This window comes from Pyrus communis, chromosome 3 (assembly GCF_963583255.1).
Source record: "Pyrus communis chromosome 3, drPyrComm1.1, whole genome shotgun sequence".
Taxonomy (NCBI): Eukaryota; Viridiplantae; Streptophyta; class Magnoliopsida; order Rosales; family Rosaceae; genus Pyrus; species Pyrus communis.
Genome location: NC_084805.1, coordinates 8,726,444 through 8,798,532, shown reverse-complemented (window position 1 = coordinate 8,798,532; position 72,089 = coordinate 8,726,444). Strand labels below are relative to the sequence as shown.

Sequence of the window (72,089 nt, the reverse complement as noted above, 5' to 3'; positions counted from 1 at the left end):
CACCCCTAATCTTAACAACAACAAAAAAAGTAAGCAAATAGTCCTACTTTCCCTTAAAGAACTTATAACTTAAGCAGTTAAAGACATTCATATATACAGAGACGGATCTACAGAGGGACCTGGGAGGTCCCAGGACCCCTCGGCGATTCTAAAATGCTGCTAGAAATTTTCCGGAGGACCCCTCGTACTTGAACACGAGGTCTGTACTGCAGGCTGCAGCTTGAAGGTTGCAGCTTGCAACGAAGACGAAGACAGCGGGGCCGCGGGAGAGAAGAAAGAAAACAAGCAGGCCTTTTGAAAAATTGGTCCAAAACGCAGTGTTTTGGCCAATTTGTTTATTTTTTATATTTTATATTTTTTTAAGCCTGAGATAAACGGTGCCGTTTGTCCATGATTCCATACTCTCTTTTTTAAGGCCTAGCCCCACACGGGCCATCTTTCCCAAGAGTCCTTTCCCTATTCCTCTGTTTTGCCCCCCCTAATCCCCCCATCTTTCTTATATTCACCCAATTCCAAAACCCTAAATTTCTAATCCCACCCAATCCCATATTATAATTACATTACTCTAATATCATACCTCCACTTGTTTCAATTCTCCAAGCCACCACTATTTGGTTCAAAATTCAAGTAAACTTTTTGGTATTCTAATCTAATCTCAATTAAATTATATCAGATATTGGTGGAGATTTTTAGTCTATTATTGATATGATTGTTGATATGTTTTATGTTTGTATACTCATTTTATCATTGAAATTTAGATGGAATTTTTGTTTATTGGTTGATTGGTATATGTTTTGTGTTTTTGGTTAAATGTGTAGTTTAGAAATAAGAAATATGGAAAGATTTTTCAAGCCAAAGCCAATAGCACCATCTACTTGTTCGGATAGTTCAAGCTCAAGACAAAATGAGTGTGACATTGATTTTAATAATCTTGAGAGAGACCCGGGAAAAAGAATTCGAATGAAAGACTATCCTTCTAATATTCAAGATGAGGTCCGAAGAGCATATTTGCAAATGGGACCTTGTAGGCCTACAAAGTATGAGTTCCCATTTTGTGCGTTTTGATAATGATGTTTCTCAATTGCGGGGGATTAATGAGCTTGCTAAGAAAATGGTGGAGAAAGGGTTGCATCAAACATTTGCATATGTATATTTGGTTGTTCAGTTGATTTTGGTTTTACCAGTTGCAACTGCTTCAGTGGAGATGACATTTTCCGTTATGAATATCATTAAGAGTCCACTTCGCAACAAAATAAGAGATCAATGGTTAAATGACAGCTTAGTTGTTTACATTGAGAAAGATGTTTTTTCATATATTGGTAATGAAGCTATCATGGAACATTTTCAGACTATGAAATCTCGTCGTAGACGCTTTAATTAGGATTTTATAGCTTGTAATGTTGTTTTGCACATGATTTTTGAATGAAATGTATTATATTTAACTTTTCGACGTTCTTTTTGTCTATAAATTTTTTGACCTTTATTATTGGGACCCTCCGAGTTTAAAATTCTAGATCCGTCACTGCATATATATAAATAAAATTCTAGCGTCTTATTCACACGTGCATTTACACCTTTTCCCTCTTACGTTTTATAAAGTTTAGTTTATAACATAGTCACAAAATTGAATGAATTTCTGATCTTTCAATGATGATAAAAAATAAATTAGCTTCATATACATAGGGAGCCAAATATTGTTCAAATCTATTGAAGCCGGCCTTCTAACCTCTGCCTATAACCTTTTAGCCCAATTCATGCATATTTTTTTAACTCAAGTTAGAAATTAAAATGGCAAATTAAGTTGAATTTAACTCATCAACGTTATGGTTTCGTTTGTAAAAAAGTTTTAATTGAAATGTTTTTTTGGGTAACAAAATTAAAATGTTGTTCACCACCCAAAAAAAAAAAAAAAAAAAAGAAAAGAAAAAGAAAAAAGAAATGTTTTAATTTCGCTTCCAACTCCAAACTCGAGGAACTTATGCAGATATTTCTTTCAGTTCAGAGGGTTGTGATAAACTCTAACTGGAAAAGAAAGCACTTCAATCGAAAAAAAATGGATGAAACGTTTCTCCTGATGCTGTCAAACCTCCTCCATCTCCACAACTCAATCGACCCAACAACTTCCCTCCTCTCCACCACCCCCACAACCGCCGCCGCCGCATCTTCCTCCCCCACCACCTCCTCCTCCCCCACCCCCACCTCCCTCCTCGCCTCCTCCTCCGCCGCCCCTCTCCTCTTCTTCACCATCGCCTCCGTCCTCTCCTTCATCGCCACCTCCCGCACCAAACCCTCCTCCTCATCTCAAAACCCACCCCCCGCCTCCAGCGACACCGCCGCCGCATCCGCCTTTTCCGTCTCCGCCTTCCGAGCCCTCTCCACCGAACACATCTGGTCCCTAGAAGCCCCTCTCCGCGATGCCCAATGGCGGTCCCTCTACGGCCTCTCCTACCCTGTCTTCACTACCGTCGTCGAGAAGCTCAAACCCCACATCGCCCTCTCCAATCTCTCCCTCCCCTCTGACTACGCTGTCGCCATGGTCCTTTCCCGCCTCTCCCACGGCTTCTCCGCCCAAACCCTTGCCTCCCGCTACTCCCTCGATCCATACCTCGTCTCCAAGATTACCAACATGGTCACCCGCCTCCTCGCCACCAAGCTGTACCCTGAGTTTATCAAGATTCCCATCTCCCGCCGCAGGCTAATTGAAACCACCCAGGCTTTCGAGGAGCTTACGTCGCTCCCCAACATGTGTGGCGCCATTGACGGCAGCCCAATCAAGCTCCATAAGCACAATTTGCCCGGAAACTACAAATGCCGATATGGGTACCCTTCGGTTTTGCTCGAGGTCGTGGCGGATCACAAGAAAATCTTCTGGGATGTGTGTGTGAAAGCCCCTGGCGGCACAGACGACGCCACCCATTTCAGAGATAGTCTTTTGTACAATAAGCTGACTTCCGGCGATGTTTGGGAGAAGATAATCAATGTGAGGGGTCATCATGTGAGGCCTTACATTGTTGGGGACTGGTGCTACCCCTTGATGTCCTTTATGCTGACACCTTTTTCGCGGAATGGGATGGGGACTCCTGCCCAGAACCTGTTCGACGGAATGCTTATGAAGGGGAGGTCTGCTGTGGTTGAGGCAATTGGGCTGCTTAAAGGGAGGTGGAAGATTCTGCAGGACCTCAATGTGGGTATTAATCATGTGCCTCAGACCATTGTTGCTTGTTGCGTGTTGCATAACTTGTGCCAAATTGCGAGGGAGCCTGAACCGGAGCTCTGGAAGGACCCGGATGAGAGTGGGCCGCCGCCCAGGGTGCTTGAAAGCGAGAAGGATTCTTACTACTATGGGGAAAGCTTGAGGCAAGCATTGGCAGATGATTTGCATCAGAGGCTTTCGTCGAGATAAGACACGCATTCTTTCAGGGTAAAGGGGTGGCTTCTCAAACCTTTTATTTTTCTATGTAAGGATGTTCGTTTGAATGTTATCTTGGTTGTTCGTTTTAGGTTTTAGGCTGTAGTACTTGAATTAAGCTAAATATGTGATGACTGAGATAGTTGTTGGGGCCGACTGACTTGGTAGTGAAGTTACAGGATTGGCGGAAAGAGTGGAAATCCACTAGTGGTTCATCAGGTGTACTGCATTTTATGTGTGTTTAGCACTAGTCGTTGAAGATGAAGGGGATCAGAGTAATATGTCCTTGTAGCTAGTCTTTAGGAAGAATCTTGTGCATCGTAACCTTGCAATGTTTATGTCGAAATTATCATATTGATGAGAGTAATTCTTTGGTGCATTTGATCCACAGTAAGGGCTAAGAGGCCTGATGTTCTTGGGGTCTGTACGCTCTTCGGAAGATTCGCTTATATTGAAGCAAGAAGTAGACTAATTTGCGTACAATTGAACTGATGTGCGTTGAATCGTAGTTAACCTTGAAAGTTGAAGGTCACAAGTAGCAAAGACCAATTTACTAGTTGACGGCGGATTCCACCCGATACCTGATGTTCCGCCTTATCTTAAGGAAGTTGTTGTGTTTCCATTAACATAAATTCAAAAGCTGCCATTGCCAAGACAAAATGTTAAGAGAAGAACACAACCAGGGGCAACTTAAGATAATCAACATTAGCTCATAATTCATCACAAAATTGATGTGTCTTTCAATTTCTTTTCATCAAACAAACAAAATAGTTGCACGAGCAATTTTGCCATGAATACATGAAGTTTTAAGCCTTGGTGCATCGAGAAGAGCATAGCATCCATCAAATCAATCAAATGCAGCTTGAAATCCACATCCTTTGCCTCTCAAGCAGCGAAACATAATGCTCAGTTTCTTTCAAGCGAAGAGAAAACTTACTACCTTCTTGTTTGCTTGTGCTTTTGTATGAAATTGAGTCTACCTACAACAGAAAGATTCAGTAGTAAGAAATTGATGCTAACCGCCGAAACTCTGTTAACTGAGACCGTAAAGTTCTATAATAAATCGTGAGTGCACGTAAATACGAGGAAGAAAGCTGACAATGTCATAAATTGACCAAGAACAACACCACGCGTGGTAGATTCTTTGGTTATATAGTCTCTGCGTGCACTTGCAGCTGAACACAAGCACACATTACAGAATGCATTGAGTGAAAGACAGACATGGATACCTAACCAAGAAGAAACCGCTACCAGACGTTGTGAGAGGATCTAGTGAGAGCCTCCCATAATTGATCCATGAGTACAGATTAAAAACAAAATGGCATTTCCAGAAAGCTTCAAAACTTCTGTTCGAATATGCTGTCCGCCACAAACAGCATTCGAAACCAAATGCAAACTACACATAAATCAATACTGTGTGTCACAAATGTTACTTACATTGTGCATTACTCTGAAAAGAAGGGAAGTGTAGTGATTAGGCCTCTGTGAATAAATGTCACAAATGTTACTTACATTGAGCATAACTGAAGAATCTTCGTAAAAAGGTGGCTGAAGGCCTGGGTGACTAGGCCTCGCTGGCAGAAGCCACCACTGGTTCCCTTAATGTTGTGTCCGACAATACTCTAACAAAGGTTATAGAATTCAATTCCGTTCTTAATCACTGACCAATATATAAGCTCAAAGGTTCGCTTCAGCATGCACCTTCCTCATTCACTTGGTCAGTCAAAAAGATCGCAATCAGCTTGAATGCTTGCCATCATTTTTGTTCTTTTCAGTAAGAGAATGTTTGCCATTATTTACCCCCCTGCACAGGCTGCTACTCCACTATTTGGAAGGAGGCCATCCTTGGCCATTTCGCTAAGCACATTAAATACCGCATCCATATTTCCTTCTTTATGGTTGACTTCAACGAGTAGTTTTGCAAGCTCAGCGTCACTAACCTGAGAGCTTCTAAGCATGTTCCCTATGACTTGATTCAATTCCTTGTTCATTCCCTCGGTGAAAAGTTCTTTAATCAACGCAATAACAGTCACAGTATGAGGAATGAAACCAAAATGCAACATCTCCTTGTATAGATTATATGCCTTCTGAACACTTCCACCCCTACAATGACCATGTATAATAACATCATAAACTGCCTCATTAGGCTTGTATTTCCTCTTAATCATCGTCTCAAAAACTTGGTCTGCTTCTTTCATCAAACCCTTCATACAGAATCCCTTTACAAGGGCCACCACGCTCTTAAATTCACTATTAGTGCAGTTCTCTATTAGTGTATTATATGTGACATCATCGGGAACAGACTCCTCGTAAAACAACTTGAGCAGAAGCCTCTTTGCTTCCCTTGTCCGAGCTTGTTTGTTAAGTCCGTTAATAAGCACACTGTATGTAACAACATCAGGTAAGAAACCTTTTTGTATCATTTCATTATTCAACTCTAGAGCCTTGATTAAGTCCCCTTCCACACAGTAAGCATTGATCAAGGTTGTGTACGTAAATTCATCAGGACGCATACCCATGCTTAACATTTCTTGGAACAGATCACAAGCTTCAACTAGTCTTCTTTGCTGACAGACACCTTGAATGAGTGATGAATAGGTAACTGCATCAGGTGATACACCCTTCTCCACCATCTCCTGCTTCATTCGAAATGCGCTCTCCAATTCCTTATGCCGACAATACCCAGTTATAATAGTACTATAACTTACTACATCAGGGAACAAACCTTTACCTATCATGTCTTGTATAACTCCAATGGCCTCCTCCATCCTCCCTAATAAGCAGTATCCATTGATAAGGGCATTGCAAGTCACAATCGAAGGTGAAAATCCACTCCCAATCATTTCATTCAGAACACCGTAAGCTTCATTTAAGAACCCCTGTTGAGAGAAGCCATCAATCAATGTAGTATACGTCCTCTCATTTGGACGAAGTCCACTAATACGCATCTGATCAAAAAACTCCATTGCTCGTTTCAAATTCTTAGCCTTACACATGGCGTTAATCAATGCTGTATATGTGACAACATTTGGAGACAAGCCATTCCTCTGCATATCCTCTTGCAAAACAAGTGCTTGATGAAAATTGCCTGCCTTGCAATATCCACTAATGAGTGTATTACCAGTCACCTCATCAGGAACAAAACCTTTTCTTTTCATCTCATCAAGGACCTGAATTGTCTCGTTCATCCTGCCTTCTTGACACAAGCCATTGATTACCACATTATAAGAAATCAAATTTGGCTCCAAACCCTTGAACGCCATCGATCTGAACAGTTCAAACGCCTCATCAATCCTCTTCAACTTGCAATAGGCATCAATCAATGTATTATAAGTAACCACATTCGGCAAACAGCCATTTCTTTCCATTTCACCGAAAAAATACAACCCCATTTCCAAATTCCCCGCCCCGCTGCAACCCCTAATCAAAATATTGTAAGTATACACATTCGGAGAGACCCCATTCCTAATCATCTCACTCCACACCTCTTCTGCAAATTTAACCGACCCTTTCGACCTAATAATTGCATCTAAAATTGCATTATACGACAGCACACCAGGCATAAATCCATGAACTTTAGCTAAACTAACAATGTTCATTGCTTTATCAATGAAATTCAAGTGAGAGTAAGACTTCACCACCAAGTCAAAGACCGCCGAGCTCGAATTGCAGCTATGAAAGGAGTCAGCGAGGCACTGAAAGACCAAACTGCCCCCATCGTCGACGGTGTTGAGGGCAACGTCCTCCGCGAGGGATTGAGCGGACTTGTAGAGCTTGAAGCGGGTGAGGATGTGGAGCGCCAGGCACTTGCATGGGAAGGTCAGGAATTGGCGGTTTCGAGCCCAGTTGAGGAAATTTAGGGTTAGGGTTTGGTCGAATTGGGACTTGAGGAGGACGCAGGAGGCTGCCTCTGGGGTAAAATGGGAAGATAGAGAAGTGAGGTGTTGAGGGTGGCGTTTGAGGTAGGTGATTGCCTTGTCGGCGAGGGCGGCGTCGGAGGGGGACCGGTGAAGTGAAGGTAGCTTGTAAATATGATGTTTCGGGAGGGGCATTTCGGCAACTGAAGAAGTTGGGGTCTATCAGAAAGTTCAGAACAAAAGTGTACAGTTGCAGAGTTGGTTCTGGCGGCCTCGCGAGGAAGAAACAGGGGAAAAGTTTAGACGTTTAAAGAGAACGACACCTTTCTTGGTAAATTTTATTTTATTTTATTTATTTATTTTTTTGGAACAAACGATATTATTTATACTAAAGCGGAGGGGGTAGGCTTAGCCTTACAATGGACTAGCAATAACGTGGTACGAACCCGCCTTCGGCGAGAATTGAACCTAAGACCTCTCATTTATAAGTGAATAAGAATATCACTAAATTGTAATACTAAGTGGTCGGTTTTTTTTTATTTTTTATTTTTTAACAAACGATATTATCTACACTAAGGGGAATGGGGTGGACTTAGCTTCACAATATGCTAGTAATAATGTGGTTCAAATTCGTTTTTGACAAGAATCGAACCTAAAAACTTTCACTTATAAGTGAAGAGAAACACTACCATAGTACTAAAAACTATAAAACTGATTTCTTGAGTTTTCAATAATTAACCTTCAATTTTGAGTTTTAGTTTAAATTTGATAACCTCACCTTGTTCAATTCTTGAAATGCCCCTTCTAAAATCTCAAGTTCACAATCTTCTTTCACTTCACTGGTAATGGTGTCCTTCCAAGCCGTTCTCGCTGACAAAGCGAGAAACTAGTTAGTAGGTCAAATAGTTAGTTGTTAGAAGTAGAGACGTTTTTCGGAAGGATCGGATCATAATCAATGTTTCCAATTTTTGTTCTAAAATTTCGGAATCAGAGTAATCTTCAAAATTTCTAAACATAATTAAGATATTCATATATCTTATAAGTTTTTTAATATTTTCTAACTTTTTCGCATATGCAATTTATTATTCTTTCTTAATATTTGGTTACATATGCTTGTGTATAAATTCAACTAATTTCGTAGTGGCCACCTAGCAATACGGTTTAGTGGTATTCTTCTTCACTTGTAAGTGAGAAGTCCTAGGTTTGGTTTTTGTCAAAGCGAATTTGAACCATATTATTGCTAACCCATTGTAAGGCTCTGCACACCCATTCCCCTTAGAGCACTTCCACCGTGATCCAATCCTCCCCCCAACAAAAAGGGCTCCACGATATCCAACTCCACTGGACTCTGGGGGAGCCTAGTTTCTCCCCCAGGCAGAAATCGACAGGCCCAGCGCTTGGATTATATGATGCAATGCTGAAGTCACGTAAAAAAAAATAAAAAATTTATAAAAAAGTAATCAAATAAAAAAAATTATAAAGAGATATAAAAAATAATTAAAAATACAATAAAAATATAAAAAATTATAATTTTTTCTGTAAATACCTAACCATGTTCTTCCACCTTACACCACATTTCAAAATTTTCAAATACTTTCAACTAATATTTTTTTATCATCCGAAATTAAAAATAAAATTATTTTTAATCTTTTATAAAACATAATATTTTAACACAAATTGTCTGGGCTATTTAATTTAGGGGTAGAGATGTGGAGATGCATTTGGACAATTATTGTTTACTATTGGCAATTAGTTGATCACTAAGGAAATTGAGTTGCTTACTGCCAAGGTAGCTTTGCTACACTAAAACTCCTATTTCAATAGAAAAAAAAACAAACTAATTTCGTATTATATAGCTTATCTCTTCAATTATATAATTTATGTAACGACCCGTCCCCAAAAATTTTAGTCTTTATAATTTTTAAATGTGAATTTACGGAAATGCCCTTTGAGGCAAAGACATTGACTTTTGTTGACCGTCTTGTCATGTTACGTAAGGTTCATTTTCTTGGTGTATCCTCGTAGTACTCGTTGCTACGAACACATGGACGCAAACGGAACATAATTTGGAGTTATGATGAATGAGTTATTAACAAATGAAGTTGAGAGCAAAATTGTAAATTTATTATTTTCTGGAATGCTCCAGATTTTTAGAGCAAAATTTGGAAAGCCACATGTGTGGCCCAGATTAAAGGGAAGAAAAGTTGGGCGGTGGAGATGAAAGATAAAGAAGAGGAATGAGGATGGGCGCTGCCCAATCAGGAGAAGAGAGAGAAGTGAGTGACCAATGGGAAGAGAGACCAAGAAGGGAAAGGAGGGAAAATGAGATGGAGGGAATCGATCGGGGTTCCCTTGACCTGCGTGATGACCCATTTCCTTGGAGTTTTCCCACGGTTTTCCGTCTAATTTTTCGGCCTTCTTTAACCTTCCATCACCAACAAACCTCACCACAACACCCCATCACCTAATTCTAACCAAACCCGACAAATTTTAGCCCCGATGTGGTGAGAAAACCCACTGACAGGTCTGGGTGGGTCTCGACCTTGAATCACCATTTGTGAAATGATTTACGTAGATCTCTACCACCATTAGACTCTCCTTGAACCCAGGAACAAACCCCAACCAACCATAGAGGCGGTGGAGCACCGGAGGAGTCGAATTAATGCACACCCAAATTCTAGGGTTTTAGAGGGTTTGTGGCGATTTGAAGCTTTTCCCAGCCAAATTGGACTTAGCCATAGGTATAAAACTTGCTCTACTCGTTGAGATCTTCATTTATGTGAAGTTTGAGAATTTTTAGAAATAGTTGATTTTTCCGGTGAGTCGGGGCGGCCGACCGCCATGTACGGCAGCGCATGGGCCAAGGCATCCCCTGACCTTCCTAGGCTAAATTTGATTCGCCAATTCCGTACGTGAAGTCCGATTGACGAATTTCCTTAGTTTGAACCTAGTTCCATTAAGGTCCGCCACTTGATTATTATAGCAATCGACGATCCGACTATTGGATTGTCACCAAACTTTGATACGTTATAGTACATAATATTTGAGGATATTAGAAACTTACGGGAATCTGATGTATGGATCTTCCCGAGTAGGATATGTAAGTTACATGTTCTATTGATAAGAATTTTGAGACGTGATTTGATAATTGTTTTAGGCACCGATCGTTCGTGCTAGGGAGATGTAGTGTGGACCTTAGGTGAGTGGGTCTTTTTCCTTTTTATAGTGTACACACACACACACACACACACACACATCTTACGGTTTTCCAGAAATGTTTAAAATTGATTATGCATATCATGCCATGATTTAAATGTGTTATATTTAAATATTGCATTGTGATGAGATTTATGGTTATGCCAAATGATCCTATGGAGGTGCAGGTAAGTTCATGTGAGTTATTATGTGATTGAAATGGTTGAATTATATGAGCATGCATATATTCATTTAGAGCTCATCATTGCTGCACCCCGGTGTTAGTGATCTCGCCTCAGGCCAAGGCACAGCCTTCACGTGATTGTTCACCTCCCGCACTACAGGCTCGCCTTGGATCCAAGTCTGGTGCTAGCCTGTCGTACAGACCACAATATGTGGTTCCAACTCGTAGGTGACCCACGCATAACGCTATCTTTCACATAATTGTAGCACTAGAGCATACATATTAACACCCAGCCTGTTATACAGATCACACTAGGTGACTCGGACTCGTGTGCTAGCATAGACTGATGAGCAATAGGTCCAATTGTATAGGTCACATTTGGTGACTTCGACTGGCATATTAGTTTAGACTAATCTCACACCTGGCTTACATTTATTATTGTTGAGATATTGTGGCATGACGTGCTTCTGTTTTTACTAGGGTTGGGCACGGGCTGGGCCAGGCCCAATTTTGAAGGAACCGGACCTTACCCATTTTAAATAGTAGCGGGACGGGTCGGATCGGGTAGAGGGTTTTTAAGTTTGGGAACCGATCCTAACCCGGCCCATTTCAAACGGGCTGGTTTGAGGCGGGTCCACGGGTCCAATTAACTTTTTTTTTTCTTTTCCAGTTTTGATACAGAGCTCTAGAACATTCCTCAGTTCCAGATTGCTCCCATTGCCAACAAAATCGATGGGTTAGAAGCTACCCACACCAGCAGCTGAACCACCAGTGGTGAATCGGTGAAGGTGGTGGTCCTTGTCTCTCTTGCTCATCTTTCCTAATCCCAAATCAAGGTCTCTCTCTCTCGACTCCGATCGATTACGATGGCGTAAGGCTCCAATCTGACTCAGATCGACAATGGCAGTCTTCTGTATGTACTCCGTGAACTGAACCTTGTTAGCAGACACGTCGCTGGCAACGATGAGCTTTTGGGTGTTGAGCACCATGATTCTGTATGCTTTGCACGACGGCGAAGCCATCGCCTAACAAACCGAAGATGAATTCCATATCCTTCTGATAAAAGGCAGAAAGTCCTAATTTTTAATTATATTTCCACTAACATGAAACCTTTTGTCAAAAATGTGCACGTAGGGGCAATGCCTTTGTGTTCTTTAAATGGGTATTTCAGAATCTGATTGATCTCCTAGGTTTTTTGAATTTTGATGCTCTATCCAGATCGGTTCTATAGAAATCTCGAAGCAATCGGCGCAATGAATTCGAGGGTGGGAGGGAAAAGAGAATGAGGAATAGGTGGTGCCGTCGAGGGAGCTGAGTCGTGGTGGTGGTGGAGAAGATGAATCGAGTGGGAGTCTGGTTTAAGTCCAGGAAGGAAATGGACGATGGGATGGAATGGATAATGGATTAGTTTAGAGAATTAGTAAATGGGTTATAGTTAGAAACGGGCCGTTCGGGGCCCCATTATTCCAAATCCTAGGACTCGGCCTGCCTCTTAAATACTATGGAACCGGCCCGTACCCGCCCCGAACCTTGATTACTCGCCTTGACCCGAGGTTCCTGTACCCGTTTACCCACCCCTAGTTTTTACTGCACCTGTGCATTCATTTTTCGTACCTACCGTAGTATTATTTTCTGGAAACTATACGAGTTTTACGGTGAGGGGTTATAACGCTTTCAAAAGGTTTTTATTAATACTTTTTTTTTTCAGGCCCACTCACCCTTGTTTTTCGCCCCTCCAGGTTCTAGTAGCAGAGTTTTCGTACCGACGAGGATTATCGGCAAATCTTAGGGTAGATGATTACCGTTGATGGTATAATTCTCACCCTATTTTACTGTACTGTACTTATGCTCTGTCATTACGTGTGAAATGGGTTCATACACGCTCAAGCGCACTCTTGTACTTAGACACTTTTAGGCTTGAATTTATTCACATCTTCCACATCAATACACTTTATGGCTTCGTTACCTTCCAGGTGTTGTCCAACATAGCTCGATTCGGAGTCCTAATGTACATCCTAGGTCGGGATGTGTCAATTTATATAAGTGTATGTTTACTATTAAAATAATGAACAAAATGTATTCAAAAATACAATAAAATTAAAAAGTTATTCGAGTAAATAACTATAAAACAGTAGAATATTTTGACACTTTTTTATCGTAATTCGAAAATTTTACTTTTGAAACTGAAACATCATTCCAATTTGCATCCCTAGTTAAAAGGGAAGGGAATTGGTGAGGTAGAACTACATACTCACACTGGGAGAGTACATAAGTATAATTGTTTTCTATTACTACAATAAAGTGTTATCTACAAATAAATGCGTTATCTGAAAATTAAAAAACACAGACTCATGTTGGCGATGCCATGGTCAAGTAAGAGGGCGACCCATTCACCTTACCGTCTAAATTTTCAATTTTTGTATACTAAAATTTAAAAAATAAAAACTGAAAACTGAGATCAGGGTCTTAAATTAGTCATTTTACCTTGAGGCCTATTAAACCGGTTTGGTATTGCTGTGCTTTGAAAAAAAAACTGTTTTTGCTGTTCTGTGAGAATAAGCAGCTGTGAAATAAAGTAGCAGAATGTTTGGTAAACTTTTTTGTAAAAATGCTTTTGAAAAAAACAAAAAAAAGCAATATTATAGTGTTTGATAAACTTTTATGTAAAACAGATGTGAAAACAAGCTAGTTTTTCAAAGTTGGGTTTTGCAGCTTTGTGTTTTTGATTTTTTTTACTCAAAAGTGTGAAAAAAAACTAAAGCTCAATGTTTACTGATAGGAGCATATTCACGCGACTTAATTAGGTTGTTCTCGTGCATTTATGTTGTGTTTATTTAGTTATTTTAGTGTTTAAGGCCACTTTTGTGTATTTTCAGATTATAAGGCCAAAGTGTGCAAGAAGATGCAAATTGGAGTATTTTGGAGCGAAAGAGGAATGAATGAGTTGAAGACTTGAAGAAACGACGAATTCCTACTCCAACGATGAATTCTTACCAAAACGAGGAATCTTACTCAAACAAGGTTTCCTACTTGAAGTAGGAAAGTTAACCCTAAGTTTCCCATTTTGGTAACCTTTCCTAAACTTAAACGTCCGTATTTTCTAGCCACTTTGACGGCCTTGTATGCATTTTACGACACAAAACCATGGCCCTAGCCCACTTTAAAGCCCAAGCCGTGCCCTTGCACTTTCTTTTCCTTCCCTTGTCCTGCAAGGGGGGGTATTTAAGTCCATTGTCATTCACTTAAACCCTATTTCCCTCTCCTAACCTAACCATAGCCGCACCTTGCAGCCATCCCTTTTAATTTCTGATTTTATTTCCTAATTCTAGAAGCTTTTAACTTAATTCTAATTCACCAAAATAAAAGAGGGTTTGAATTTCTAAACCCTAGGGTTTCCACCATTTAGCCGCACCTAATCTTTTCACTCTAAGTCGTGCCCCCCCCCATTGACCATTTCAACCTAATAAACCAAAAAGAAAATCTGCCGCAGCCACCATATCCCATTTATTTGATTCTTTCCACCCGTGCATTCCATAATCATTAAACCTAATGCTCCCAAAAATAACATGCTGCCGGGGCCTCCCATTTTATTATTAAACCCTTTTTCCCATTCCAATATTTGTTCAGCCACAAAAGAATCATTCCAGCCGCACTTTCTCCCCACAAAATTCCAGCACCCATCCAACACAGCCGCACCTTTCCTCCACCCTCGCAGCCACCTTACACACCTTCCTCCATCACTCCACCACCTTGCCGCACCACCACACTTCTCTAAATCCATCCCCAATCCAAAATAACATCCAAATCATCCATTTAACCTCACTGCCGCAGCAAGGAGAAAAAGAAAGAGGACTTAGACGCGCAGAAATTCAAGTGGATTCGTTGGGCGTTCTAGGTGTAATCAATCCTTTGTGCTTTATGTTTAAATTCAATTGTATTTCTCTTTTTGTGAACATGAGAGGCTAAACCCCTATTTAGCTAGGGGGTGATTCGAAACCATGTTTATGCTTGCAATATGATTTGATTACATTTGGTTGGAATTTCATGAATGGTGAATTCAATTTGTTTAACTGCTTGATCGATAACTTATTTAGTAATCCCTCCTAATCCCCGGTCTAGAACGATCCCTACTTGCATCTTTACTACAATTGTCAAAAGAGGGTTTTAATTTGTGTGCTTAATTAATTCGCATCAAATTTTTGGCGCCGTTGCCGGGGATTAGCAACTTTGCTAATCCCTTGGATTGTTACTTTCTGTTTAATTTAGTTTTTGTTAAGAATTCTGACCTTGTTTTGTTTTCCTTGTTTTAGGTACTAGTGCATGACTCGGAGTTCTCAACTGATTCGTGAGCATATCTCTGATTTTGACAGCGATTTTGAGAGGACTTTGAGACGGAAGAGGAAGCCACACGAACCAAGTCCACAACGTCCGGAATCTGACCTTGAAGAAGAAGAGGCCACGACAGGTGTATTTGAGGAACCCACGGCAAGGGTATTTGAAGAACCACAAGTCATGGCCGTGGATACCCGGACACTCAAGGAGCTTTCGGCCTCGGGATTGGATAATGCCGTACCCTTGTGTATCCAATATCCCTCACCTGCCGAAGGGAAGACCGATGAGTTTGAGTTGAAGTCAAGCTTGCTTCACCATATTCCGAAGTACCATGGGTTGTCCATGGAGGATCCGAACAAGCACCTGAAGGAATTTGAGGTGGTGTGTTCGAGCATGACTCCCATCAACGTTGATGGAAGTATTCTGAAGATGAAGGCTTTTCCATTCTCTTTGATGGACAAAGCCAAGGATTGGTTGTACGACTTAGCTCCCGGAACCGTCACATCATGGGAGAGCATGAAGAGGGCTTTTCTGGAGAAGTTTTTCCCAACTTCTCGCATCATCCTTTTGCGTAAAAGGATAAGTGGGATCCAACAAGAAGATGGTGAGTCTTTTCCTACGTATTACGAACGTTTTAAATCTCTTGTTGCTTCTTGTCCACAACATCAGATGAAGGAAGAGTTACTTTTGCAATACTTCTACGAGGGGCTCCTACCTATCGAACGTCAAATGCTCGATGCCTCAGCGGGTGGAGCATTGGTGGACAAGACGCCCATGGATGCCAAGGTCTTGATCGCTAACCGAGCGTTGAACGCTCAACAATACGAAGGAGTAGGCCAAAGAGGACCCCCACGGCAGCAAGTACATGAGGTAAGTTCCACACCTGACATTCATTCACAATTAGCTAATCTTACTTCCATTGTGTCTCAGATGGCCGAATGAATGAGGGTGCAAGGACCGATTGTATGCGGAGTGTGTTCTATCCAAGGACATGCTTCTGAGAAGTGCCCACAACTCATAGAAAATGGTGGATGGGAAAGTGCCAACGCAATTGGATTTCAGGGCCAAAACCAACCAAGGAACGATCCATACTCGAACACTTATAATCCAGGTTGGAGAGACCACCCGAACATCAAATGGAGGGAGCCCCAACAACCACCACAACAAGGAGGCTTTAGGCAACAACCCCTGGGCTTCTACAACAAGCCATATGTACCCGCACAAGCACCTCCACAATCTGCCCAAACAAGTTCAGGTAACACTTTAGACAATGATACACTCCTTAAGTTACTAACGAATTTGTCTCAGGGGCAGGAAAATCAAGCTAAAGCCATGCAAAACCAAGATAAGAGGGTGGAGCAATTGGAGAAACAAATTGGGCAAATTGCAGATTTTGTAGGGAAGTTTCGTGAGCAAGGCCAACTTCCTAGCTCTACCATCCCAAACCCCAAGGGAGGCTTCGAAAGTGCAAAGGCCATACTTTTGAGAAGTGGAAAAGAAGTCGGGGCAGGTCCTACACCATCACCATCAAGCCCCGAAGAGGATGAAAAACGAAGAATTGAAGAGGAGGAATCAAGGCGACCTACGGCAAAGGTGTTTCCACCTTTGCCGCAAGCTTGTGTTGACCCAAAAGTGTCCAATTCGGCCAATAAAGGTAAAAATGTGTCAAATTCAGTTCTTACTAATGTTGTTCCTTCGAATGTGCCTTTTCCTAGTAGGTTCATGCAAACGAAGAAAGAAGAAGCCGAGAAGGACATCTTTGAGACATTCCGGAAAGTTCAAGTAAACATACCCTTGTTGGACGCAATCAAGCAAGTCCCGAGGTACGCCAAGTTTCTAAAGGAGCTTTGCACCACGAGGAAGAGGATGGCGACCAAGGAAGTGGTAAAGGTAGGTGAGAATGTCTTCGCCATCTTGCAACGCAAACTACCCCCCAAATGCAAAGATCCGGGTAGTTTTACAATTCCTTGTGTGATAGGTAACACTAAATTTGAATCTGCCATGCTAGACCTAGGTGCTTCTATAAATGTTATGCCATATTCAATTTATGCATCTATGAACCTAGGAGTATTGAAAAATGATGGTGTAATCATACAATTGGCCGATAGATCTAATGCTTATCCAAAGGGAGTTTTGGAAGATGTGTTAGTGCAGGTAAATCATTTAATTTTTCCGGCGGACTTCTATGTGCTCGAGATGGATGAATCTGACCATGCCCCTACGTTGCCAATCCTCCTTGGACGGCCATTCATGAAGACGGCTCGGACGAAAATCGATGTGTTTAATGGAACCTTGTCCATGGAATTTGATGGGGAAGTTGTTAATTTTAGTCTTTCTGATTCTATTAAGTATCCTAGTGAGGATCATTCATGTTTCTCCATTGATGTAATTGACTCTTTGGCGCAGGGATACCTTGAAGATTTGAACGCCGATGCGCTTGAAAACGTCATTACAAGAAGCATGGAACTCAAAACCAATGGAGGGGGATTGTTGAAAACCCACGGTACACACTCTTTACTTCATGCCGTGCACCCTAGTGAGGAATGTATGGAGTTGGTTGCTGCCCTAGAGTCACTGCCTAGGCACGAGGGTAAGTTTTCTAACTTTGAGTCAATTCCCATTTCGACTAATAAGTTGCTTCCATCCATAGTTCAAGCACCTACCCTTGATCTCAAACCACTACCGGGCCATTTGAAGTACATTTTCTTGGGGGAAGAGGAGACATTACCGGCCATTATTTCTTCATCACTCACGGCACAAGAAGAAGGGAAACTAGTGCGTGTTTTGAAGGAGTTCAAATCTGCCTTAGGGTGGACGTTGGCCGATATCAAATGTATTAGTCCCGCCACATGCATGCACCATATATTTCTTGAGGAGGGGGCCAAACCAACTAGAGAGGCTCAACGCCGTCTTAACCCTCCGATGATGGAAGTAGTGAAGAATGAGATAATCAAACTCCTTGATTGTGGAGTCATTTATCCAATCTCGGATAGTAAGTGGGTTTCACCGATCCAATGTGTGCCGAAGAAATCTGGAGTGACGGTTGTGGAGAACGCGGAGAATGAGCTAGTGCCCACTCGAATCCAAACCGGTTGGCGCGTATGCACTGATTATAGGAAGATAAACGCCACCACGAGGAAGGACCACTTCCCATTGCCGTTCCTAGATCAAATGCTTGAGAGGTTAGCAGGTCATTCATTTTATTGTTTTCTTGATGGATACTCTGGTTATAATCAAATTGTTATTGCCCCAGATGATCAAGAAAAGACCACTTTTACATGCCCCTTTGGTACATTTGCTTATCGTCGCATGCCATTTGGTTTATGTAATGCACCTGCTACATTTCAAAGATGCATGATGAGCATATTTTCAGATTATGTTGAGAAAATTATTGAGGTTTTTATGGATGATTTCAGTGTTTTTGGTAATTCATTTGATGGTTGTTTGAATAATCTTAGTGTGATTTTAAACCGTTGTGTTGAAACAAATCTTGTGCTAAATTGGGAGAAATGTCACTTCATGGTTAAACAAGGTATTGTTCTAGGACATATTATTTCTGAAAAAGGCATTGAAGTAGATAAATCTAAGGTAGACCTTGTTCGTCACTTACCCTCTCCAACTTCGGTTAGAGAGGTTCGTTCGTTTCTTGGTCATGCAGGTTTTTATAGGCGCTTCATAAAGGATTTCTCCAAGATTGCGCAGCCACTATGCTGATTACTTCAAAAGGAGGTGGTTTTCGAGTTCAACGAGGCGTGTGAGAAAGCATTCAAGCACCTCAAGGAGGCTCTCACTTCGGCTCCCATTATTACACCTCCAGATTGGAGCCTTCCATTCGAGTTGATGTGCGATGCTTCGGACTATGCGATTGGTGCTGTTTTGGGGCAGCGAAAGAACAAACAACCTCATGTTATTTATTATGCATCTAGAACACTAAATGATGCTCAATTAAATTACTCAACTATTGAAAAAGAATTACTTGCTGTAGTATTTGCATTAGATAAGTTTCGATCATACTTACTTGGTACTAAAGTTATTATCTTTACTGATCATGCAGCTCTCAAGTATTTGCTCACGAAAAAGGAGGCCAAGCCTAGACTAATTCGATGGATGTTGCTTCTACAAGAGTTTGACATTGAGATTCGGGATAAGAAGGGCGTGGAGAACGTGGTGGCTGACCACCTAAGTCGAATGGTGCATGAGGAAGCATTGCCAATTTCGGAAACATTTCCGGATGAACAACTTCTGTCAGTTGAGGTAAGTACCCCTTGGTATGCCGATTTGGTTAATTTTTTGGTGTCTAAGCAAGTTCCTAACACCTTAAGCAAGGCTCAACGTGATAAATTAAAAAAGGATGCACGTTTTTATGTGTGGGACGACCCTTATTTGTGGAAAATAGGCCCGGATCAGATTGTGCGTCGTTGTGTTCATGAATCTGAATTTAATTCCATTTTGCGTTTTTGCCATACATATGCATGTGGTGGACACTTTGGCACACAACGCACAACGTTTAAGGTTCTTGAAAGTGGTTTTTATTGGCCTACATTGTTTAGAGATGCTAGGGCTTTTTGCTTAACATGTGATAGATGTCAAAAGACCGGAAGTTTAGGCCAAAGAGACCAAATGCCACAAACCCCAATCCTTGTTGTTGAAATCTTTGATGTTTGGGGTATTGATTTTATGGGTCCATTCCCTATGTCTTTTGGTTTTACGTACATTTTACTTGCCGTTGATTATGTGTCAAAGTGGGTGGAAGCTAAAGCCACCCGAACTAACGATTCTAGAGTTGTTGCAGATTTTGTAAAATCTAACATTTTCTCTAGATTTGGGATGCCTCGAGTACTCATAAGCGATGGAGGGTCTCATTTTTGCAACCGCACCATTGCGGCGTTGCTCAAGAAGTACAACGTGTTGCATAAGGTTTCCACACCTTATCACCCCCAAACTAGTGGCCAAGCCGAAGTTGGAAAAGACTGTTGGGCCGAATAGAAAGGATTGGAGCTTGCGTTTGGAGGATGCACTGTGGGCCTATCGAACGGCTTACAAAACGCCCATTGGTATGTCCCCATTTCGGCTAGTCTATGGCAAGCCGTGCCATCTACCCGTAGAGCTTGAGCATAAGGCACATTGGGCGGTCAAAACCTTCAATATGGATGTGGACGCGGCGGGAAACCATAGGAAGCTACAATTGAGCGAGCTTGAAGAGATTAGGCATGAAGCATATGAGAATGCCCGGATTTACAAGGAGAAGACCAAGGTCGTCCATGACAAGATGATTAGAGGCAAAACATTCTCCATCGGGCAGAAAGTGTTGCTATTCAATTCTCGTCTTCGATTATTCCCCGGTAAGTTACGTTCTAAGTGGGTTGGTCCATTTGTTATCACTAATGTTTTTGTGCATGGTGCAGTCCAAATACAAAGTTTGAAAACTGGACAAGAATTCAAGGTGAATGGACATAGGTTGAAACCCTACTACGAGAACTTTGTTGAGCATGTTGTGGAAGAGATCCCATTGCATGCCGTGGGCTCCAATGGGGAATGAGCATAACGTCGTCCGGCTGCAAGATGTAAAAGAAAGCGCTACTTGGGAGGCAACCCATGCAATCAACAAAGGAAAAAATTGGGAATCGCTCCACACTCAGATTTGCGTCCCTAAACCCTTTCCTTTGTTGCTTACTTTATGTTATGTGTATTGTGTTTAATTGTGTCTAAAACATTGAGGACAATGTTGAGTTTAAGTGTGGGGGGGTAACATTCTGTTTTGAGATATTTTTGCATGAAATTCGTAGGGTATTACCACCTAACATGTCTAAACTTGTTTCCCACTGTTTTTAAGTGTTTTTAAGCTATTTTAGAGTGTTTTAGAGTGTGTTGACTTAAAAATCCGAAAATACCATAAAAATTTGAAAAATTGCTTTGAAAAACCCAAAAAGAGTTGTTTTTGTGTGTTTGTTTGTGTCGTAGGTTACCTTCCAACACAATGATGAGGATTTGGTTTTTAATTGCATGATGGTTAAAGAAAGTTACAAACATGGATGGACGTTTGATATACTCTTTGGTTTATGCTTGTTTGTAGTTATAGTTTACGAATTCACATGTAATCACAAATGATAAAAATCAGTTTTTGTAACATGCTTGAAGGAAGGAACTCAAACTAACGCTACATCCCTGTGAGACTTGAGCCTAAACGTTATTTGGAGAGTTAAAATCTGTGCATTATTGTTTTCTAAAGTCGTTGCATGATCTCATTATTCATTGCTTGGTTACTACTTAGAAGGCATTTCATCACTTAGTTCCAAATGCTAGAACTCATGCCCATTTCGTTCAAAGCATGTTATTAAATTGCATAACACATATTCAAGATGAAGTTGTGTAGTGATCACCATCAAAGCCAAATAGCCATGTGCCCTTAACTCATTTTGTGTTTAAGTTTAACCTCATTGAGCCGTGTTAGCCATGTTCTTTGTTAACCCATATCATCCTCACCTAGCCTAGATTAGGACCATCCGTACCCTTGTTCTTGAAGCATAGTAAGCATGAATGAATTCCTTTTGATTATGGTGTTGCAAAAAATAAGTGTGGGGGAAAGAGTATTTATGTGAGTTGATGTGCCATAGGCACATCTAGAAAAAGAAAAAAAAAAAAAAAAAAAGAGAAAAAGAAAGAAAAAGAAGTGAAAAAGAGTTGAAAAGTATTGTTTGTTGAAGTAAGGGCCCAAAACTATGAATTAGGCCCTAAGAGTTGTTTGAATCTTCCCTACTTGTCTAAAAGTTGATTTCCGCATTCTAAGTGAATTCTAATCATTACTTTGCTACTATTGCTTAAAGAACTTTTGTTTATCCCTACCTTTCCTTGTTAGCCAATACCCCAAGCCCTATTACAACCCTTGACTTCTATCTTGAGTGTTGTGCATTTCAATTGTGGAGTTTGAATTTGGTATGAGCATATGGTGTCACTGGTTCTCGCATTTAAGTAGTAGCATTCCATTCATGAGATCATATCTTAACATGTTTAATTACTCCAGAAATTGCTTTCTTTGTTATAACGTATGTGAGTACTAGTCTTTCATGTTTACATCAATCTTCTCACATATAACTAGTGTAGGGTGTGTAGTCAGAAAATCTGAGTGAAAATTGAATGCATAACTAGTGAGGAATTGAGGGAATTCTCTAAGGCATGTTACTACATTCAAAATGTGTTTTAATTGATTAAATGCGAACTAGTGAATAGTGACTATGAGTAAGTATGTGCTTAAGGGGAAGTAAGACTAAACGCTATGTGAGTAATGATCTTTGACATGTTATGTTTCATTGGAAATCCCTGAGGCAAACGTTGGAAGGTTTAGGTTATGTTTTGTTTGTTTTGTTTCGTTTTGTTTAGTTGAGTTGTTTTGTTTTGCTCGAGGACTAGCAAAAGTTAAGTGTGGGGGAATTTGATAGGAGCATATTCATGCAACTTAATTAGGTTGTTCTCGTGCATTTATGTTGTGTTTATTTAGTTATTTTAGTGTTTAAGGCCACTTTTGTGTATTTTCAGATTATAAGGCCAAAGTGTGCAAGAAGATGCAAATTGGAGTATTTTGGAGCGAAAGAGGAATGAATGAGTTGAAGACTTGAAGAAACGACGAATTCCTACTCCAACGATGAATTCTTACCAAAACGAGGAATCCTACTCAAACAAGGTTTCCTACTTGAAGTAGGAAAGTTAACCCTAAGTTTCCCATTTTGGTAACCTTTCCTAAACTTAAACGTCCGTATTTTCTAGCCACTTTGACGGCCTTGTATGCATTTTAGGACACAAAACCATGGCCCTAGCCCACTTTAAAGCCCAAGCCGTGCCCTTGCACTTTCTTTTCCTTCCCTTGCCGTGCAAGGGGGGGGGGGTATTTAAGTCCATTGTCATTCACTTAAACCCTATTTCCCTCTCCTAACCTAACCCTAGCCGCACCTTGCAGCCATCCCTTTTAATTTCTGATTTTATTTCCTAATTCTAGAAGCTTTTAACTTAATTCTAATTCACCAAAATAAAAGAGGGTTTGAATTTCTAAACCCTAGGGTTTCCACCATTTAGCCGCACCTAATCTTTTCACTCTAAGCCGTGCCCCCCCCCCATTGACCATTTCAACCTAATAAACCAAAAAGAAAATCTGCCGCAGCCACCATATCCCATTTATTTGATTCTTTCCACCCGTGCATTCCATAATCATTAAACCTAATGCTCCCAAAAATAACATGCTGCCGGGGCCTCCCATTTTATTATTAAACCCTTTTTCCCATTCCAATATTTGTTCAGCCACAAAAGAATCATTCCAGCCGCACTTTCTCCCCACAAAATTCCAGCACCCATCCAACACAGCCGCACCTTTCCTCCACCCTCGCAGCCACCTTACACACCTTCCTCTATCACTCCACCACCTTGCCGCACCACCACACTTCTCTAAATCCATCCCCAATCCAAAATAACATCCAAATCATCCATTTAACCTCACTGCCGCAGCAAGGAGAAAAAGAAAGAGGACTTAGACGCGCAGAAATTCAAGTGGATTCGTTGGGCGTTCTAGGTGTAATCAATCCTTTGTGCTTTATGTTTAAATTCAATTGTATTTCTCTTTTTGTGAACATGAGAGGCTAAACCCCTATTTAGCTAGGGAGTGATTCGAAACCATGTTTATGCTTGCAATATGATTTGATTACATTTGGTTGGAATTTCATGAATGGTGAATTCAATTTGTTTAACTGCTTGATCGATAACTTATTTATGTATGTTGATTGAGAGTGCACGCTTAATTTTCATGCATGAATATGACGCTAGAATATAAGTGAGTTTCACCTAATAGTTATGAACTTATATTCACAAGTAGTGGAGGTTGCTTATAAACAATCGCGTTAAATGAATTCTTGGCACTAGTTTCATGCTCATCATAGTAACGAATGCCTCGTCAACACTTATAGTTTTCATGATGCTTAATGATCTTTGATTGTATCTTTATTGTGCTTTTCACGTAAAGGACTTTTGAAGAATGTTTTGAATTGCGTTGCGCTAACCCATCCAATTCATTAACTTAAGGAGAATTTGACGGTTAATTTAAGCGGACCTAATTAACCCGGGGTGTTGAGTTTCATAATTCATCGAAAGACCAACTGAAAATCAAATTGTATGCAAGTGTGACATGTGTGCAGAAGAACCTTCTAGCTAGCATTCATCCATATTTTCATCACATTCATATTTACATTCTGCCTTTAAATTACAATCAGTGTATTTAGTTTAATTTCGTCAAAACCTCAATCCCCCTTTACTTTAGTGTCCAATTTAGTTAGAAAGTGTCTTAGTTTGTGTTTATAAGTGTTTTGCATTCCTTGAGTCTTTTGATTTGTTTTTAGTGTTTTATTGTTTAGTTTTGCATTTTTTGAGTCTAGTTTAGTGTTTTTAACGTTTGTTTTACGTTTTTGAGTCAGTTTCCAAGTGATTTAATAATCTCTCCTAATCCCTGGTCTAGAACGATCCCTACTTGCATCTTTACTACAATTGTCAAAAGATGGTTTTAATTTGTGTGCTTAATTAATTCGCATCATTTACCAAACATAAAAACCTCCGAGCTTTGATAGCCATTTTTTTTCAGAATTAGTACCAAACTAAGGCTAACCCCAACCCGCTTTCACGACTGTAAGTCCATAAGCCGTCGTCTCCAGCTCGCTCTCAGTCTCAACCGACTTCTTTGGCTCCCCTCCGTCGGGTAGCAGGTAATTCGCTTAAATTTTCCTGTCTCTTGTTCTCGGGAAAATTGGGTTCGAGTCAATTCACTCTTTCCAATTGCTCTGTCTGCAAAGTTTTAGGTTTGATAGCCTAGATTTACATACAAATTTGTATACAAATATGAATTGACCTATTGATTTGAACAGTACTATTTGACAGAAGATGGCATGGAGGCAAATGTTATTCTCCACCAGATCAATGTTGGTACCATTTTCCACAGCCGGGTTCGCCAGATTCTCCACCAAATCAAACCCTTATCTAGGTAAGTCAGAATTTTGCTGTTAGGGCTTGGTGCTCATTTTTGAATTTTCCATATTTCTTTGGTTCCCAGAAAAGGGTAGGAAAGAAAATTTATGGGTTTTCTTAATTTGTTGATATGCATTTCTTCAAATGTAAAAGATCCAGTTTTTATGTAGTCGGCGATCGTTTGGTGTCTAAGATTGGACTGGATTAGAAGGGAGAAGTTTCCTTGGCGTTCGTGGACGGAGCAGGAAACATTTTTTTAGTGGGGGCAACTTCGAATGACAAAATTAAATTAACAATTCGATACATTGCTATCAACTTATTGTCCAACAACGTATTTTTGGTAACTGGTGCTTAGAATGGTGAAATTGTAAACCCCATTAGCTAACGGATAAAGTTACTTGGCTAGGAAGGGTGAGAGGGTAGGAAAGGTACAGAATGTGAAGAGGTTTTGTTTTTTTTTTTTTTATGAAGTTATGTGAGAGGGTATTTTGAGCTGTGAGTGTTTGGACCGAAACTTCATTTTTTAGTATATAAGGTAAATTATATTTTTAGTTGGAGCATTTTCATGGCAAAAGAAGTTGAGTTATCCAGCAAGTATGCCGCCTCCGTCCATGCATGTCTGTCTAATGCTCTTTTAATCCCCTCAAAATGAAAAATCATTCATTTCCACCTTCAAAACTTTAGGCGTTAGCTAATCCATTCCAAATCTAGGCACAAGCCCTTAGGGCCTGTTTGGTGGGTTGGATGGGATTAGGTAGCTACGTGGGATAGGACAAAATATGGAATCTGAAAACAGTGCAGAAGTGGAAAGAAATGGGGTAATGCTCTATATTGAGGTTTTGATAGATAGAAATGAAAATTTTTCTTGGTCAATGAAGAAGGAATGGTTAATGAGGTTGCTTATGATTGCGTTGCCTCACTTGTTTAGGTTTTGAGAAAGTTGGGGGTTCTAAAAAATGGTTAGTCAAAAAATATTGGGTTTTGTTCTTCAGTGTTTCTTGTATGTAACTATCTATTTACTAAGGAACTTTTATTTACTACTGGAAATCGAACTGGGGTTCTGCTCTGTACTTTTTCTTTGAGATTATTATTACTGTTATTTTATTTATTTTATTTTGCTCCTCTCTGATGCTATAAGATTAAGAATAATGAAGGGAATTAAAAGTGAATATTTTGTGTGCATAGATTAGCCTATAAGTAGTTGTGTAGGCTAAATTGGGCGGTCTCCATTTCCATGTTTCAGATTGTAAAGTGGATTTAGTTTAATGGGGAAACATCAAAATTGGGTTCTCGTGGTTGTTTTTCATGCAGTGAAAGTTGGGATACCAGAGTTTTTGAATGGGATTGGCAATGGAGTGGAATCCTATGTGGCCAAGCTTGATTCTGAGATTGGCGATTTCCAAAAGCTGCTTGTCACGTACTCTTAGACTGAAGAAACTTAGCGTCCCTTGCAAACATGTAAGCAATCTTGAGTCTATCACTTATTTTACAATTAGAGACTCACCAGCTAGACTTTGAAGTCTCTGTTTTTAGTTAGTTCTTGCAATTTTAATATCAGTATTGTTTTTCATTGGTGGTTTGGATCCGAGGAATCCTTTAAGCATGCTGATGAATTTGGTGGTTGATTTCATTACTTCACACTGTGATTTAAAAAATTGATAGCTGGTTTCTGTTTTGCACAGGAAGCTGATCTTGAAATACACTCACAAGTATAGGCTGGGACTCTGGAGGCCTTGATCTCAGCCTGTCAAAGTCTAGTTAATCTGGAGTAGCATGTCCTTTACACAGATTTTGTCTGTTGCAAAATGTCATTGTCAGACACTTGATGCATTAAGCTTTGAAAGAAGAGTTTTGCTTGTTTTTTGTTCTAGTCTTTCATCACCTTTATTTAACTTTCATTATGAAGTTTAGTGGTTTAGTGTCTGATTTACTGGATAACTGGATGTTCAGTTCCATGATGTACCTAGCCAGTTGAATAGAACAAAATAATTTGTACCAGATTTAGTTACAACATTGCTGATGTAGGACATGAAATAAGATCATCGAAAGATTCAATACATTTGGCTTTTGAAATTCAGCCGATATACATGGAATACAAGGGTTTTGAAGTAATGAATTTTATGTAATAATTCAATCTATATTTAATGTAATAAATATATGTTAGTGGGGTAGATTAAGTGGGGTTAATATTAATGAGTTCATAAACTCTAGTAATGATGCATGTATCAGTAATTATTAAGAGGGGGTTTAAGTATCTATAAATTCATGTATTTGTAAAGAAAAGGGGAGAAGTTGTTTGAATTATCATATTGATATTTGAATTGTAAACTCGTTTTTATGTGCCTTTCTCTTTGTAAGAGTCTGCTGCTTTTTTCTTTCTAGTGTGTACTTTGTAGGCTGGTACTAGAACCAAAGTTTATAGGGTTTTCAGGCCTATCCACACACTAGGAGATAGTGGACCCTACCTATCCATTCTATCTATCATTATAATTCGTTTCTATCCACTGCGCCTTGCATCAATTGCTCATCACATCTCACACTCATGTGGAACTCAACACATCGAATCCATATGTAAGAGATGTGATTGGACATTTATGGGTGCATGTATCATCAATCCAGTACCTACATTACTTTGAAGAGCTAGCTTGGTTTTCAGTTACTGAAGAGCTAAAGATTATGAAATCCCCCATGTAGACAGCTTTGCATTATCGGCACTAAGTTACCAATGCAGCATTCAAAGTGGTAACCAAAGCTTGCAGTTACCAACGCAACAAAGTGGTAACCAAAGCCTGGCATGTGACTATCCACTAGAGCCCGTTTGATAACTATTTTCATTTTAGTTTTTAGTTAACTTTTTGTTTTTGAAATATTGGTTTGTAGGCCGTTTTGGTACCAGTGCCTATTTTTTCCCATCTCCATTCTTCAAATACTGTTAGTAATACGGAAAAACTCTCTATAGTGGAGGGTTTGGGTGGTCAAAGTCTTTGATGGGCTTATGTTGTAAAGAGACAAGTTAAAATCCTCACATCCCTCGCTACTGAGTTATCGAGGACTAGGCCCAAACCATCTCGAAGGAAAAACAAGTCCTAGGGACTGCTTTGTTGATTTTCTAGCAGCTACTGGGTGCTTAGCGGCTATAGAAGCTTTTCCCACAGCCATGGAAGCTCTTCCGATGACTGTGAATGCTTATTCGGTGCTGATAGAGTGTTTCTCTCGATGCTGGTAGAGTGATTTCCCTAGGCGCTAATGGAGTGCTTTCCCTGGGCGTTGATGTGGTGCTTTTCTTAGGCGCTGATGTGGTGTTTCCTTAGGTGTTGATCGACTGTTTCCCCAGGCGTTGGTGGAGTGTTCCTAGGCCTTGATGGAGTGCTTTCTCTCGCTGGTTCTGGTGGCTTTAGGGAGTATTTGTTAAACTGACAAACTTTGGGAGTTAAAACAAATAGGCTAAGCATGAGAGCTTGAGGTATGGGAGCTAAAGACCCATAAGTTTCGAAAATGAGATGGTGTAATTTGTTTTGGTGCAATTAGATTGTGATTTAGGAGAATGATTCATAAAAGATCTTGCAATGGTTGAGTTTCTAGTCACGGTGGCTGATTGAGGCTTCTAAGGTAGAAGATGAAGGGTGAAAGGCGAAAGCTTAGAGTTGGCATCTATGGCTTACTGGAAGGCTTGCAGTAGTTAAGAATGAGTTTTTGCAGCAGGAAGAAGAGTTTCTTTCAGTAGGTGAATCTTTTCTTCCCTAGGCATGAGGTTGAAGGGATTTGTTAGAAGGAGTTTAGTCTGTAGATTTGGTATTTTTTGTAGTAGATGAAGGGAAACATTAGAGGGAAGAGAATGAAAAACTTAGGGCTAGGTTTGTGGCTGATGTAGGAAGCTTGCAGCAAGCAAGAGAGATTTCCACCAGCTGGGAGAAGATGCGTTTTCCCCTTTGCTTACAGCTAAGCATGGTGTGTGTCTCCTGCTTGTAATAGAACTGGTCATCCCTCTCTCTAATCTGGGCTTCCCATTTATAATAGGTGATGGTTATCCTTAATTTTTGTTGAATAAAATGATGTGTCGAAAACAACTTGTCCTCGAGTAAAACAAAGAACCAAAGTTGCCTTATGCCTAGTGAACAAAATGGGACAGTAGAAATAGCTTATTTCCAACAGATAAAAGGATGTAAAGGTTAAAGATGCTAAATACATTTTTGGTAGGAAATAATGAAGAATCTTCCTCTAATGGTGAAAGCTACGGGTTCATTTTGTGCTTACTTTTCCATCGAGCTAAAAATGTGAAACAGTCTAGTGCAGGGATTGGTTCACGTGAAGACAGGTTTTGGTGCAAGGAAAGGGTGGAATACTTTGGTCAGGGAAAATGTGACATACTTTGGTCACAGAAAGGGTGAAATACTCTAGGAAGATAAGTTACTGTGGAGTTGGACTAATGACAGTGCACAACTGAATTGTGCTTGGACTTTGATACTCCCAAGTAGGCTAAAGTCTCCAATATCGAAGAGTTTTCCATGTGCCTTGTGGACCTCCATACCCTTCCAATCCTCAACCCTCAAGCAAGCCCTATTAAACCACAGGTGTTAAGTCCATATAAGCTTGGTAAATGTTGGGTTTAAAAGAATGTACTTGGTGTGACATGATAATTAAATAAAACCTTGCTTAGTATATAATATAAATAGGATTTAGCACGAAATTACATGTACTGTATAGGATGTTTGGGCCTTCAATCCTATTGAGCCTTGCATGACATTTTTGGGCTCCTACAAGAATAAACTTCACATTGTAATAAGTTATAATTTTTTAGGTCTCGTCTTAAGGAAACTTGCCTCCACATAGTAATAATTGTCAAGAAGCATAAAAATATGCAATGTCACCAATGAAGTTTAAGATGAATAAAATATTTATCTGAAGTTGTTTAGAACAATAATTTGTCTTTTTAGAGTTTGATGTCACATCTTTGAGCTTGTGGCACATAATACTCGTCAACATGGTTACATTCTTGTTGAAGCAAAAATTTTTCTACCTTCTCAAGTTGTTTACAACTTTTGAGCATAAGACTTTTGGTGTGCTTTTATAGATTAGGTATCTCTCTTTTTCTAATGTTACATCTTGACATGTTCTACTACTAATGTAGTTACTTGCATCTAGACAACTTTCATTATAGACAATTGAGTCATAAAATAATATTTTTTTTAACTATACCTCTATTAAGTAAAAACATCTTATAATAATAAGATTTGTTTGTCCAAACATTATGACTATATAGAGGTTTTATGGTACATAATATTGCACATGTATACGTTTTTGTTAACTTTTATCTCTCTTTCAATCAAAAAGGGTTTTATCACAAATAGTCCCTGAAATTTACCAAAGTCCTCATTTGGTTCTTTAGTGTTAAAATTAATCAATCTCATCATTACAATTGACAATCACACATCAATTTAGTCATTCTGTTAAGATTCTTTCAAGTTTTCTGTTAATGTGCGGACTAGACACTTGTAGGGCCTATAAGTCCAATAATATGCTAACATGTGGATTACAAAAAAATTATTTATTTATTTAAAATTTTAAAATCTATAGCAACAAAATAAAAAGGAAAAAAATTCTAATTTTCTCACTTTGCACCCTAAGCTTTTGAAATTGGATTGACTTACACCTTGTCTCTTTGAACGTCAAATCATCCATGAAATTGATAAATGTTTGTCAATGTGAAGCAAATATGGCTTACATGTTAACCATATAATAATCTCAAGCTTACTACGTCGTCAATTTAATGAATTATCATACAATCAATCAAACTGAAGCACAAAGATACAATTTCAATATCTTTGGGTGCAATATGAGATAATTGAAACTTCGTAGCCCATTTTGAAATTTGCCCTAAACATGGAGGGTATAAAATGTGACATCCCACATCGCCCAGGGGAGTGATCCTTAAATGTATATTCTCATCCCTACCTAGCACGAGGCCTTTTGGGAGCTCACTGGCTTCGGGTTCCATAGGAACTCCGAAGTTAAGCGAGAAGGGGCCTAGAGCAATCCCATGATGGGTGACCCACTGGGAAGTTGCTCGTGAGTTCCCAAAAATAAAACTGTGAGGGAATGGTAAGCCCAAAGCGGACAATATCGTGCTACGGTAGTGGAGTCGGGCCTGGGAAGTGATCCGCCCCGGGCCGGGATGTGACATAAAAACTAGTTAACCCTCATTTCAATTATTTTTAAACCTTTAAAGCACTTTTAAAAAATTTATCTTTTGTATAGTCCTTGTGGCAACATATTATTGGACTTATAAGCCCTACACTACACGTATGCTTAGCCAGCACATTGAGGGTGTGTTTGTTTGCCATTCTTAGCCCTTACTAGACTGGACTAGACTAACATATAGTCTAATTCTGTGTTTGTTAACAACAGGGATTAGCATTAGTGGGACTAGGAGGGACTCGCCTCCACTAAAGCCTTCCCTAGAGGGTCTTAGCGAGACCCTCCAGAAAGAGCCGAACTGCTAAGACTAGCTTTGTTCACCCTTTTAATCATCTGCGAGCTTCGTCGATCTCACCCTTTCTGCTTTCAGACCTATAGATCTCGTCTTTCGCACATCAACAGTAGCAGCAGTAGCAGATCAACGGTCATCAAATCAATCTTGCCCTTCTGTGGAGGTGATGCAGATGGTTGATGGGTTGTTTCAGAGGAATCAATCGACAGTGGTGACTCATGCTTCTCTCTTTCTGCAGTCCAGCTTGTCTTCCTCTCACAAGTAACGACTCAAGGTACTCTCTTCATCCTCCTCATCCTCCTCTTCTTTTCCTGATTCAAAACAAATTCAAAGTTTCAAATTGCAGGCTGAGAATCTGCAGCAATTTACGGGCTGAGGAAAATTGAATTATTCGTAGTACTGTGAAGTTTTTGTTAACCATATTGCAGAGCTTTAATGGAGAGATATGCAAAGAAGAATTGAGAGATACAGAGAAAAGTTGAGAGATAAGAGAGAGAGAGAGAGCTTGGAAAAGAAGCTACTGAATCTTGTATTAGATTTTCTGTAATTACAACAGTACACAATCTTACATTATATATTGTAAGATCGTAGCCTAATGCCTTATCTACTTTATTACAATCTTATCTTATACACTTTATTATACCTACTATAACAATATTGTGTAACTAATCTCCTTGATGAATGACAAATGGCATAATCTTCTTCATTCATTATTTATATTCTAACATCCCCCCTCAATCCCATGTTTGGATGAGCCAAGCATGAGATTGCAGCAGTGAGTGTTAAATAAATGAAAACTCAAGCCTTTTGTTAGGATATCAGCAAATTGCTCAGAAGATGAGACAAACTGAACAAGCAATTTCTTAGCAGAAACTCTTTCTTGAACAAAATGAACATCCACTTCAATGTTTTTAGTCTGTTGGTGTTGAACTGGATTAAAAGATAGGGCAATTGTTGATAGACTATCATAAAAAAGTACTGGAATATGTTGAGGTTGAATATGTAGGAAAGTGAGCAACTGTTGGATCCAATCCAATTCTGCAGCGGTAGATGAAAAGGCTTTATATTCAGCCTCCGTTAAAGAACGTGGCATAATTTGTTGTTTCTTAGCAAACCAAGAAATATGATTATTTCCTAGGAATACAACCAAACCAGTAGTGGACCTTCGATCATTTGGATCACCTGCCCAGTCAGCATCACTGAAGGACTTTAAAACCAATTCTCCTCTGGTGTAAGTAATTCCATGAGAAATCGAGCCTTTGAGATATTGTAAAATCCTCTTCACTGCTGTAAAATGAGAGACCATTGGAGTTTGCATTAATTGGCAAACTTGATGAACAAAAAAGGTAATGTCAAGTCTTGTAAACACAAGGTACTGCAATGCTCCAACAATGCTCTTGTATAAGCCAGGATTATTGTAAGGTTGCCCACCATCCTTGAGAAGTCGATTGTAAGAAAGACAAGAAGTTGAAGTAGGTTTAGAGTCTAACATTTCTGTCTTCTTTGAAAGATCTTGTATATATTTTTCTTAAGATAAGAATAGTCCATCCTTTGTTCTTGCAATTTGAATTCCCAAGAAAAAAATGTAACGGACCCTTAATGTCAAATTCTATTCTCAAGTCTAAAATTACTTGTTGAATTGCATATGTAGCACTTCTAGTGATGATAATATTATCAACATACAGTAACAACACAACAATTGTAATTCCAACATGCTTCACAAATAGAGAACTATCAAAATATGTGTTGATGAAACCCAATTTAGGCAAAAGCTTAGTAAACCTGTCATTCCAAACTCTGGGAGCTTGTTTTAAACTATAAAGTGATTTCTGTAACTTGCTTACCAAGGAAGGAAATCGATCATCTACAAAACCTGGTGGTTGGGACATGTACACCTCTTCATGTAGTATGCCATGTAAGAATGCATTCTTGACATCCAGCTGCTTCAATGCCCAATTAAACTGTGCTGCAAGTGCCAGAATTAACCTCACCGTTGTTTGTTTTACTTCAGGGTTGAATGTCTCTTCATAATCAAGTCCTTGCTCCTCACTAAACCCCTTTGCTACTAACCTAGCCTTGTGCCTTGTAATTGTCCCATCAACATTTCATTTAATCTTGAAAATCTACTTACAACCTACTAAATTCTTCTGAGATGGTAAAGGAACCAGAGTCCAAGTTTTCTGAGAATGAAAAGCCTCAAGTTCTTTTTTCATAGCTTCAAACCATACTGGAATCTTCATAGCAGACTTATAAGATGAAGGCTCAATCTGTGTTAAATCAGCTACTTGATCATTATGAACTGAAGCATACAAAACTTTCTTCTTAAAGATGCCATTCTTGGATCTGGTTTGCATAGGATGAATGTTCATAGGTGGTAAATTGAAAACCACTTGCGAACTTTCAGGACAAAATCTAGATTGCACAGTCACAGAAGAATCTGGTGCAATAATGGACTGTGAGGTATTGGATATGGGTGAATTGGGTAAGGTTTGTGGTGGTGATGTTGAGGATGAAACCTGTGGTGTGAGAGACTTTATAGTAGTAGGAGATACCAAAATGTTCTGAAGGTTAGGAATCGAAGAAGGGCTAGGTGTAAGAACACTGGACTTAGGATGAGACTTAGTGCAAAAAAAGGCATATGGAAAGTCCAATTCATCAAATATCACATGTGTGGATATGAAGACCTTCTTATTATTTAACTCGTAATAGATGTATCTATAGTTAGATGCATACCCGAAAAATACACACTTCAAAGTCTTAGGTTGTAGTTTGGTGATATTCACGTGGCATCTCTTGGCCTACGTGGAGCCAAGTCGGGGCTCACCCGTTCGGGTGGGGTCAAAGGGGACCCACCCATTCACGGGGCAGTACGGGCCCATCCCCTGGCTCAGATATCAAGTTAAATTTCAGGTAGAATGGCCAAGGGCCCACTCCAACAACACCGATACTGTCCCCACTTAACCACCTGCTCAATCCGTCAGGTGTGGGGTTTTAATCCAAAAAGCTTCTGTGATAGTTAGAATGGGGTAATTCTATTTAAAGGGTTTATTCTCAAGCCTTCTGGCCAATGTAGGACGGAGGAATTCTAACAGTTTTGTTGCTTCTGTAAGAGCTGTTCTCCACATCAACACCTTCTCCATGTTCTTGTTGTACTTGGATTCAAAATCAGCTAGTGCCTCGCCAATACTTCCTTTTTGGTCACGTACATCCAAGGGATCAACCTTGTAATAAATTGGCCAAACTATTTGCTGCTTAGATTCCTTACATCGGAGGATCTTAACTAGTTCATCCAAGCACCACTCAGAGGATTCAAAGTTTTTAGAGAATACAATGATGAAACCCTTGACTCTTCAATAACTTTGAGAAGCACGGGGAACGAAAGTTCTTCTCCTCTTCTAAAAAGGTAGGTTTTGATTCCCTTTTGAAGAAAATTGTTGTGCAAATTGTTTGTAAAATTGTTGAGTGTATCCACGGCTCTGTAACATAGGAAGATATCGTATGTCCATAAATGGGTGACCGAAGAAGAAGAGGAGGAAGAGGCTCCTTGTCTACTGATCATTGAAAGAGCTAGCTATAATCTATATGTGGAGAAATTAATAAATGTGCTTAATATATGTGCTAATATATGGAAAATAATTTGCCTACAACATAATGAAATGTTATTTGCCTCAAAGTTATTTTACATATACATGTAGGTAAATTATTTTACACATATATATATATTTATATTAGTGTAATAACATGTCCCTGATTTTATAGTTTTATAAACTTTAAAGGTGTGATTTTACGAAAATGTCTCTAGGGGCAAAATTGTTGACTTTCGTTGAATTCATTTTGTGATGCGTATGACCTATTATCTTACCATATTCTCGAAGTACTCGACAGTATAAACGAGTAGGTGCAAGTGAAATTGAATTCGGAGTTACGACGAAAATTCTACAGAACTATGAACGTGATGGGTATTTCGATAATTTCACGTGGCAGGAGATATTTTTCGGTTTTGTCTTTTATGGGATTAGAGTGTGAACCAGGGGGGGGACCCACACCCTACTCTTTTCCCTCACTCATATGTCCCCTTCCAAATGCTCTTGATCCCTCTCTTGCTGCCACCTCACTTCTCTCCTTTTAACTCTCTATGCTCTCTATCCTTCCTAAACACTCTCTCCCTCCCTGCAAAATGAAACCACCACCACTGTAGACTAACAACTATAGCGAGCTACACTCCTAACCACCGTGTCTCTCTCTTATCACTCTCTCTCTATCTCAAACATATATCCCTATCACTTTCTCTATTCTGATGGCACTGAAACACCGAGACCACCACTGCCTGAAATTTTCTCGGTGAACTCTTACCAATGCCGACCTAGGTAAGCCTCCTGAATACTTTAAACCTTATCCTTTTGGCCTTATGATTCAATTCTGAGTGTGTTTGTGTATTTTGGACGGTGGAACTACACAGAGACGATGAGGGGACTTTTTCCTAGATTCCAGCGAACTCACGTGACTTTGCAGGCTTCTCCGGCCATTTTTCAACCATGGTAGTACCTAGTGATGGTATATTTCCCTTCCTCTCCTCTTAGGCTTCAATTTGGTAGATAAAATGTGAAAAATAGTTGAGAAATCAAGCTAATCGAACCTCGTTTTGTTCTCTGGCGAAATTTCCAAAATCCGGCAGTTGCAGCGACAATCGGAAAAAGCAAAAACAAAAAACAAAAAAGAAAGATCCAAACCCAGATCCACGAGACCGATCGGGTCCATTTCTAAATTTAGAGGGAGTATTCTGTTAACTCCCAGTTAAATTTAACAGAATATTCCGTTTGAGGATGGAATATTCCATTAAAGTTAATTGTTGACCGTTAGTTGACTTTTTCAAATTTTCTCTGAAACCCTCCTAACCTAATTTCGATGCCCCGAGTCTATTTCTAGCATCCATTTAGTGAAATTCCAAAATTTTAACATAGTTGACCGCCAGGGCGGCTTGGTTGACATTTTAGGGTTGACCTTTGACTATTCGTTGACTTTTTATGAAAATTACCCGGGACCCTTCTTAGTGTATTTCAACGCTCTGGTTCCAAATCCACACTCTGTTTTCTCAAATTTGATCATTTAAGTTGAGTCTAATAAGTCCCAATATAATGCTTAGGTGCGATTACTATTGGAAACTCCGGCTTCCCAGCTCATATGGATGTGATCTCGCAAGTAACTGTGAGTGGGCCTTTGCTTTTAAATAATATATATTTATTTAGTTTCCATTTATATATTTGATAAAGAATTTTCTACGTTATACTTAGATTGGGTTAAAATATATATAAAATTAGCGTATTGATGTAATTCATGAAATTATACTACATCCTACGAGATGTGCAGGTATTCGTATTAGTATGGATGCTTTAGTTGTATTTACGGTCAGGAATAGTATTTCATTGATTAGAATTATGGAATTATTGATTTAACATTGCATGATCATATTTATGTTGTTTACTCATTGTGTGCTACACTGGTGTTTGTACTCACCTGGGCAAGGGCCAGTCATCATGTGTATATTCACATCGCACCGTACGCTGACTTTGGATCCATTGTAGGTGCCAGTCATTACCTAGATTGCTATAGGCAATTAGGACTCGTATGTGATGAGCATAACAACAGTCTTCATATGATTGTAGTACTAAAGCGTAAATCATTATTACACCAAGTCATGTTCATGTCAGAATATCTCTGCATGAACTTGTGTGTTAGCATATGTCGATGAGCACTCGATATGATATATTCGTTTATGCGAGATGTTATGATTATATGATGTTATGTGCTTATTTATGAGATATTGTGAAAGATTGCATACTCGAGATATTACGGTTTACGGTAAGTATTTTCTTACTATCCGTAGTATGATATTTTGGAAACTATACTTATTTTGCGATGATGGATTATTACGTTATTGAAAAGGTTTTTACAAAACTTTATTTTTACACTCATTCACCCTTATTTTTTGCCCCTCCAGGTTTTAGTGGCAGAGCTTTCGTATCAACGACGATTCTTGGCAAATCTTGGTATTGCAAGTTACCTTCAATGGTATAATTCTCATTCTACTTTTACTGTACTTTACTTATGCTCTGACATCACGTGTGAAATTGGTTCATTCCCGCTCACATGTGCACTCTTCCATTTAGGCACTTTTATGTTTAAATTTACTCACATTTTCCACATCACTTCACTTTATGGCTTCGTCACTCTCTTGGTGTCGGCCAACACAACTCGATTCGGAGTCCGGGTGGACATTCTGGGTTGGGATGTGTCATTAGTACATGTAAAATAATTTATCTACAACATAGAGAAATGTTAATTTACATATATTTTACGTATAGATAGAGGTCAATTAATTTACACAAACATGCATATGGTAAACAATAAAATGTGCCTAATATATGTACTATTACTTGCAACATTATTTACCTATAAATTACATACAAATATAGGTAAATTATTTTACACACCATAATAATAATGTGACGAATATATGTAATGATTTACCTAAAAAATATAAAAATATAACTTTATTTCAACACATATATATTGTAAGTAGCTCAAAATAAAAAATAAAAAAATAAAAATAAACGTTAATAGGAGTGATGCGAAAATTAACTTAACACACAAATTAAACCCTCTTTTGACAATTGTAGTATATATGTAAGTAGAGATCGTTCTTAAACCGGGGATTATGAGGGTTTGCTAAAACACTTTAAACTGACTCAAATAGATAAAACTAAGCTTTAAAACACTTAACTAAACTTAAAAGACTCAAAACAAGTTCACAAGACTCAAAATAAGCTAAAAACACTCAAAATTGCCTAAAAACACAAACTGGGCAAATTCTGACTCTAAACACAATTTTGGACGAATTTTAGTTTTAACTTGACTCAAAACACTTGAAAACACAATCTAAAATAGATCCTAACTAGTTAGACACTCTAAAATAAAGGGGGATTTGGTTTTGGACGAAAATAAAGTAAACAAAACAAGAATTAAAACTAGGCAGATTTGCATGAATTTGGTGGAAATAGATGGATGATGGGCTAGCTAGGAGGTCTTTCTCCACACATGACATACTTGCATACAAAATAATATCCAGTTGCTTTTTCAATGAACCATAAACCTCAACACCCCAAGTTAATTAGGTACGCTTAAATTAACCCTCAGATTTTCCTTAAGTCATTGAATTGAATGGAATTAGCGCATCACAATCAAATTATTCCTCAAAAGTTCCCTACATGAAAGCGCATAATAGAGAAACAATCAAAGATCATTACATTCTATGAAAATCATAAGTGTTGACAAGGCGTTCGTAACTATGAAAGCGCATGATACTTATGCCAGGAATTTACTTAACATGATTGTGACTAACAACCTTTACTACTTATGAATATAAGTTCACAACGATTAGGTGAAACTCCCTTATATCCTAGCATCAGATTTATGCTTGCAAATTAAGTGTGCACTCTCAACCCACATACACAAACAAGTTTTAATTCAAACAGATAAGTAAATTGAATTCACAATTCATGAAATCACAACTGGAAGTAATCAAATCATATTGCAAATATAGCCATGGGTTTGAAATTCCCCCTAGCTAAGAGGGGATTAGTTCCTCATACTCACAAAACAAAGATTATTGAATTTAAACATTGAAAACACAAGAAAGATTACACCTAAAACGTTCCAGCAACTTCAATTCGAATGGCAGACACGTCTAAGGGCTCTCCTCCTTCTTCCTTGCTGTGGCACAAGGTGTGGTTGGTGGTTTTAGGGGCGATGAATGGTGTATTCTTGCTTAGGATGATGAATGATGGCTGATGAGGGTGAAAAGTTGCGACAGGTTGTATATGGAAGTGAATGGATTGAATGAATGATGTAGAATGGTGTCTAGGGTTGTGGCAAAGGTCTTTCTGAATGGCATGAGGGTTCCTCCCGAAATTGTTGCTGAAAATATGTATATATAGGTTCGGCCAACCCCAGGGTTAATCAGATTAGGGTTACAACTTAGTAGATTTTAAGGATTAGGGCCCTAGGGTTCGGCACAATTAATTAAATCCACTAAGGAGAGGGTTTGGCCCAATTAATTTCATAGAAGGATTTGTATAACCCAAATCCACAAGGAATAAGGCCTAATAAATCAGAATCCACAAGGGAAAAGGGATAGAGGGGTGCGGCAGATATTGGAGGGAAAGGAGAGTGGATTGCAAGGCAAGGCAAGGCTTTCTAGAAGGGAATAGGCGCCACCTTTGTAAGGTTTCTAGAAACAATGTGTTTTGTGGCTGATTTGGGACTTCTAGAAGAGAATGCTTCTAGAAATAGGTTCTAGAAATATATATTTAGGTCCCCTTACTGCTAAGATTAAGGCATGATAAGATTAGGATATGATAAGATAAGAAAAGGTTGGACAAGGTTTTGGATAATGTTTCCTCTTTTGAGCTGATTCCTTATCTTCTTTGTCTTGAATTTAATTTATTCATCATCTTATCAGATTCCTAGCCTTTTAAACTCCAAATTCGTCCATCCATCTTGGCCCATACATGTGCTATCCATTTAGTGCCCAAAATTGCTCCAAAATACACCAAAATGCACTTTCTTGCTACTTTAACCCTTTGGACCTACAAACACACGGAAATAGCTTGAAATACTACATTAACTAAGAAATAACAACACAAATGCACAAGAACAAGCTAACTAAGTCGCATAAATATGCTCCTATCAAAGAGTAATTATATTGAATGTTTAAAGATAGGTGGTTTTTTTATACAAAAATCACGAGTTGTATGAGCTTATATCTAAATAACCCTTAATAACACAATAACACCAGATAACAATGTTATGGTGAAATGAAGTTGAAGTTTTTTTTTTTTTTTTCTTAGGTCAATTACCTCAAAGGAATGCAGTTGGAAGTTGGAGGTGGGCTGAGTCAAACATATTAGAATAACTAAGGAAGACACATGGAAATAGTTGTGATTCCCCTTTGAAGCAAACTTCTGCGCAAATTGTATGGGAAATTTTTTTCTGTATCCGCAACTCTATAACTAAGGAAGACCATCATATGAAGTAGAGGCTCCTGACCGAGTGCTCATTGGAAGAGATGACAATGCTACTTATGTCAAAGACTCTCTCTATTGTTTATATATATTTTTTTTTTTCAGGACTGTCTTTGAAATTTCGGGACACTTTAATTGGAGTTTGAACTATTCTAAAACTTTGAATTGTTATAGTGATTTGAGAATTTCTCTTCAATTGGCATGAAGTTGGCATGAAATTATGAATTAGGGTTAAATAGTGAGTTTATGGAAAAAGGAATAGTGGGAGATAAAGGGAGGAAGCAACAGTTGACATACAAGTTTGATTTGTAATTGTATTTGCAGACCCTACTAAATTATTATTTTTTATGCAAAGATATTTTTACACTAAGGGGATGGGCTGCACAATGGGTCGGCCATAACATTTGGTACCGAACTCATCATTCACGATATTAAAACCTAGAATCTCTCACTTAAAAATAATAATGAATATTGTTAGACTGTATTACTAAGTGGCCGCAAAACTATTATTTATTTGCTAAAGAAATCAAAATAGCCCCCCTTATGTACAGTTGAAAGAAAAAAAAAAAAACCGTTTTTCATTTATTCGACTAGCCACACACACGTCCTTTATCCAAAGGGATCTACATTTTGGGGTAAAAATGGAGATTAGTTCTATGTGGAATTTCAACGATCAAACCGTCTATTTTGTAAGTTTCAATTCATAAATCATCCTTGCAAAAATTTATTTTAATTTGAAATCATTTGCCTATTTGATTATCACGTTGAAATTTCATTGTTTTTTAGAGAATAAAGTGTTTATCAATTTCTTTGAACTCAATTAGATGTCTCAAATATTTTTTATTTGACTAATATTTTGCAAAGATGATCTATGAGGTGCAACTTGAAAAATACACGATTCGAATCGTTAAAGTTCGATGTGGTGTAGGCCTAACAATTATTCCCCACTTTTATAAAAAAATGAGAATTCCTTTCCGTCTTCCTCTCTCTATTCCCCACTTTTATAAAAAAATGGAAATACATTTCCTTAAACTCTCTCTCTCTCTCTCTCTCTCTCTCTCTCTCTCTCTCTCTCTCTCTCTCTCTCTCTATATATATATATATATATATATAGTCGTTGCGTGCCAACTTGTATGTTGTTAAAAGTTGGAGAAATTTGTAGTCAGAAAATAATAGTCTCTCGTAAGAAGTGCGTAAACACTAGGCAATTTGCTTAGCATCACATTTGCGGAGCAGTTTCCAACTAATTACTTGGTACATGCAGGTGTGGACTAGCTAGTTCAGTTTCGGACATTATATTTTTTCATAAGTTGATGGTGGATGGAGAATGAGAGAAGCTTGTGGTGATGAAATGAGCAGGTAAAATCACGGTAAGGGAGATATTTGGTGGATAAATTAATTTGTACCACACAGGCCAAATGACATGTACCAATTCTGACGTACTGGATGTTCATTTCCATAAAGAACCTAGACACATTTCAATATAACAATAAACCACATTTAGTTATCATACTGTTAATCGCATGCATCTCCTACTTGCATGGAACTGACACAGCGGGGTATAATAAGGAGAGTCGAACGATAATTCTTCACTAAAAAATAATTTGCAAACCCTATAACTCATTAGGAAGAAAGGGAGAGTAAACTCACGTTTGATTGATAATAAGCAAAAGATAACAATCCTTACACCAAGAAAGAGTATTTGCACGTTCAAATAGAAAATAAAACAAATAATATTTAACTAAGTTTCAAAAGTATCCCTAAACTTAAAACTATGTTTTGGAAAAGTAAGCAAAAGATTTTGGCCAAAATTGCCCTTATTGTATGAGCAAAAGCTTATGAGTCTTGATCTTTGTGTCATTCTCTTAGAAACGATATACTATGTTCCCTATTCTAACACCAACGACCAGCCCTATTTGCAATAAGTTCTAGTCCACAGGTGCACATTAGATGTTTCTTGAGGAGAGAAAACACTACAAAGTAAGTACTTACCATGTTTTCCATTGGAACATAGCTCGACATCCCTGTAAAAACCACAATTTGCTATGTTTACTGGGCTCAGTTAAAGAATCTCGTCGAACAATTTCTTTACCCATTAAGGTGACAACTTTCTAGCATCTTTATCACGTACTTCTTACTATTACCATTTAAGAAACATGCCATGTCAAGGAAAGCTTCTTTCACCCGGATCTTCTAATGCATTATAACTTACTGAGAGGTTTTTGAATGTCTAAGTTAGAAACTTTTGTACAACATAATTGTGTTGAAATCTCATTGACGATGTTACGTATAAAATCAAATTGGTGCCTGCCAATTAAAATCATGTGAAACGGTTAATGAGTTGACAATTTTGATATATCTATTTGGGTAATATAATTGGATCTGCACATATCTCACTTCTTGTAATAACGTATTTTCATCGCATAAGTTTTACAATTTTAATTGTTCAATTTTCTAATTTTCATTTGAAGATTATCCTACTAAAAATCTTTTGAATTGAAGATTGTTTAGGGGTGATCTATGATTTGAATGGTTTTTCTAGGGATATGATTTTCAAATGTAGATTAAGAAATTGAAATGCTCCGATTATGAAATTTATACAGTAAAAATACGTTATTCTAAGGGGGTGGGATATATGCATTTTCCAAGATGCAAGTATTATCCTAAAATGGCAAAAATAATAACACACCAAAAAAAAAAAAAAAAAAAAAAAACTTTCTACTACGGAAATGTATTATGCATTCCCTTTTCACTTTTGTGCTCTCCTAACTAGTTTCTAGCCATTAAATTGAATAACTATAAAAGAAAAATCAACGGAAAAAATTAAGAGGAGAGTGCAGAACGTGAAAAATGAGTACGGAAATCACTTATTTTTTACTTTATACGTGTAACAAAACAAGAATGGTAAGTTAAACTTATAAGTTGTTTTCTCAAGAACTTCTAAAGAAAATAGGTTAGTAAAGACACCCCAAACAAATAAGTTATTTCTAACCAGTACTGCGTTGGAGGGTTCAGAAATATATACCCATTCAAGAAGTACCACCCAGACAAATTTGATGCTTCTGTGAGACCTGCCCTCCATCTCCACACCTTCCCCATGTCATCCTTGAACTTGCGTTCATGGTTAGCGAGTGCCTCACCAAAACTACCTTTCTGGTTACTTATGTCCAAAGGATCCACCTCGTAGTATACTGGCCAAACGATTTGTTGCTTTGATTCTCTACATTGGAGGATCTTAACCAGTTCCATCAGGCACCAATCCGAGGATGCATAATTTTCGGTGAATACAATGATCGAAATCCTCGACTCTTCGATAACCTTGAGAAGCATCAGTAATGGAAGTTCTTCTCGTAGGTTTTGATTCCCTTATGAAGCAAACTCCTGTGCAAATTGTATGTGAAATTGTTGTGTGTATCCGCAACTCTATAACTAAGGAAGACATCATATGAAGAAGAGGCTCCTAACTGAGTGCTCATTGGAAGAGATGACAATAATGCTACTTATGTCAAAGACTCTCTTGTTTATATATAGAGTGCTTTTCAAGGACGTCTCTGATGTCTCGAAGCCCTGTGCGAAATTTATAAAAAAAATCCGCCTTAAGATAGTCTTCCAACAAAAAAAAAAAAAATGTATTAATGCTAAAAAGCAAAGACTTAAGTTTGAAACAACTGATTATAAATTTTCAATGAGATGAAGAAATACGTAAACCTACCAATTCCAACTTAATATATTTTAACTAATAAATACCTAACCTTATTGAAGTCTCCACTGCATCACTCTAAACACTTTGAATTATTTTAGTGGTTTGAGAATTTCTCTTCAATTGGCGTAAAATTATGATTTAAAGGGCGAGTCTTATGGAAAAAAGAAAGTGTGGGAAATAAAAGGGGGAAGTGGCAGTGAGAATTGACATAAAAATTTGAATTGTAATTGTGTTTGCACGCCCTACTAAATTATTATTTTTTGTACAATGATATTATTTAGGAAGGGAACTAAGGGGATGACCTATACAATGGTTTGCTTAAGAAATCATAGTAGTGGGAAAGTTGGAAAGAAAGTAATAGTTGCCCCACTAATGTAAAATTGGAAAAAAAAAAAAAAAAAGGTTTTTTTATTTAAATAGCAAATTTTTTTTTGGAGAGCCGTTCAAATTTAGGCCCCTATGCAATCAAACATTCCGCTCCTCCTTAAAGCCGCTACTAGTGTTTTTCTCCGTTTTAACTGAAAACAAATAAAATAAATAAAAAGGCATCTAGCGTAGAGGAAAACACTTCATAAGTGGGAATCTCGTTCAACTGTAGCCGGAGGAGAAATCCATATTGACAACATAACAACATATAATAACAATTGATATGTCGTTCAATATATATTTTCAATAGTAATTGATTATACAGTTGTTGATATGTTATCGATATGGTCATGCTCCAGCATAGTTGAGTGAGACCCTCCTTAAGAAGCGGTTCTATGCTAAAAGATGTATTTATGTTAACGCAACTTGATTAGCATCACATCTGTTTACTAATCCAGTTGTGAAAATTGATCATAGTGGTGATATTATATACTTGATTGACCCTGTTTCCGACGCTGCGCATTGGATCCTAAAAAAATATAGTCAACTTTCAATTGCATGAAAAATAAAGACTGAAAGAGGACAAGAAACAAAAAATCAATTGACAATCGGTTCCTTATGCTATTGCATGGTTCTTTTCCTGTCATTTCAGTTTTTGATGGGTCATACTGAACTCTTTAAATAAAAATTGGGAAATGATTTCCGCAATCTCCTCCTTCTGTGCACTCTGTTTAAATAAAAACTTACGAGTGCACGTATCATGAGAAATCGCAATACGCCAAATGGTAAAGCTTGGTTTTCAATTGAAGCCATGGAGAAGTTTTACAACACTGAGGCAAATCAAGCATGTTTCAAGGCAACTAAACAGATGTTGGCAACAAGATAATTTAGTGTGTACAATGCATCCAAGGAGTTGAAGAATATTGTAATCGCCCATTTCGGCAAACTAACTACAGCTTTACACTCGAATATCAACACAGCATTCGAACTGGTAACCAAGCTTTTGCACCTGCAGTGTCCGGCAAGTTTGAACCCGTCTTCACGAATTGGCCAGAAGGGTCATTTAACATGTATGCCAAAGCGGATTGTAAAACGCCTTTTTTTGAACATCCAAATCTCATCTGGATAAAAACCGTACATAAATAATGCTTCGTATCTTCACTATGCTTTTACAAACGCCCGGCTGGACACACCATGCAACAATTTCACAAACCCAAGGAAGCTTAGCTTCCCATCAGTGTGCCTAATCCAGTCATGGAGAACCACATGAAGTGGGATGGAAGGACCAAGCCCAAGTTCCTGAATCACAATTTGGAGAGGGTATGAATAACAGTAGTCTCAGTCCAGTACATTACAGATTGAACAGAGCCTTATAAATCTTTCGTTCCAGAGGGCCCAAATTAAAAACCAAATCAACATCAAATTCTTGACACGAAGGGCAGATGCCACCAGAATGCAGATGCATGGGATGTGCTCATATCTTAGAAATTGAAAACTCTAGGCGAAAATATGCTATGGGAGCATGAGCATTCAATTTCAGCTCATCTTCAGTTTGGTCCTTTTTCTATTGTTTCAGTTCGATCTTTCAAATTTTTAAGTGAAGCAATGCAGTCTTTTGTGCACCAAAATCATGCTTTTGTTTTCACTAGTTATTGTGGTCCATGGTTTACTGACATAATGCACTAACTGCTGCATTGATGACAAAAGTCGGTCAAAGAACATATGCAACTAAGCTGACCAGATTGCTTAAATTCGAAATAATAAAAAGACCAAACTGAAATTTTAATCAAAATCTAAGCACCAAAAGTATAGTTTATCCAGAACTCTACTTCTCCCTCCCTACACCGTTCTTTTAACCAAAAGTATGTTACTTAAGAAATGTAACAAGTAAAACAGACACTTCTAGATATGTCAGCAAGTCCAATTCATAAGTAACATACTATATTATACTCAGAAATCGACCTTATGATTACTAAGCTTTCAACTAACATATAGCAGACTGCAAATGTGGCATTAAAATTTCAACTTACCGAAGCAAGTTCTTCAATGACAATTGCCCTGTTTCCATCCTTCTCGAAAAGTTCATATGCACATCGAGCATGTTGTTCCCAGCGATCAAGTGCCTCGAGCTGATGAACACTTAATGCAGCTGCACAGAACTCATCAAAATCCATTCTTCTGTATTGAAGTGCATTTAGCTGTCATGGGAGAAGTACTAACCAGTCAGTACTTTTATAACCTATTGAGCCTAATACCATAGAAATATTCACAGAAGCAACCAAGTTATTACCGATGAAATGAGATCAGGAATGCGGGACTCCTTCATTGCGTCTGTAGCATTTTTCGTGAGGACCTATCCAGGAAAAATAAAAAAGAATACTTTAATTATCAACTTATCTCTGTGTGTGTGTGTTTTAGAGAGAGAGAGAGAGAGAGAGAGAGAGAGAGAGAGAGAGAGATACCAACCATTCTAATATTGTCAAGAGTTATAGTGCCATTTTTGTTTGGCTCCAATAGAGCAAACTGCTCCTTCAGATAAAACAGTTCATCCACAGTCAATGTCTTAGACAAGGCCTGTCACGTCAATTTACAGAAATGAAACGTTAAGAGAGTGATTAAATACATCTCAATATATAAAGTATAAAAAGATACACTAAATAAACAAAAATAAATAATTAAAAACACAACTACACAAACACATAGAAGAGTAATTTGGATGAAGCAATCATCAAGCATTAACCGATAACATCTCAGAAACCTCTCTTATTTCCAGTAATTATACACATGACCTTATAGACAAAAAATGAGAACAGATAATTATCGGTTTTACCGAGTCGTCATTATTAGTTAATGGAATACTAATAATTACTTTCCAATTCTATATTTTTTAAGAGGCACAAACAAAAATCCCATTCATCAAGAAAACTAACCCAATCATTTGACTTGATATACAAAGTTCTTAAGACCAAGAATCTGATTCAGCATGCAAAATTTGAGAAAAAGTTCTCACTTTTCGTCAGTGAAAACATATACACACCCTTAAAGCAGCCTTCCGAAGGGATGATGATCGCAGATAAGCCTTCATGAGTCTAAATACTAAAATATCAAGTGGCACTTTTATGTCACTATAATTCCGGATCCAAGGATGACCTGCCAAAAAAAAAAAAAAAAAGTTATAGCCAGTGACTCAGGAAAATGGTAGCAGAAACTTATCCAATCATACAGACATGGAAAACTCACTTAGAGCCTGAGCTGCTGTCATTCGTTTCCGAGGGTCCTTGTTCAATAAGCGTTTGACAAAGTCCTTCGCTTCAAGAGATAAAGTGGGCCAAGGTGCTTCATCAAAACTTGGATCAGCTTTCAAGACCGCCCGAAAAATTCCAGACTCAGTCCGGGACCAAAATGGACGGCTACCACATAAGAGAATATATGCTATTACACCAATACTCCATACATCGGCCTCTGTACTATAAGATCTATGTAGAACTTCGGGTGCGACATAGTATGCACTTCCAACAATATCATTAAGCCTCTCGTCTGTAAGACAGATATGATATTAAAACCCTATCCAAAATCAAAAGTCTGAGAGATCGATAACAAAACAAGCTAAAATATTGAAGAAAGGACAAACCTGGTCTGGCAAAATCAGACAAGCCAAAGTCAATGGCTTTCAACTGGGAATTCTCATCTTTGGCAGTATACAAAAAGTTCTGATAACAAAAATGAAAAAAAAAATAGCATTAGGTTAACATAAATAGAATTAGATTACAACCGACAATAACAAATATATCAAGTATAAGATAATAAAAAACTGCCAAGAACTTCTAGATTTCATGATGATACATATATCAAGGTATCTGAGTATATGAGTGGAATATAAGCCGATTAACTAGCTTGAATTTTTGGAAACCCTACACTTCCCACATAAATGTCTTTTCAACAAGCACATAAGTTAAAATATTGAACAAGAAAATGTAGGTCAGGTCTCAGCTCCAATTGTTCAAAACCAGATGCTGTAGGAACAGCCGCTGTGGATTTACTATTTCAACTGTCACTGAAATATTTCCCCTCCAAGCCAGACAGAACATAATGCCAGCTATATGATTAAACTAAAATTTATCAGATTTATATAACCATTATTTGTGTCAAGCTTTCTTTCCCCTGTCAAAAAAAACCACAAAATCTGGGAATCTGGGAACCTAAGGTGTGAACTGAGTAATTATGACACCCCGCAACAATCTATTGACAGATTGTATGAGACTGGAGGCGCCTAATAGTACTAACTACTAAAGTAAAAAGATTTTTTCCAGAAGACAAATAGGTTTTTGTACTGCTAAGGACAATGTTTAATCTTAGTCCAGAAGACATCAACCATGTATAAGTACCAATCATTTTAAACAGTTGGATAATTCAGGGCCAGATTGGGAAACTACAGATACAGTCAATTGAAACAGAAGGGGTTTCTATTGCAATCTCTCAGTTGTATAAAAGTAACCATTTGTCGTGTTGTTCAATTCCTTGTATACAGTCTAGGGGGGTGGCGAGGTGGAGGGACACTTAAATCTAAATCAAGTTTGTTCCGAGAATTCACCCCACCCCCCCCCCCCCCCCCCCCCCCAACAACAAACAAAAAAAAAAGGGGATGCTGCAGGGAAGTTTAACCAGCCTCATGCACTGCTAGAAATTCTGAACAACCCCTTCATTTAGTCACTTCAACTATCTCTGATAAGGGTACTTGTCCACATTGCCTACACCTGGATCTTCATTATAAACACGCATCTCATCTGCTAATTAGATAAAAAGAAAATTAGAGAGATTTATTCCACCTCTGGCTTAAGATCCCTGTGTACCACACCCTGGAGATGACAAAACGCAACAACATTCAGTATTTGCACCATGACAGTCTTCGCATCATCTTCCGAGTATTTCCCGCCCCTTCAGAAGAAACAGAATATCAAGTTAGTAGAAAAGAAAAAAAATATCATCATCTGAAAGTCCCTATGGAAGATGTTTAATTTATATACCTTGAAAGTATTCTATCTAAAAGCTCTCCACCTTCACACAACCTGAAATGTCAGGAAAAAAAAAAAAATGAATGCCATAGAGACGTCAAACATCTTTAGGAGGGAAGTAAACAATCTTCCTGTAAATTACATAAGAGAAAAAACAACTGAAGATGTTTAATTTATAACGCTAAGCTTGTGCTCGAAAGAGGCACAAGCTTAGCGTTATAAATTTTTACCCAGTCAATCACTATTACTTGTGAAAGAAACCTAACCGGATGTAGTCTAAAACAGGAATTCAAACTTTTAACTTACTCCATTACTATGTAGACATTATCACTGTCTTCAAATGCATCATAGAACTTAACTAGATTGCTATGTCCAGTCAAGGCTCGCAATATCTTGACCTCCCTTCTCACATCCTCGATTGCAATAGCAGTTGTCATCTAACAACAAACAATACATTGTCATTAGAAGAAACCATAACAAAATAAAATACAGAAAATGCATGTATTAAAAGTAAAATTAACTACCAAAGCCACCTCACGTAAAACAACATCTCACAGCAATCATATCTTATGTTTCCCCTCCAAACTTACTCGGGAAACAGGAAAGTCAATTGTATACCAGTATTCCATCACTACTCATGATCTTGGACTTATTTTTCAAGGCAACTGGAATATTTACCTCATCCAATTTACATTGTTCAATGCTCATAATACCCAATCTACTTTACATGAATAAATTCACACTATTCTTTACAAAGATAATTCCCAGCATATGAGTCATACTTGCAGTTTATTAAAAACCACAAAGTTGTCAACTCCTATCCCTAATTCTTCTTTTTTTTTTCTTTTTTTTTTTTCACTTTTTACCCCTCTTTCTTTTACAGGGGACTTCTAGGGAAGGAAAGCAAAGTCCAGGGCTAGAAGTCATCATCTTTTTATTCTTTGATGAGGGAGTGGATAGATTGAGTCAACCTCCATGGATATTGGTTGAGTCCCTTAAACCTTTAGTATTGGTTGGACATACATCTTTGTAGCTTTGTCCAAAAGAATATATTGTCAATCATATACCTCCGATTACTGGTGAACCACCTCATGCTACATGATCATCAAAAACAAAACAATACAAGATTAAGTACAATGTTCCTTCCCTCTCGCAATAAGCGTCATACAATCTATTGAGAGATCTGATCGTTAACCATGTACCGGGCCAAGATTGTGAAATGTGACCCACCAAAAGTTTTCGGCAGTTCCGGATGGCTGTAAGCATTGGGTTGTTACTGGCCATTATCCGAACGGTGCTATATGATTTAGTTCAATTATATATCTGTGGGAAGGTCAAGACCACAATTTGGACCATGACTTTCGTTAATGAGTAGGTCCACAGTCCACTCACAACCAATGGACTGGATTCTTTGTTCATCATGTAGAATGAACTGTCACATCTTCGGAACCGACGAAGTGTTATATGGCTGAGAAGCCATTAAAAAAAAATAAATAAATAAATAAAAAATGTTGTATTATTCCTATACCCACTACATGGAATTCAATCAGTTACCAAAGATACACATTTTTTTAAAGAAAACAATGTACTTTCATTGAGGTGGATCAAGTAAGCCAAGAGATCAATACCTATTATTGACCAAAGAAAAGCAATAAACAAACAACTTGGTCACTTTACACCCCCTTCACTCAAAGTTCCAAGATGTAGAGTTGTAATTTTATTAATCTTTTTTTTTTTTTTTTTTGTTAAATGCCTAATATTCCCTATCCAGAAGAACTAAACAACAGTCAATATGAACACATGACGAGATCTTGCAAGATCTTCCCTGTGCCACATGCAACCTCGAAGGATCTTCGACCTTACTTAGCTACGAAAGAACACAATCGCACTGTAAACCACCACTCCCTGATCCCGAAGTAAAGATGAAAAGGACTTTGAAAAGAGAGTCAGAGAGTGCTCGAAATTGTTGGGAGGGAAAAGGATCACAAGCCGGTCCGTCGATCAGCTCGAGGAGTAGACCGAAGCCCACAACACCAAAAACAACATTAACAATAACAACGATTCAACATTGCCCTAAAATCTCAGGTTTTACCTTGAAGAATGACCAAAACATAGAAAAAAAAAACCCAGATTTTATCAACCAAGATTAAGCAAATGAGAGCAAGAAAATCCTATCTTTACAAACAAATTATAGATTAACTAAAAATCATACATGCAATTAAGAGCATTAGGCCAAACCTTTGTTTTAGGGATGACCTTCACAGCGACCTGCTGACCCTTAAACTCCCCCTTTTTGTACCTAGCAGAGCAAGTATATCCAAAATGCCCTCGACCCAGTTCGTCCCCAACCTCCAATCGACTCGTTACCTCCTTGGAGAACCCAAACCTCTTGTCCAGCTCAACCCCATCCTCCTCCTCTCCGTCCTCCGGTATCGCCACTGAAGCCGATGCCTTTTTGCCCAGCCGCCGGGCGAGCACGGCCTTGATGTGCTTCGCCGGCGACGGAGGCGGAAAGGGTCGGCGGAAAAACCGGCTGGGGGTGGAAGTGGCGCTCTTGCTCCGCGACGGGGACGACTTCTTGAGGTAATGGGCAGGGCTGGGACTGTAGAAGGAGTAGAAGGGGGACTGGGACTGGGACTGGCGTGAAGCGACGTCGTCTCTCCGGTGGTGAGGGGTGTGGGATGGGAGGGATTTGGGGGTTTGGGAAGGGTGGTTTGGGTCATTTACGTCCCTTGGGGAATATGGGTTCTGCTTTGGAGGTTTCGAAGTGCAGACTCCCATGGCGGTTTCTGTGGTTTGAGAAGAGGAGTGAGAGAAAATGGGTGAAAGATTGAAGATTTAAGGCTTAATTGGGCAGCAAAAGCAGAAAAGCTGCTTAATTCAATGGTTATAGTTGTGGCATTGTGAACTGTGTGGGAGTGTAGTTCTAGCTCTAGCTCTAGCTATAGGATTTTTGTTTGTGAATGCTTGTAGGTGCTGCTGTTGCTCCACTTTTCTTGTGTTGTCGAGAGAGAGAGAGAGAGAGAGAGAGAGAGCAGGGGATGGTGGAGCTGTTGGAGTTAATAATAAAACGCAGGAAAAGGTGTAAATGTGTAGAGAGAGGGGGAGAGAGAATGGGTATTTGTTGGGGACGAGGACCAGGAGATGATGACTGAAGGAGATGAAAATGTGGAAGTGAGCTGTAGATTGTAGTCTTGTGTGATCTCACTGGTCACGTGGCAAGCACATGACAATTTGGAATTTCGACCATCGAATTAAATACGTCAAACAAAAATAACAAATAAAATTAACCAATGATGTTTGAAAGGTTAAAAACGATATGTTTATCGTTTCTCGGCGAAATTAGAATTTGGGGGTTGGGGAAACTTGAGATTGGGTATTTTGGTACTTTGGGCGGTCTTTCGTCCATTAAAAATTCTACTTTTATCACTTATTTGTATTATCTCTTTAATAGAGAAATGATCTATATGTGTTGACCGACCTACCTCTATTAGAGAGATAGTCCAAATAATAGTACAAATAAATGATAAATATAGCATTATTTTTCTTCCATTCTTAAACATGACGCAAGGACAATGAAAGTCGCAAAAAATGGGAATCGCCATTGCCATTGGCAAAAGCAAGAAAAAGAAAAGTGATAAGAGTCCATTATACCTTGCTTAGATGTTGAAATATACTTTCCATATTAGATTTCATTTGAATAGAACTTTTATGGGAATATTTTCTTGTATTACTTGTTCTGAAATATATATATATGTACAATCTAAGTTCCACAAGGAAACAAAAGCTTTAATACAAACCTACTTAAAAAAGGACTCCTATTATTTACATTCCTATTTTTCCTAATATTGACTCATGATCAACACTCCCCCTCAAGTTGGTGCATAGATATCACACATGCCCAACTTGACAAGTGAGTCATCAAACTCTCGACTACATACTGCATGAGTTAGAACATCTGCAAGTTGCTCATCTGAACTCACAAACGGGATCGATACAATCTTCCTTTCAAGTTTCTCTTTAATAAAATGTCGATCAACTTCCACATGTTTTGTTCTATCATGCTGTACCGGATTATCAGCTATATCTCTCGCTGACTTATTATCACAGTATAGTCTCATGGTCTCCTTTGGCTTGAACCCAAGCCCCTCAAGAAGTTTTCGAAGCCAGAGAAGCTCACAAATGCCGTGAGCCATCCCTCGAAACTCGGCCTCAGCTGAGGATCTTGATACTACCTTCTGTTTTTTACTTCTCCATGTGACTAAATTGCCTCCTACAAAAGTAAAATATCCCGAAGTAGACCGTCTGTCACCTACACTTCCTGCCCAATCAGCATCCGTGAACCCCTCAATCCTCAAATGTCCATGCTTCCGATAGAGAACTCCTTTTCCAGGTGCAGACTTTAAATAAGCTAAGATACGCATAACAACAGCCATATGATCTTCACTCGGTGAATGCATAAATTGACTTACTACACTTACTGCATATGCAATATCTGGTCGTGTATGAGCCAAATAAATTAGTCTCCCTACAAGTCTCTGATATCTCCCCTTATCAACCGATTTCTGATTCGGATCCAAACATAGATGATGTTTTTCAACAATAGGAGTATCAACTGGCTTACATCCCAGCATACCAGTTTCTTTTAACAAATCCAAAACATACTTACGTTGTGACAAGAAAATACCTTTCGAAGATCGAGCAACTTCGACTCCAAGAAAATACTTCAAATCCCCTAGGTTCTTCATTTCAAACTCAGCCGCAAGATTTATCTGCAGCCTTGAAATCTCATCACAATCATCCCCAGTAATAATCATGTCATCTACATAGATGATTAAGGCCGTCACTTTTCCCTGTCTTCGTTTGACAAACAATGTATGATCAGAATGACTTTGGTGATGCCCAATCTTTTTCATAACTTGAGTAAACCTATCAAACCATGCACGAGGCGATTGCTTAAGCCCATAAAGAGACTTACGCAACCGACATACTCCGGTACTTCTACCAGCACTGTACCCAGGAGGAAAATCCATATATACTTCTTCCTCCAAGTTCCCATGAAGAAAGGCATTTTTCACATCAAACTGTTTTAATGGCCAGTTCATATTAGCAGCTAAAGATATCAGAACTCGTACCGTATTCATCTTGGCAACCGGAGAGAACGTTTCTTGATAATCTACACCATATGTTTGGGTGTATCCTTTAGCTACCAACCTTGCTTTGTACCGGTCGATTGATCCATTGGCTTTGTATTTGACAGTGAACACCCAGCGACAGCCAACTGTTTTTTTTCCCTCTGGTAAAGACGTCACCTCCCAGGTATTATTCTTCTGTAGCGCCAACATTTCTTCATCCATTGCGTTTGCCCATTTTTGATCCTTTAGAGCCTCCTCCACACGGGTTGGTACTCGAGTAGCCTCCATATTGTCCACCAAAGTCTTGCGCTCTGGTGCAAGACCATTGCATGAGACATAGTTGGCTATTGGATACTTCACTTTGCCTTCCGGAGAAAACCTGTTAGGTGGCACACCCCTATTTTGTCTCGGTGGCAGCTTATATGTATTTACATCATTACTTGTATTAGTTACATAATCATCCACAATACTTACCTCAGGTATATCCAGAGAAGATTCATTGGGCAGCACTGTGGAGCTAGAGAGAGAGGGGGGTACATTAGTAGGCTCGTCGACAACCTGTCCTGACTGCATACTGCTCTCGACAACTGTTGGAGATTTATTACTCTCGGGATCACTTTCATCTGGAACCGGTCCTGACTGCATGCTGCTCTCAACAACAATTGCAGATTTATCATTCTCGGCATGTATAATCACTGCCCCATTATGCACGGCATCAACCCCAGGGATTCCTTCCAAGTTCAACCATTTCAGATCATCACTAGAGCTCTCCCCCTGGTGATCTGAAGATGAAGATACGGGAGCATAAAAATACTCTGATTCAGAGGAATCAGGTCACATCCATGGTAACATACATATGACGAGTCGCAGGGTGATAACATTTATATCCTTTTTGGTGAGAGGAGAAACCAACAAACACACAGCGAAGTGCACACGGATCCAACTTAGTGCGATGAATTTTCTGAATATGCACATACGCCACACACCCAAAGACCCGGGGTTGGAGATTATGAGAAGACACCACAGGAACATGTTGAGTGAGGACTTGAAACAGAGTTTGAAAATTAACCACCCGAGAGGGCATACGATTAATCACGTAGACGGCATAAGTAACAGCTTCAGGCCAAAAAACCTTAGGAACAGAAGCACCCAGAAGTAGTGCACGTGCCGTTTCTAAGATATGGCGATTTTTCCGTTCAGCCACCCCATTTTGCTGTGGAGTATAGGGGCAGGTTGTTTCATGGAGAATGCCTTGATCACCAAGAAACTCTGACAATTCACGATTAATATATTCACCACCATTATCAGAACGAAGAACTTTAATCACAGAGAAGTATTGGGTCCGAAGCATTTGAGAAAAATTCCGAAATACCATACCAACATCACTCTTATTTTTTAACACATATAGCCACGTCATACGAGTGCAATCATCAACAAACGTAACAAACCACTTAATCCCAGAAGAAGTAACAACCGGAGATGGTCCCCAAACATCAGAGTGCACAAGTTCAAACGGTAAAGCTCTTTTATTCATACTAGGCGGAAAAGAAGCACGATGGCTTTTAGCAAGAATACATACTTCACAATGTAAGTATGATTCAGTTATTCCACTAAATAAACTAGGTAACATATGCCTTAAATACCCAAAAGATGCATGGCCTAACCGACGATGCAACAACCACACTGCTTGTAAATTACTAGACCGGGACGCGCGAACTGCATTTGCTCTTCCAGAAACGACGTCGTCCACGTAGTACAACCCCTCTCTCTTAGTGCCACGCCCAATTATCTCCTTGGTCTGAATATCCTGGAGTAGACAAAAAAGCGGATACATTAGAACAACACAATCCAATTGTTCAGTAACCTGTGGTATGGATAATAGGTGATGGGATAAAGACGGAACAAGCAAGCAATGATGTAAGGGAAGTGACGGGGTGAGATGCACAGTGCCGGCACCACACACGGGTGCCAGAGTACCATTGGCAGTTGATATATTTTTCCTGTGAGATATAGTCATGTATTGAAACATATTTTTATCATATGTCATATGATCCGTTGCCCCAGAGTCCAGAATCCAACCTGTATGGTGCTGTTTCTCGGAGGCTAAGAGAACATGTCCCATGGTACCTGTGTCGGACGACGAGGCACCCTGAGTACCAAGCAACAAATTCTGACTAGAGTGACTAGAACTAGGCACGGCTTCCTGGACTGTGGTTGTAGCCGCAGCAAGGGAGGCACGGCCTCCACTGGATCCGGCTGCTCCACGCTCCTTGGCACGCAATTTTTTCTTGAACTCTGGAAACCAATCAGGCACCCCATGCTTAGTAAAGCATGTATCCTCAGTATGACAGGTTTGTCCACAGAAAGTACACTTCAAATCATCTTTATTTTCTCGGTTGAAAGGTCGAGAATTTAAAGATTGATTAGAAAAATTACTAGCACGATGAGTACCAGCTGGCCGAGAGATCATTGCCATGGACGGCAATCCTCCTTGATTGTTACTCCCACCCATCATGGTAGCATGTCGTTGAGCTTCACGTCGAACAACAGAAAACACCTCCTCAACAGAAGGTAAGGGCTGAGTACGTAAAATATCACTACGTACTTTATCAAACACATCATCCAAACCCGCCAAAAAAACATACACACGATCAACCTGAATTTCTTCTCGAAGTGTCTTGAAATCCACAGCACATACCATCTTGATTGGTCTCCGTTGATCTAACTCCTGCCAAACGGACTTGAGATCAGCATAATACACACCCACTGGCCGACCCTCTTGACGGAGTCTGAACGATTTAACCTTCAATTCATAAATCTGAGAAATATCTGAACCATCATAATAAGTTCGAGCCACCTCTTCCCAAACTTCTTTAGCAGTACGTAGGTGAATAAAAAATCCCATGATAGCAGGTTCCATAGAATTGATCAACCACCCTTTTACTATTGCATTCCCTGTCTCCCATGCCTCATACTCAGCACTAGCCTCAGCAGGCTCCTTGGTACTACCAGTCACAAAGCCCTTCCTACCGCGTCCAGCAATGTGCATCTCCAAAACCTTGGACCAAAGAGGATAATTTGATCCATTTAATTTCACGGTATTTGGTACAGCAGACGCATCACTCTGAATAACGACAGGATTCACTACTTGATTATTGGTTGAATTACTGCCCTCTAACTTCAACATGCCACTGCCTCCTTCTGATGCCATTCGACTTTACCCAAAAAAAACAAAGCACATCAATACACAAACAAACAACAACAACTTCCGCCGAAGTCGAACCCGTGACCTATTGGATTCGAAAAAGGCTCAAACCCAACAACGCACAAGGGTACTGGCAGCAATACACAAACAAACAGCAACAACTTCCGCCGAAGTCGAACCCGTGACCTATTGGATTCGAAAAAGTCTCAAACCCAACAACGCACAAGGGTACTGGCAGCAATACACACACTGCACTAACACAGCAATACTCACAGCAATTCCACACGCACACGACACTGCCTCCTTCTGATGTTACTGTCCCCTGATGATTTACCACACTGCTACACCCACAGCAGTACCACACACACACGGCAGCACTGTGCAGACACAGCACCACCCACACTGCTGCACACGCAGCCAAAAATACACACACACGACAACACTGTTTTTCTGCAGAAGATTTGCAGAAAAAACAGTCAACGCACAGCGGAAAAGAAAACTAGGGTTTTGGCTCTTGATACCAAATAGAACTTTTACGGGAATATTTTCTTGTATTACTTGTTCTGAAATATATATATGTACAATCTAAGTTCCACAAGGAAACAAAAGCTTTAATACAAACCTACTTAAAAAAGGACTCCTATTATTTACATTCCTATTTTTCCTAATATTGACTCATGATCAACAATTTGCCCAGAAATGATTTGGATAGTCCATTTACTTGTCTAATAAACAGGGGGACCAACGTTGGCATCCATAAAAAAAAAAAACTACTCGACATTAGCATATGAAGAGCTACTATTTTTACGAGGAAATTGGAGTAATAGTTTTTGAATTGTAACTCAATTGTAGTTTTGATTCTTGAACTAGAACTTTATTAGATGTGATCTTGAATTTGATAAAATATAGAGTATTGGTCATTTCATGTTACCTCCGCTAGATAAAGTTCAGAGATAATTGCTACAGTTGAGTTAAAACTCAATTGAATTAAAGGTACACAAATTTTATAAAAGGCTTAATTACCCTATTGCCCCCTAAAAATGTTTGTGAGTATCATTTTGCAAACTAAATGACATAAGAGTTGATGATTGGATTATTAAACGTGTTCATTCTTATTAATGACACATCATATAGTTTGAAAATTTTATTTATAAATTTAATTTCTCTATCTTGACCAATCTCCTATATCATGTTTTGTGTCCCACTTTGCCATATGCGGTTTTGCTGTTAAGTTTTTTGGATTTGGATCCAGTTCAGACCTTTTTGTGAGGATCTTGTGAATTTTCACGTCTTATCCATTCATTGTACATCATGCAATTAGAAATCATTTTTAATTTTTTATTTAAAATTAAATATAAACAGTACCTAACAAAAATTAGTCGCACGATGAATGAATAAGATGTAAAGATCCGTAGAGAATCCTCATCTACGTTTTCTATGTTGGTGTACCACAAATGGGTCCATTATTTGCTTGTTCGTATGCCAAGCGGGTGCCACATGTCCAAAAGATATTGTCTTTGAAACATTTTAAACAAACTACTATATTTACCATCTAACTGTACCATCACTTGTACCATCTCTCTAATAGAAGGCTGTCAATGCATGTAAGTCTCATCTCTATTAGAGAGATAGTACAAATAATAGTATAAATAGATAGTAAAAATAGCATCCTTGAGATTAAAATAACTAAAGGTTAATTCTTCTCAAAATATTTCCCCAACTCTTCCGTGGTTCCACCAAGCACCCACCCTTGCGCAGGGCCAGTCTTGAGATTTTTTAAGCTTAGGGTGACACCAAAATATGTGTCCTAACTTCATATAAAAAAAATTCTTTGTTTTACACATAAGACTTCATAAAATTATACTTAGAAAAGCACTTCAAACTCAATAATTTAGAACGCACGGAAAGACTAGTTTATTTTGTATCGAGAAAATGAACCAAAAAAACCCGGTCTTACAAGTAGATAGATGATGAGTTTTGTTTTCCATCTATTTGAACTTTTAAAGTGTTTTTATATAAATCATGATGTGTTTGTTCTTATATATTAACCTTGTCAATATGGGACTAAAAAAATAATGATGTTCTCTAGTCTTTAATTGATATGTAACCTATTGGTGACATGTCATATGATTTGCAAATTTGGTCTAAAAATTTTGTCTACGCATTTCTTTTTGTGAAGGTTAGACTTATATTGAAACGAATGTTTAAACATTGCAACGCACATAGCTACTAGCTAGTAATTAAAAAGAAATTAACAATCAAACAAAAATTCGTAAAAATGAAAAGAATGAACATGCACATAGAATTTCGAACTCAAGATCTCTTGTTAATTTTAAATAACAAAAATATTGCTTCTAATTAAACCTCTTGATCATTTAGACAAATTTTATAAATTTAAACTCTTATGAAAATAAATTCGTAAAAGTTGGAAAGTAAAAAAAAGACACATACTGTTTCAAACCCAAGACCTCCTTGATAATTTTACACAACATAAACCACCACTTATGGTCAACTTTTTATCATTTGTTCAAATTCTATATATTTATATTCTTATTAAAAGAAATTAGTAAAAATTAAAAAGTAAATAAACATACATAGTGTTTTGAAGTCAAAACCTCCTCATTAATTTCAAACAACGAGTAGCTCTACAGTTAAATTTCCTTGCCGCTGGGTGAGTAGAATCCGGTAATTTGTCGGCGAGGTTCTTGATAATTTGAAATTTTCGAAGTGCAAATGCGGTGTTTTGGAGGTGATCGAATGACTTGTGTAGTATAGCAGCTAGGGTGGGGGACGTTGGCATTTGCAATGGGAAGGGTGGTGAAGCCATGAAGGTGGCTATGGATGAGTGATTGAGCGAGAGTTCTATCATGTATCTTATGCCCAAGTATCTTAAACTCTCAACCTTTTAGTGTCATTTTAAATTAGTCTCAATATTTTTAAACATTCCAAATAAGTACCCAATTTATTGAATATGTCACATTCGTTAAGTCCCAATTAATTTTTCCGTTATATGTACATGTGGCAACAATAGATTCCACTTATTTGCTTGCTTGGACACTAAAATAATAATAAAAATAACTTCAAAAAAGACTTGAAGGTGAAAAATAATAATAAATAAACAAATTCATGAATAAAATAGAAAACAAAAATGAAGATCGGAAAATCTCTTATGTGACATCCCACATTGCCCAGGGGAGTGATCCTTATATGTATATTTTCATCCCTACCTAGCACAAGGCCTTTTGGGAGCTCACTGGTTTCGGGTTCCATGGGAACTCCGAAGTTAAGTGAGTAGTGCGCGAGAGCATTCCCAGGATGGGTCACCCATCGGGAAGTTCTCGTGTGAGTTTCCAGAAACAAAACCTTGAGGGCGTGGTCAGGGCCCAAAGCGGACAATATCGTGCTACGGTGGTGGAGTGGGCCCGAGAAGTGGTCCCCCCTGGGCCGGGATGTGACAATTTGGTATCAGAGCCTAACCTTGGTTGCGTGTGTGCCGACGAGGACGTCGGGCCCCTAAGGGGGGTGGATTGTGACATCCCACATCGCTCATGGGTGTGATCCTTATATGTATATTCCCATCCCTACCTAGCACAAGGCCTTTTGGGAGTTCACTGGCTTTGAGTTCCATGGCAACTTCGAAGTTAAGCGAGTAGCGTGCGAGAGAATTCCCAGGATGGGTGACCCATCGGGAAGTTCTCATATGAGTTCCCAGAAACAAAACCGTGAGGGCGTGGTCGGGGCCCAAAGTGGACAATATCGTGCTACGATGGTGGAGCGGGCCCGGGAAGTGGTCCCCCTCCCCCTCCGAGTGGGGATGTGACATCCTGACAAAGAATAGGTTTAGGAATTCATATAGCATTTCAAGGAGCTTGTTTATGCTCGTGATTTCCTCATTCGCCGATTTTCGTTTAGTAAAGCTTCTAGTTTTTCTTTATGGGTAGTGAAGATAGTGGTGACAGCATCATAGCAGTCCATACCATTTCAGCAACTTCTAAGACCTTCTTCTTGATGTTGGTGGCTTGAGTTGTGGGGTGGAGTTTGTGGTTGTGAGTTTGTTTTGAAGTGATGATCTAAAGGGGGAAGTGGATGTTATTTGGTGAAGGCCATGCTTCCATGACTCTCTGTTGATGTTGAAGACAGAGTAAGCCCTTAATTTAACAAAAAACTAATTGGGTTTAACAGATGTGACATTTTCAATAGGTTGGATACTGAATTGGAATGTTGAAAAACGTTGAGACCAATTTAAAATTACACTACAAGGTTGGATGGTTTTATGTACTTAATCCTATATCTCAATACTTTCAAATTATAATTTTATATACTTAAACTAAAAATTAAATAGAAATTTTGTTAAGTGGGACCTATTTGTACATGTCAACATATTTGAATGGAATACTTAATGAAATTAACAGTTTACGGTAAAGTGGGACACGAAAACATGATTTATGGTATTTTAGGTCAATGTAACGCTTAGGGTGTGCTTGTTTGGGCTCACTCTCCTTGGATTGGACTGGACTAGCTATTATTGTAGTCCAATGTTTGTTAGGCTGAAGCATTAGGTTTAATGGGATTAAGTCGGACTCGCTCCGACTGATTCCCTCACTAAAAATTCTTAGCCAAACCTCCCAAATATCCCAGGACTGCTAAGACCCCCACGCTGCTTCGTATGACTCATCCAAACCTTGTGCCTTGTTCCAACTTACAAGATCTCAATCCTTGAAAATAAGGATTTTTTTCATATGGGTTCAGCGATTTGGGGTCTTCCACCGTCTGGGTCTTTTGGTATCTTAGATCGCACACATACATACATCGCTCTCTCTCAGAAACGCCCTTAATTTTCACTTACAAACCACCCCACTTTCGCTGATTCTTCCCCACTAATCGCGTTCCGTCGCGAGAATTCAATTGTTGACTCTCGTTTTCAACTGACCATGATCTGAATCTGGTACGCCAGATAAGGTGAGTAATTATTTGGAATTGGGGATTTTGAAAGGTGTTTGGTTGGTGAGAAAATTGAAAGAGAAAACAAAAGAAAATGGAATGGCAATTAGTAAGAACTGGGGAATTGCATGAAAGGAAATGGGATTTTGAAAGGTGTTTCGTTGGTTTATTTTTTGCAAACGGGATTCCATGAAAGCAACAGATGTTTAGGCCAAGCTTGCTGAAGGAAACAATCAAGAGACAGAGGATTGAGACGGATGGAGAAAAAAAGGGAAGTGGTGAGGTAGAGAAGTTATAGAATTATAAAAAATGGATTTCTAGAAGAAAAGAAGAGGATGAATTAATATAAATATTCTATATATGCTTTAAAATAATATAATTTTTGAGTTTTGTTAATTATCCTGCTTCTTAGTCCGATACTGCACCGAACGCTTCACTAAACTAGTCCAGCTTAGTCTAGTCTAAGCCAGTCTAGCTTAGTCCTTGAAACTAGTCCAGTCCAAGACAATCCGATACAACAAACGCACCCTTAGGGGGGAACGTGGGACTTGCGAACACTTTTAGGATGCAACAGAGTAATTAAGGCACTGATAAAAATATGGAGTAAGGGACCAAAGCTCAACAATTAAGTTAAAATTCAGGGACTGTTGCTCCACTGCTGTTAAGTCATATAAAAAAGTAAAAGAATAATAATAATAATAATAATAATAACCAATTTTTGTAGGGCGTATATGTTGTAAAATCTACTATTCTACTTGATAAATGATGTTGATCACTTCTTTGTGAATCTCCACCATTTGGAAAACCAAAAACCTAAAAAATACGAAAATTGAAAATCGAACCGAAACAAATAGGTAGGGGTGGGTTCAAAAAATCGAAAATCGAAAACAAAGGGGACCGAACACCAAACCAAAACCGCAAAATAACTGCACCGAAAAAAGAAAAAACAGAACTAAACAAAATTTTATTGGTTCAGTTTCGATTTTGGAGGTTTAGAAACCAAACTTAACCAAACTAAACCGAATCCCTTTATACTTTATGAATGTATGTCCATGATGTTTCTTTTGTGAAACTTTGTTTCCAAGTTTGAAATTAAGCCTACGGCTTTTTCAAGGAGCATACTTGGTTCAATTAGGGACGATATTCTATTGGTTATAAAAGAAAGTTTTGAAAGGCTTTAGAACTTGGGAGAGCTTCAAACTGAAGAAATCGAAACCGAACTGAAAAAAAAATCAAACTGAAGAAAATTGAATCGAACCGAAATTTTGATTTTGGCAAACAATAGAACTGAATGAAACCGAATCCACTCCTACAAATAGGAATGAAACTTTTCATTTTAGTTAAGCGTCCAGATTTCAGCAGGAGAACCGTACAATTTGCCATTCCACATGAAGTGTTTGCCCAAATAACTCAAAGTCTTGACATCTACTTTTGATAAAAGAATACAAAGTGGATTAGTACTTGGTATTGAACCAGAATTGTTGTTTAAGTGAGTGTCGTATGTAGAAGCACATCCGGCGACAAGATAGAATCGTTGTCTTGTGTTATCACTTACAAGTAGAGAATCAATTACTAAACCGTCATTAAAACGGAAGGTTCTAATGTATAGGAGTTGTTAAGTGTTATCTTAAGGTGTCATTTTTTTATTAAATATACAAGGATATATTAGACTAAGGGAATAAGGTAAATAATTTGTATTGAATTCGTTATTAAATGGATTTGAACCTAAGATCTCGCGTTTAGAATTAAACAAGATTAACATTATACCCTAATACTAAGTGATATGAGTCACTTTATCTCTCCTCAAATTTAAGATCTTTTATGATTTGGAATGCTATTACTGCAAGAATGTGGTCGTTGTATCCTGAGAAACAAGTGTCAATCAACCATGAGCACAACGAGCAATGTAAAACTACCTTAGAATAAATAAACAAGTTCTTAACTCAATCGTTACTTCATGTTCATTTAACCTATATTTCATGTGCATTTTGCATTGAATTTGTGTATGAATATGCATTAAATTGTTTGTGTAAAGGTGTCTCTACTAATTAGAGTTGAAAATGGAGAGTAATTGGAGTTGATTTTTTTCTATATTCTCCTAGCTTTTCAGCCAAAATGGTTTTTGAGATTTGCATAACTCCTCACTTTGAACTTGAGATTTGAAATCAATAGAAGTAATCCATGAATTTGTCCACCGTCAATCATTTTGGTCATTCCATGAAAAATCTCCATTAAATAAGGCTAAAATGAAAAAAAAAAAAAAACCCTCAATTTTTGTCAAATCATTTGTCCCATTGTTTATTAAATTGAGAGTATTTTTGTCAATTTGATCCTTATTTGATATAATTTTTCATGGAATGATCAAAATGAGTGATGATGGACAAACTTAGGAACCACTTCTATTGATTTCAAATCTCAAGGACCAAACTGATGAGTTACGCAAATTTCAGGGACCATTTTGGCTAAAAATTCATATTCTCCCTAAAATTTGACTTAGAAGCTCATATCCTATCAAAAACTAAAAAATAAAATAAATAAACTTAAAAGCTCATATAAGGAGCTCATTAAAATTTTCTCATGTATTTGTCTGTGATATAGATTAGGGAGTCGATGGGGTTCAAGAACCCAAGCCATGATACAAATACAACACTTCTCTCTATCACTGTGATAAATAGTCACTTGTGATACTCTTTTCGTTTGGATGAGGTTAAAAGTTCCAACAATTTTAATGTTGCCGCATGTACTCCTTTCTACTTGAACAATTTTAAATGCTTTTTTTTTTTTGGTAGATTCAAAGGTAAATGTATAGGAACCAGCTCCTACTCCCCTCTCGCAAAATGCAATTAGCATTTAAAGAATAACGTTTGGAGATTTGTTATTTTTGAAGATTTTTCCAGGAAAATGCAAACTGCAAAGATAGCTACCCGATTCAACTCAATATTAATAACGTTTGGAGATTGTTATTTTTGAAGATTTTTCCAATAAAGTGCAAACTGCAAAGACAGCTACCCGATTCAACTCAATATTAATAACTATTTTTTCTTTTTTTTTTAAGGGGACATCCGGTGGTAAATTACGATTATCCACCACCTTTGAGTCCGAAGAGGATATGGAGAATTTTATCATGTCCGTGACCACAATCAAGCAAACTCACCAACTCAAGAGTATCGAATCTTCCATATTTTTTTGTTTATTGGGAAGCGGCATTAATAACGATTGGAGATTTTTATCTTTTATTTTTCAAAGTGCAGACTGCAAAGACAGCTACCCGATTTCATTCAATATTTGGTATAATGGCAGGGAAAGCAGTTATAAACTATGATTCCATTGGCACTTTATGATATCTAAATGCTGACATTATTTGCTAATTAAAGTATGGACTTTTTCAACCAAAAATTACATCTCAATTAAATGCAAATCAATGATTTTATTTTAAAATGATAGCAGAATTATTGAGAAATACGGGAAACAGGGAAGCACAGATAATTAAGATTTAGTCGTAATTCAATTTCCTAGAGCAGTGCGCATTTATTTGTTTATTTGTTTTTGTCAGAAAAAAATAATTCTGGTAAAGTAAACAAAACCAACCCGCTGGAGAAACAATATTTGAAATTGATAAAAATAGAAATAATCAAAAGATGTACACACCGTACACTGTAATTTGCCTGATTCATTTATCAAATTTTCTTTTACACTATGTTTAGATAAGGAAAATAAACTTGAAATTTTGATAAAATTCAGAATTTATACATTGACATGCATCAATTCCCTTATTTGAATTCATAAACATAGAAATTTAGAATTTCCGAGTGGAAAAAAAATTTAGAATTTGGGACCTCCATTTCCCAAGTTTAAATTCCATGTAAATAGGTGTCATTTCCCAATTTCTATGGTTAAGAGTTTAAAAATAATAAATTCTGTATTCAATTACATTGCTCTTTTAGGTTAGCCAAACAAGAAAATTCACAAATTCTAGAACATAAATTCTCGTCATTTCAATTTCCGTCATTTTAAAATTCCTTAGTAATCTTGAATTTCTTCATCCAAACATAGAGTTATTGTATTTGTTTTCTATGTTTTGCTAATTACCTCAATGATGAAATCTAATTTTATAGAATTTAACAAGTTTCTTATTTGTTTAACCTATGAGTACAGAAAGAAACTGCTAAAGTCTAAGCGCTTGGCAGTTGGCCACCGCTCTAATTAATTTTTTAGGCATTTGAAAAGTATGAAAGAGTGACTAGACCTGCTTAGGCGTCTGCCCAGATTGCCTAGCTGCCTGCTCAGACTGCTTATGCATCTACCTAGCCCGCCCAGATCTGCAATAATGTTTGCTCGATGAAAATGTTCGTCGGGGTAAAGCCTTTGATTATTATTTTTTTTAATTTGAAATTCACACAATGCTTAATTTAAATAATTTATTTAATTCTAATTATATTAATCTAAAAAGCTAAATAAATCACAACTTAAAAAAAAATAGTTATATTAACAATAAAATATTCGTACAATTTTATCTAACAAAAACTAAACTAATGAAATATAACTACTTAATTGCCTGGCAAGGCGGCTGAAGTTCGCTTGGAGGCTTAGGAATGCGAATGTTTGAAGTTGCCATTGCTTGGGCTATCTCAGCAATGTATTGGCGTGCACAACTTCTCATTCGCGAGCAATTTCTTCTCTTTGGTTCGCAACTTCTTCTCTTTGGTGCTCATCTTCTTCTCTTTAGTGTGCTAGCTCCATCTCTAAGCGTTGCAGTCTAAAAGACATCCTAGTTGGAAGATGAGAGCTAGATGAAGAAGAAGCCCCCCGCCCTTCGAGGTCACAAACTCAACAAGCTCCTAGGCTGCGGAATTCTTTGCCATTATGTCGGCCAACCCCGTCCATCAGCAACTGTAGAGACACCTCTCGATCAAGTGTCAACTCCCCTGTTAGCGTGTCTGGTTACTGCTGGGAGGTTAGCGAGGTACTGGTCATTCTTTTGCAGCATAGAAGCCTAAAAAAAAAAAAAACCAATTAAGATTATCAATTTTTTATCGTAACGAAATTTGAATTAAAAATGTAGAAGGGACTACTTCCATAAATGTCGTCAGTGACCTGGTTGCCATAATTGGCATGTGTATCCCACCAAGTCTCCACTTCCGGGAAATGCGAACCATTTGGCCACCATTCCTTGACCCAGTAAGATAGGGGCTAAGAATCAAAGTGGTGAAGGTATGGCTTTGCTTCCCGGTTACCCTTATTTGCCGTCAACTTACACTGTAAATTAAAAAATAAAAAATAAATAAATAAAAGAAAAATATAATTAAAAATAAATAACATCTGTGAAAAAACACAACGATTTCAACGAATTTAATTTATTTTCTACAATGAAGAAAAAACTTACCACTAGAGGTAAAGGACTATGAGAAAGAAGCTTGATGTTTGTTAGAAGTTACTCATCAAGGCTTCTTTACCAACGATTGCAAAATCATCAGAGCTTGGTGTGGTATTTTCCTCGTGGTACCTTTACGGTAGTTTTTCAATTTGCAAGGTTTAATACTCTTCAGTATTATCTTTCATGTTCGCTATAGATTTGAGTCTTCCTTGACTAAAGAATATTGTGTTCTATTAATAATGAATTTCTAATTGTCAAAATTGTGATTTTCTTTTTTTAAATTTTAACATGGGTGACTTCATGGTCTGCTTTAAAAACCACGTTTGACATGTCTTGTTGGATAGTTGTTGAATTAGTCATGTTTTAGGGTAATGCTAAGGAGACTAAATTTGCAGATTAAATTTTGGAAACTAAAGGATATGAAAGTTGATGATTGGTTTATTACTTAAGCGTTGATAAACGTGCTCATTCCTATTGGTGACACATTATTTAGTTTGTAAATTTAATCTCCAATTTGATCTCTCTAGCATTACCCCATGTTTTATATCAACCACACTCTTTTCAGTGGCCTTATTTGTCATGCACTTAGTTATCAAATGTGGATATATAGTAGCAGCCACTGACCAACTTGCATGCAATCTCGTGTATAGCAAGTGGTTCTTATAGTCAATTGAAATGAACTGAACTATAATTGGTATTGGTTCAACCATGTACATGTCATATAATTAGAGATAGCAATTCATTAAGTCGCGTATGTTGGTTTTATGGCGAATACTACTAGCTAATCGTGGAAATAAACTCTATCAATGACACATGTACACCGTTTTAGTGATGTTTTGTGGATGTGGATCCCATCCGGATCCAAATTGTGAGGATTTTAAAAATCCTCATATCTTAGTCATTCATCATATATCGCACGGTCAGAAATCATTTGACTTTATTTATTTAAATTTAAACACAAATAGTACATGACGAAAACTGGTGGTACGATGTATAATGAATAGTTAAGATGTGAGGATCCCTACAAAGAAGATCTGAAAATGATCCTTATCTGTGTTTTGTGTCTATAACAAATATTATAAAAAGAATAAACTTACTCATAACATTATATCATTAGAATCTATTAGCAGAGTCAACATGAGTTCATCGGCTGCACATGACCCCTACACCTTCACGCCCCCATGCATATCTTGTCTCTAACCCCTATAAACAGATGAGGAAAACTAAAGAGTGGGTCATCAGTACCGAATTACAACCTGTGTTTCTTCTTTCTTTTTTATTTTTTTGTTTTTTTTGGTCGAAAGATAAATATTATTAAACTCGTATCACAACGTTTACATCGAAAGCCAGAGTATTAAACAACTATTTTGATTCAAAAGCATCCCATGTATGAACACCACCTATACGAGAGACAAACAAAACCGCCAGATGTACCGGCCTATTGCAACTTCGGGAATTATAAAATCCAGCTTTGCCACCACATGTGCTATGGAAATAATTCTCGTTAATCATGTACTATTAATTGAGTACTTGCCCTCATAATAACCTTATTGTGTGTGTTATATATAGAATGAGGGTCATCTCTGAATCCTCTTTGTGAGGATTCCGGGAATCCTCTAATCACATCCATTTATCGTACATCGTCTGGCCAAAAATCATACATGGATGCACGATATACGATAAGAATCCGAAGAGGATCCTCATTCATATATATATATATATATATATATATATATATATATATATATATATATGTAATAAAGAGAAGCATAACATGGGAATATGCATGAAAATAGTGATTGAAGTAGCATTATAATTAGCGGGGATCCTCATCAGATTCTCACATCACATCCGTTTATCGTATTTTGTGCGGCAAAAAATTATTATCAATTTTTTTAATTTAAAATTGAATTTAAACCGTACTTAATAAAAAATGATCACACGATGCATGATGAACGAATATGATTAGAGGATTCTCAGGATCCTCTCTCCATTACAATGGCATAGATAAGTGATAGAATATAGTTTGACTCAAATCTTGATTTAAGACTTTGAGTGACGAAAAGAAAGCCTCTCAGATTTAGATTAAAAATAAGGAAAACTAATAAAAATGGCTTGAAAACTTTGAATTTTAACTATAAAAACAAAATAAAGGGTAAAATGAATAGTATCAGGATTGATTTTTTAGTGTAAAAATATGGTTTTTCGTTAAAGTGAACAGTATTAGGAGTTTTTCGTTAAAGTTTCCTATATTACATTGTTATTAAATATAATCTAGTAATATATTCTTATCTATTTAAGTCTTTTATTTGCCACTTAGTACTATAGTCTAGTGTTATTCTTCTTCACTTGTAAGTGATAGGTTTTAGGTTCGATTCTCGTCAAAAACGAATTTGAACCATGTTATTGCGAGACCATTGTGAGGTTAAGTTCACCATCTTCCTTTTAGTGTAGATAATATTGTTTGTTAAAGAAAAAAAAAAAACAAGTCTTTTATTTGCTCACGTCATTCGCTTGCTTACGTATATATATGCTTAATTTAGGTGAGCAGCCCCAAAGGGCCATACCTTATATGTTTTGCCCTACTGTCAGTTCCCTTTCAGTTATCATCTATTCTAATTAACTTCTTTCTTTTGTTCTACAATGACCATTTTAACTCCAGATCTAAAAAAAAATTAAAAAAAGTATTGAGTTCAATCCATGTGGGGTTATGAAAAATAAAAAACACTAATAATAATATGTAGACGCCATGGGAGAGAGAGGAAGGGTGGCTGAGGAAGAAGGAGAGCCTAGGGCTAGGGTTAGGGTTTCTAGAAAGGTAGGGCAACTTAAACTACCATATCTACAATGATCAAAGTCGAATCATATATACAAAATTTACAATATAGTTAGTCATCTAACAAATGAATCAAATTAATAGTTTGACAATATAACATATATGTACTACCACATATACAACGCGTTAATATTATCTAGAGGGACAGCAATCTCCAAGATTTTTTTTACCACAACCTATGTATTCTCATAACATTTTTCCCACCGAGTGATTAATTGAACAGTCCATCCAAAAGTAAAAAAGCTAAAGTCCAAAGCATAATGGTTCTGAGTGAGTTCAATCCAGAGGCTAGATTAGATTGCATCTATATATTCTTTGACAGTAGGGGAAAAGTGCTTCCCAATGTCTCATGGAACTTGCCACTTTCCTTTATGCCTTTTGTTTCCTTTTTCTTTTCTCCTTCTCCTCCATAAAACATTGTTGTTTCTTAAAGGGAAGGGTCCTCAAAATTATTCATTCCGAGTCCAATCGACTTTGAAATTTCTTCCACCATTATCCCATTTGTGGTACTCCTTCAATGAGTGGGTTCCCCACTACTTCACATTTTTAGGGAATAATCAAATTACAAATCTCTCTTTCCTCATCAACATGTTTTTTAACATGGGACACACATTTGACCTCCCTTAAACTAACATTTTTCGCGCTTAATCAATGCCACTTAATTAAACGAATGGAGTTTACCTACCTGCAGATAGAAACAGTTATGGATTAACAACTCGATTTAATCATCATCCTTTTGCATTTGTAAATACATGTTTGGGAGTACTTGTGCACGAAGCATGTTATATACTTTAGGTAGAATCATAGAACATGTAAAGGCTTCTTGTATTATATCCACCTCAAATTGCTTCCCGCTAAAGCATCAATCGCGTACGTGCTTCCTTCATATATTCGCTTTAGGTGAAAAAGATGATGACTGAAGAGACATGACTACCTCATTCTCCACTTTATGTGAGCAAGTAAGAAGATAATATTTT

At 38.1% G+C, this 72,089-nt stretch overlaps 3 protein-coding genes and 1 long non-coding RNA gene across 4 annotated transcripts; 2 read left to right on the top strand and 2 right to left on the bottom strand.

Moving 5' to 3' along the window:
• Positions 1–1,989: 1,989 nt before the first annotated feature.
• LOC137729585 (protein ALP1-like) lies at positions 1,990–3,773 on the top strand. Its single transcript, XM_068468561.1, has one exon. It carries the CDS (start codon positions 2,054–2,056, stop codon positions 3,401–3,403), a length of 1,350 nt encoding a protein of 449 aa, XP_068324662.1. The 5' UTR covers positions 1,990–2,053; the 3' UTR covers positions 3,404–3,773.
• Positions 3,774–5,071: 1,298 nt separating this feature from the next.
• LOC137729584 (pentatricopeptide repeat-containing protein At5g39710) lies at positions 5,072–7,529 on the bottom strand. Its single transcript, XM_068468559.1, has one exon. It carries the CDS (start codon positions 7,459–7,461, stop codon positions 5,206–5,208), a length of 2,256 nt encoding a protein of 751 aa, XP_068324660.1. The 5' UTR covers positions 7,462–7,529; the 3' UTR covers positions 5,072–5,205.
• Positions 7,530–24,602: 17,073 nt separating this feature from the next.
• Positions 24,603–27,085, top strand: LOC137727319 (uncharacterized). The gene is made up of 4 exons (XR_011067783.1): positions 24,603–24,714; positions 24,874–24,989; positions 26,285–26,431; positions 26,656–27,085. It is a non-coding gene; the product is annotated as an uncharacterized lncRNA (long non-coding RNA).
• An 18,310-nt stretch (positions 27,086–45,395) lies between these two features.
• On the bottom strand, positions 45,396–52,759 carry LOC137728714 (CDPK-related kinase 5-like). The gene is made up of 11 exons (XM_068467462.1): positions 51,860–52,759; positions 49,928–50,058; positions 49,634–49,675; positions 49,436–49,544; positions 48,241–48,319; positions 47,850–48,146; positions 47,647–47,759; positions 47,076–47,183; positions 46,900–46,962; positions 46,640–46,807; positions 45,396–45,908 (listed from the first exon to the last, which is right to left on the bottom strand). Exons 1-11 carry the CDS (start codon positions 52,400–52,402, stop codon positions 45,771–45,773), a joined length of 1,791 nt encoding a protein of 596 aa, XP_068323563.1. The 5' UTR covers positions 52,403–52,759; the 3' UTR covers positions 45,396–45,770.
• Between the last annotated feature and the right edge of the window lie 19,330 nt (positions 52,760–72,089).

What these genes read in the sequence shown, in the direction of transcription:
- LOC137729584 (XM_068468559.1), bottom strand. Translation starts at nt 7,461, where the DNA reads ATGCCCCTCCCGAAACATCATATTTACAAGCTACCTTCACTTCACCGG.
- LOC137728714 (XM_068467462.1), bottom strand. Translation starts at nt 52,402, where the DNA reads ATGGGAGTCTGCACTTCGAAACCTCCAAAGCAGAACCCATATTCCCCA. An exon ending in GTCTGATTTTGCCAGACCAG is followed by an intron (nt 48,147 to 48,240) that starts GTTTGTCCTTTC and finishes TCTGTCTTACAG; the next exon opens with ACGAGAGGCTTAATGATATT. An exon ending in CTCTTGACAATATTAGAATG is followed by an intron (nt 46,963 to 47,075) that starts GTTGGTATCTCT and finishes TTTCCTGGATAG; the next exon opens with GTCCTCACGAAAAATGCTAC.
- LOC137729585 (XM_068468561.1), top strand. Translation starts at nt 2,054, where the DNA reads ATGGATGAAACGTTTCTCCTGATGCTGTCAAACCTCCTCCATCTCCAC.